Below are 64,760 nucleotides of genomic sequence, written 5' to 3'. Positions count from 1 at the left end.
ACACAGTTCCGTTGGGGGCCCTGAAAAGAGCCCCAAAGTCCGTTTTCAGCGGGAGCTGCCGAATGTGCGGCTTAGCTCCGCATTGCTGCCATCGGAAGTCCACAAGAATGGGCATTAAGAGCGGTGATTTGATTATCACTTGAGGTTTTCTTATCACCTGACACGTGTGACATGTACGACAAAATTAAAACACATCCTTATAGAGTCCAGGCCAATCAAAATGTTTTTGAATTTTCCTCACTCCTAAATGCCCGCACCTGGAACCTCAAGCGCTACTCGCAAAACCTCCTTTCTATAACCCAGAACCTTTGCCTTTAACCACTTTCCCATTTTGTTGAAGGCCACCTGTATGGTGGCCAGTGCTTCCATCACTGCCACCCTGACTGCTGCCTTGAATTCAGTCTTTATCTCCTCTTTCACCTCTTTCAGTTCCCTCGAGAGGAACATCTCCCATCCATCCTCTGGCTTGTTTTGTTGTGGGGGGAGCTTGTTTTACATGTCGCTGGTCCCCCTCTCTCGGGAGTGGCTGGGGACCCCCCGTCTCATGGGCCCGCTGACCTGCCCGTTCACACAACTGTCCTTTACTGCCATTTCTGATGTCTCTGCGGCCTCTGGAGCTGCTGATTCCTGGCACCTCTGTTGATCCTTGTATTGTTGAAGGTGAATGGATGTTTAAGTCTGGTTTATGTGAGCTAATTTCAGCCAGAAGTGCCTATTTTCTTGTCATTCAGAGGAGAGCAACCTGATGTGCGACTGCTCAGCACATCCTCATCACCGGAAGCCTGATCTATCACTTTAATTACCTCTGCCTTCCTCATCCTGCAGGTAAATACAACTGCAACTTATCTGCCAATTCCAAAAGTTTTGTTTTGAGCACCTTTTGTAAACCACATTTCTTCAACGCCCAGGAAACTCTTAGCCTCTGAAAGAACCATTTTACACATCACTCCTTAGCAAACTGATGGAGTATCAACACCTGAAGCCAGCATCCCTCACACTCGCTGTCTTTAAATTCAATAATCCCAAGAAAAACAAGGATTACACTTTAAAAATTTTGTTTGGTTTCTGAATGAGAACCCAACTACGTTCAATTTATAAAACTGTGAGGAAATGTTACTGTACTACATTAGTGATAACACTGACCAATAGGTATCATTTATGTTAAAATTAACTTTAATTAACCACATTATCAACAAGACAATAGCTTTACAGTTAATAGTTACAACAGTTCTTAAGTGAAAGAAGAAACCGTAACTTATTTCCTAAATCTGCCACTATATTCCAATTAAGCAAAGCAATGTTTATTAAATCCCATTCATGAACAAAGTTAACAGCCAGTGTTTTACTTACTTTACTCTGTGCTGAATCTTTGGTGGGAAGAATAAACTGAAACACCTGTGTTCAGATTAAAGTTCTAGGACCTACTAACTCTTCAGATAGACCTGACTCCACCCGTTAACTACATTGTCTGTACCCAAAGCACAAGGCATTATTTTGTCTCTTCTTGCAACATGTCCTTTGATTTTTTTTTTAGCCAGGACCAAACACAATATTCCTCATAAATTATCTACACTCCATGGGTTTTTAAACCTAAACAGTATTCCATTAGCTAGCTATCCGTAAAGAAGTAAATGCTTCCAAAGGTCTATTTGCAGAATATTTCACCTGAAAATCAATGATTATCTGACTTTTACAACACCTTAATCATCATTCTAGCAGTCATACTGTCTCTATGCACCTTAGCCCACATTTTAATGATGTTATTGCAAATAAATATAAAATGTAAATTTTTCCATTCTTCACAGTTTGTAAGAACTCCGCTGATGTAAAAGGCAGGGGTACCCCAAAACTCAGAAGGGTAACGTGGAACACTGGTTGTTAGTGGTGTGTATTTTCGATATGGTATAATGTGAGGAAAGATATGCAAACCAGTGAGGTAAAATGTGGTAATTAATTGATAAAAAAGTATTTATTAACTTAAAAGAAATACACAACAATAAAGACTACATAAACGATGAAAGTACACTTAACTACATTAATGGCTGTACATACATTATATCTCATGAAGTTAACCCCTTTTGGGTGGTGCAGTGGTTAGCACTGCGGCCTTACGGCGCCGAGGATCCCAAATACGATCCCGGCTCTGGGTCACTGTCTGTATGGAGTTTGCACATTCTCCCCGTGTTTGTGTGGGTTTCTCCCCCACAACCCAAATGGTGTGCAGGCTAGGTGGATTGGCCACGCTAAATTGTCCCTTAATTGAAAAAAGTGAATTGAGTATTCTAAATATCTCAAGAAAATGTTAACCCCCGTTCCCAGCTATCCACATTCCTCAATTCTGAGAATTGCCCCTTTCCCAAACAACATTTAATATTATATAATTCCATGAGCTAAATCCAGGGTACAGTCACCATGGGATTCCAAATTGGGAAAACCTTTATTTCATTCAGCGTAGTTTCTTCTTTTTGAGAGTTATTAAATATAGCTTTCCGCACCAACTTGTTTTCGGAAGAACCTATTTTTCCAACTGGATGCGGCAATGGTAGTAGCTTCTCCTCTCCTCCTGTACTCAGTTACTCTGCTATGGATACAGTGTGCGGGATTCTCCAGTTCCCCAGCTGCATATTTCTCAGCAGTGAGCCATTCATTGGTGGCAGGGTTCTATACTCCTGCCACTTGTCAATGGGATGTCCCATTGAAGTCACCCCATGTTACCGGGAAACCCACGGGTGAGTTTGATGCACTATCAATTACGACGAGACGAGAGTAGAGAGTAATCGAGGCTTTATTAAGCAGAAATGTGTGGCCTCCTGCAGCTGCTGCCTAAATGGGAGCAGCTAGGTGTGCACACATATTTATACTCCGCCTACTGGGTGGAGCCAGCAGGCAGGGTTTTACCCCCGTACCTATAGTTACCGTATTACCTCTAATATCAACTATTATACAATCAGTGGTGACTACCACATTCACCCCCTGTTAAAAAAAAATTCCAGCGGGGCAGGTGGAAAAATTTACAGGTTTGAGAAAAATTAAAGTTTACAGTTTGGTGAAAATTTACAAATTCAGCCGGTCGGGTGCCTTGATCCTCCACTGTGAGGGCCTCGGTCCCGGTGGTGATGCAGGCACCGACTTGGTCGCCTGTGACTCCGGGAACGAGTTGTCCTCATCTTCATCCCCGGATGGAGCCAGTGGGAGGTCGGATCGTCCTGGGGCGGGGGTTGTAGTGGGGTGCGCCAGGGGGAGGATGGGTGGCGCCGGGGCAATCGGAGTGGGGTGTCGGGTGGTGGGCCGTGGGTGGGGATCCAGCTGGTGCCAGGTCCCTGAGGGAGACTGTGTCCTGGCGCCCGTCGGGGTGCCCCACGTAGGCGTATTGCGGGTTCACGTGCAGTAGTTGTACCCTTTCGACCAACGGGTCCGCCTTGTGGATCCGCACATGTTTGCGGAGGAGGACGGGTCCAGGAGCTGTCAGCCATGTTGGGAGCGAAACCCTGGAGGTAGACTTCCTGGGGAAGGGAAGGAGACGTCCATGAGGGGTTTCATTAGTTGCGGTGCAGAGTAACGATTGGATGGAGTGGAGCGCGTCGGGGAGGACCTCCTGCCAGCGGGAGATTGGGAGATTTTTAGACCGCAGGGCCAGCAGGACGGCCTTCCAGACCGTCCCATTCTCCCTCTCCACCTGCCCGTTTCCCCGGGGGTTGTAGCTGGTCGTCCTGCTCGAGCCAAGCCCTTGCTGAGCAGGAACTGACGCAGCTCATCATTCATAAAGGAGGATTCCCGGACGTAAGCGGGGATACCGAACAGGGCGAAGATGCTATGGAGTGCTTTAATGACCGTGGCATATCGGGGCATGGGATGGCGAAGGGGAATCGGGAGTATTCATTGACCACGTCCAGGAAGTATGTGTTACGGTCGGTGGAGGGGAGGGGCCCTTTGAAATCCACGCTGAGGCATTCAAAGGGACGGAAGGCCTTCACCAGGTGTGCTCGGTCTGGCCGGTAGAAGTGCGGTTTGCACTCCGCGGAGACCTGGCAGTCTCTGGTGACGGTCCTGACCTCCACAATGGAGTAGGGTAGGTTACGGGCCTTTATGAAGTGAAAGAACCAGGTGACCCCTGGGTGACAGAGACCATCGTGTAGGGCCCGGAGTCAGTCCACTTGTGCGCTGGCACATGTACCTCGGGATAGGGCACTGGGGGGTTCGTTGAGCTTACCGGGGTGATACAAAATCTCATATTTGTAGGTGGAGAGCTCGATCCTCCAGCCTAAGATTTTATCGTTTTTTGATCTTGCCCCGCTGCGTATTGTTAAACACGAGGGCAACCGATCATTGGTCAATGAGGAGAGTGAATCTCCTGCCGGCCAGGTAATGCCTCCAATGCCACATAGCTTCCACGATGGCTTAGGCCTCCTTTTCGACAGAGGAGTGCCGAATTTCGGAGGCATGGAGGGTGCAGGAAAAGAATGCCACGGGTCTGCCTGCCTGGTTGAGGGTTGCGGCCAGAGCAATGTCCGATGCATCGCTCTTGACCTGAAAAGGTGAGGGTCTCGTCGACCGTGTGCATTGTGGCCTTGGCGATGTCTGCTTTGATGCGGTTGAAGGCCTGGCGGGCCTCAGCCGTCAGGGGTAAAACAGTGGAATGGATAAGTGGGCGGGCCTTGTCCGCATGGTTAGGGGCCCACTGGGCCTTGGGGCAGTGGGGGAGGGGGAGTTCTATGAGGGGGCGCTCTATGAGCGGTCGGGGTCGGGTCGGGGTCGGGCCCCAGGACTCCATTTTCCACGACATAGCCAAGGATGGCTAAGCGGTTTGTGCGGAATACGCACTTCTCCCTTTTGTATGTGAGGTTAAGGAGTTTGGCGGCGTGGAGAAATTTGAGAAGGTTAGCATCGTGGTCCTGCTGGTCGAGGCCACAGATAGTGACATTATCCAGGTACGGGAAGGTATCCTGCAGCCCGTACCGGTCAACCATTCGGTCCATCTCACGTTGGAAGACCGAGACCCCGTTAGTGATGCGGAAAGGAACCCTAAGGAAATGGTAAAGGCGGCCGTCTGCTTCGAACGCAGTGTATTGGAGGTCCACCTTGCGAATGGGGAGGTGGTGGTAGGCAGATTTCAGGCCCACTGTCGAGAAGACCCGGTACTGTGCAATCTGATTGACCATATCAGATATGCGTGGGAGGGGGTACGCATCGAGCTGCGTGTACCGATTGATGGTCTGACTGTCGTCAATGACCATCCTGTGTTTCTCCCCAGTCTTTACTACTACCACTTGGGCTCTCCAGGGGCTGTTTCTGGCCTCAATGATGCCTTCCCGAAGCAGCCGCTAGACCTCAGACCTGATGAAGATCCTGTCCTGGGCACTGTACTGTCTGCTCCTGGTGGCGACGGGTTTGCAATCCGGGTGAGGTTTGCAAACAGGGAAGATGGGTCGACCTTAAGAGTCGTGAGGCCGCATACGGTGAGTGGTGGTAGGGGTCCGCTGAATTTTAGGGTTAGGCTTTGGAGGTTGCACTAGAAGTCCAGGTCGAGTAACAGGGCAGCGTAGAGGTCGGGGAGGACATAGAGCCGGACGTTGCTGAACTCTCCGCCATGGACGGTGAAGGTGGCGGCACAGTACCCCCAGATTTCCACGGAATGGGATCCGGAGGCCAGGGAGATTTTCCGGGTAACGGGGTGTACCGTAGAGGGGTGGATGAAGCTTTCCGTGCTCCCGGAGTCAAGAAGGTCTTGTGCCTATCGACTTTCACCGTTGTCGTCGCGGTTGCAAAGTTGTGCGGCCGGGACTGTTCGAGCATGATGGAAGCGAGCTGTGGCTGGTATTGGTAGGCCCGGGGCTGGTCGGCGACTGTGGCAGGCGATGAACGGCCAGACAAAGTCCCCGACGAACAGTAGTCCTGAGGCGCCGTCCAAAATGGTGCCGAAGATGGCGGCGCCCACGGCGGGTGGCGTTAAATATGGCGGCGCCCACGGGCCGCATGTGGTCTGCTGGGAGGAAGATGGTGGCACCCACGGGTCGCATGTGGGGGGTGCAGGAACGCTGGGCCTAGATACAGCAGCGATCGATTGGCCTGGCACACAGCAGCGAAATGTCCCTTCTTCCCGCAGGTCTTGTAGATTGCACTCTGCGCCGGGCAGCGCTGCCGGGGGTGTTTGGTCTGCCCACAGAAACAGCATTTGGGCCCCCCGGGGCTGGCTGGCTGCCGCGCGGCACATGCTTGGGATGGACTGGGGGCTGCAGCTGGTGGGGCCCACTATGTCCATGAAGGCGCCGTGCGGTCGGGGGCGTACGACTGTACCTTACTGGAGGCTACCATTAGCGAGTTTGCGAGCTGCCTGGCCACCGCGAGGTCGAGCGTACCCCCTTCTGATAGGCACTGGCGGATGTACGCCGACCCCATGCCCGTAACAAAAGCGTCCCTGATTACGAGTTCTGTGTGTTTGACAGCCGAAACTGTCTGGCAATCGCAGTTCCTCGCCAGGATGTGCAGGGCTTGTCATAAATCATCTAATGACTCACCGGGGAGTTGCTGCCTCGTGGACAGGAGGTGCCTGGCACAGAGTTTGTTGGTCGGCCGGATATAGTGTCCTTTCAGGAGCTCCATGGCTTCAGCGTAAGTGGGCGCATCCCGGATAAGGGGAAAAATCTCGGAGCTCACCCGTGAGTACAGGATCTGGAGCTTCTGTGCATCCGAGGGTTGTTTGGTCGATGATCCGAGGTAGCTTTCGAAGCAAGCTAGCCAGTGGTCGAAGGCCGACGTGGCGTTGGCTGCTTGAGGGTGCATCTGTAGGCGATCAGGCTTGATGCGAAGTTCCATCGCTGTAATATCTCTGCTTAATAAATTGATGCACTATCAATTACGACGAGACGAGAGTAGAGAGTAATCGAGGTTTTATTAAGCAGAGATGTGTGGCCTCCTGCAGCTGCTGCTGAAATGGCTGCAGCTCGATGTGCACACACATTTATACTCCACCTACTGGACGGAGCCAGCAGGCAGGGTTTTTACCCCCGTACCTGTAGTGCAGGAGCCTTACCGTATTACCTCTAATATCAACTATTATACAATCACTGGTGACTACCACAGGGTGCACTGCCGGCGGGAAAAGAAAATCGCAATGGCCGAAGAATTCTAACTGATATTTCTTCCCTTTGACGGTGGCACAGTGGTTAGCACTGCTGCCTCACAACTCCAGGGTCCTGGGTTCAATTCCAGCCTTGGGCGAATGTTGGTATGGAGTTTGCATTTTCTCCCCGTGTCTGCGTGGGTTTCCTCCGGGTGTTCCAGTTTCCCACACAATCCAAAAATGCGCAGGTTAGGTGGATTGGCCATGCTAAATTGCCCCTTAGTCTGCAAAAGATTAGGTGGGGTTACTGGGTTATGGGAATAGGGTGGAGGCATGGGCTTAAGTCGGGTGCTCTTTCCAAGGGCTGTTGCAGACTCGATGGGCCAAATGGCCTCATTCTGCGCTGTAAATTCTATAATTCTATGCCACTCAATCTTAATAACACCTTGGACCAGACTTTCAGTATTTAGGTATGAATTATATTTAGTATTTAGGTATGAATTATATTTTTTATCTCCCACTTTGAACTCACCTCTTGTACAGTTTTCATACCTACTCAGAAGGTGTGGCAGCATCTGTTGAGAGAGAAAAGGAGTTCATGCTTGGAGTTTAGGGGCTGGTTTAGCTCACTCGGCTAAATCGCTGGCTTTTTTTTAAATATAATTTTTATTGGAATTTTTTACAGAAAATATAAAACATAACGACAAACAATGAAATGCAACAAAATAACCCATAATAACTGTAACACCCCCAGACCGTATCGACGCATGTATCACATCCCCCACCCCCCAACCCCAATGAACAACAAAAGAACTTAAAAATAAATTTAAATTAAATAAACAAACATAGTCATCGTCCGCCCCCCCCCCCACCTTTTCCCTCCCCACCTTTTCCCTCCCCACCTTTTCCCTCCCCCTTCCCCCCCCCCGGGTTGCTGCTGCTACTGTCCCTGTACCCTATCGTTGAGCCAGAAAGTTGAGAAAAGGTTGCCACTGCCCAAAAGAACCCTTGTACCAACCCTCTCAGGGCGAATTTGACCTTCTCTAGCTTAATGAAACCCGCCATGTCATTGATCCAGGTCTCCACGCTTGGGGGCCTCGCATCCTTCCATTGTAGCAAGATCCTTCGCCGGGCTACTAGGGACGCAAAGGCCAGCACACCGGCCTCTTTACTAGGGACGCAAAGGCCAGCACACCGGCCTCTTTACTAGGGACGCAAAGGCCAGCACACCGGCCTCTTTACTAGGGACGCAAAGGCCAGCACACCGGCCTCTTTAAATCACTGGCTTTTAAAGCAGACCAAGCAGGCCAGCAGCACGGTTTGATTCCCGTACCAGCCGCGCCGGAATGTGGCGACTAGGGGCTTTTCACAGTAACTTCATTGAAGCCTACTCGTGACAATAAGCGATTTTAATTTCATTTCATTTCATTTCCTTTGTGTGACTTTTTCAGAACCTTTATTCACTTAATCCACTTGATGATCTGCACACAAGATTCGTTCTGTCCATTTGATAATTGCACCAAATGGAGCGGAAATGGACAGATTTTGCCCTTTTTATGCCCTGCAGCGCCCCTAGACGCAAGCAAAATATCACCACCATGCGTTTTATTTTGGGTTCAGTCTTTGACACCAGGCAGGATTATGTTTAAAGACAGCAGACAACCCTTTTGACGAGGGAGCAGGGAACTCGAGGGTATCCTCACTGAAGGATTGGCTGGGATGGACTGACTAAGCATTGAGCTGAATTGAGCCTGGCAGTAGTCCAGGAATACAGCTGCCCTTAGCACTTTCTGTTCGAAGTGGCTCTTTCAGACAGATTCCCGCAGATTTTAGTGGCGGTAAAATGCAAAGAGCTGTGTGTGTGTTTGGAAATATTTGGAGAGAGGGCAAAGAGCAGAGTGCTGCAGGAGAGGAAGCTGTTAATTGTTCTGACTGAGAACACTAGAGAGCAGCAGAGAGAGTGAGTGAGTGAATGAGAGGGAGCTGGGTCAGACGTTCAGATATTACCCACTCTGTAACGAAAGTGTGAGCGGAGGAAAGAGGCGATGGCTGGGTCGGAGGAGAGGAGCAGCCAGCAGCCGCTGGAAGAGTGTCTGGATGCTGCAGTGAAGGTGGCGCTGGAAGCTGGCAAGGTGAATGAGCAGATTCCCGAGGTGATACTGATTCAGAGAGAGAGAGAGAAGGGGGTGAAGTGTGGTCAGAGCTGACAGCACCTCCAGCCAGCACTCTTCCCCCCACACACACACACAGCACCAGGCCGATCAGCAGGGTAGGCAGGATATGTCGCCTTGGCTGTTTAATCTGTTTTATTTTAGTGCCACTTTTGAGGTCCTGCTGCTCTGGGGGCTGGTCCTAACCCACTCTTTCTGCATCAGGCGGTGCTGTTCCTGTCTCCTTTTTAAAAAAAAACACTGAAATGTTAAAAGGTCTACCACGTTGAGAAATGAAATACTGTTGGGCGTCTGGCCAATTACCCAATCGGCCGATTGCTTAATGTAAACGAGGACTGGATTGTATCGCAAAAGTATGGGATGTGTAACCAACTGTTAGGCCAAGAAAAGGGAGGGGAGTTTGTTAATGGAAATCGGATTTGTAAAGATTTGGAAATCAGTATTTGGGTTGTTCACAATGCTCCTGTGAATCACCTTCAAATGCAGCTTTGCCCCATCTGCTGCCGCCGACCCCCCCCCCCCCCCCCCCCCCCCCTAAAGTGTCTGTGTTTCCCGTAAATGAAATTGCAGATTGTCATTTCAACAGGAAGGAAGTGGAATGAGCAGGTTAGAGAGAGAGAAAACGTCCTGGGCGCCACAGCCTGAGGTTGAGAGCCCAGTGAGCTCACTGAGGGCTTGGTGAATGTCAGCGAGACCTTGAGATGAAACTGCAGCCTCAGATAGTGTAGCTTTCATTGATGTGGACACCAGTGACGTTTGGAAAAGGCTGCATTAAATATTGGTAATTGGAGTGTGAGTGTGGCGAGACAGGTCTCCGCATTATAAAGAGATGACGGTTGTGGGGGAAGGTGCAAAAACAAACCTTTGCAAAGATAACATCAGAACGGAGAGGCTAAAGCTTTCCGGGAAGGAGGAGGTACAACCTGACCCAGGCCTGCAAGATTATGCAAGGGTTTGATAAAGTCGACAGGGAGAATCCTCAAAGTGCGACAAATATAAAATGGTCACCGCTTAATCCAGTGTAGAATTCAAGAGACGTGGTTAGATTGTGGAATTTAGGACCTCAAGGAGCAGCTGAAGTGGATAATATATATTTGAGTGGATGTTAGGTAAGAAGGAGGGAGGAAGGTTTTGTTGACAGTGCTGATGTAGGGGGTGCAATGAAGAAGCTACCCTGGAGCATAAACTTTGATTTCTCTTTCTGGAGGTGGTTTGACATTGAACTCACCCACTCTAATTTACACTTCCTCCTCTGTCCCTTGTGCAGTTTATTTATTCATTCTTTAATCTGATTGCTTAAGGAGACACGTAGTTACATGGCCCTGACCTCCCTGGCTCTTTTACTGTGCTTTTACCAGCAACTTGTCATTTTAAACTGTTTGTCACGCACAATAAAGATATCCCTAACTTTCATGATACAAACTTTAGTCAATGTGGACTCTTTGAAAGTGTCCATTTTTAATAAGGAAACGTCAACATGCTGCAGTGATGACCAAATAATTCACTCAGGTTGCTGAAAAGTTGTTAAAATAGAAGTAAACATGGATGGAGTGCCCTCCCTTGAATAGGCGTTCTCGGGAAACAGTTTAAAATAATCTAGATCCGTATTTGTGCACCTTAGAATAATTGATTGTTGTCCTGTGTAAGAAAGGGGTTAAACTAATTAGCTTCATGTTAAGTAACGGCACCTGCATGGGTTTTGGTTTCATTTCAAACTGTGCCTACATTGTAATTAAAAATAAACAAGGTTTAGACCATAAGACATAGGAGCAGAATTAGGCCACTTGGCCCATCGAGTCTGCTCTGCCATTCAGTCATGGCTGATATTTTCTCATCCCCATTCTCCCACCTTCTCCCCATAACCCCTGATTGCCTTATTGATGAAGAACCTATCTATCTCTGTCTTAAAGACACTCAGTGATTTGGCCTCCACAGCCTTCTGCGGCAAAGTGTTCCACAGATTCACCACCTTCTGGCTGAAGAAATTCCTCCTCATCTCTGTTCTAAAGGATCGTTCCTTTAGTCTGAGATTGTGTCCTCTGGTTCTAGTTTTTCCTACAAGTGGAAACATCCTCTCCACATCCACTCTATCCAAGTCTCGCAGTATCTTTAGATACGTTTAAAGAAAGACTAGGTTGTTGCTTCAGAACCCAGGCGCCCACACTGAAAAGCATAAGGACTTGTGGTTCAGCTGGAACCAGGTACCTGAGAAGAAAGCAGTTCTCAGAAACTGCCAGGACAGGCAGAACAATGGAGTGAGGGGCAGAGAGCAAGTTCCAGAAGCTAAAGAATAGATCGTTCTGAAATGGAAGAGGAGGCATTTTGCATTGGGGCACTGGTCCTTGCCCATCTCCCATTTTCCCCAGGCCAGGTATACAGCGAGCCCGGGGATGGTGGCAAGCCTGAAAATTTGGAATCAGCTGAGGTGGTACTTTGGATTGGGGGGGGCATGTCGGTATTGTCGCTGTTGGGGATAGACGCAACCTATAGGAACTGGAGGAGGGAGGCGTTTGAGAGGATCAGGGATCTGTTTGTGGAGGGTAGGTTCGCAGGACTGGAGGAGTTAAAGAAGAAATACCAGCTCCCGGAGGGGAGCAGATTTAGGTATCTGCAGGTGTGGGACTTTGTTTGCAAAGAGTTTCCTTTGTTCCTTCAGCTGCCGGGGCATACATTGATGTATAGATTGTTATCATGCGATTAACTTGGGGAAGTGAAGATCTCGGATGTATATGAGTGATTTCTGGAGATGGGGAAGGCTCTGTTAAAAGAGATAAAGGGGAAGTGGGACGTGGAGCTGGGAGCTCTTGTGCCAGGGTGAGCTGAATCAATTTAAAGTGGTTCACAGGCCTCCTATGACTAGAACGCGTATGCATGGGGTCTTTCCTGATGTGGAGAACAGGTTGAGAAGTGCCTAAGTGGGGGAGGTGAATCACGTGCATATCTTTTGGTCCTGTCTGAAACTGGTCAAGTTCTGGGCATCTGTGTTTGAGACTTTGTCGACAAACGTGGGGGTGGGGCGAGATTGGAGCCAATGCCTTTGGTGGCAATTTTCAGTGTATCAGGATTTGCCAGAGCTGCTGGAGGGGAACGGGGCCGATGTCGTTGGCCTTCATCTCTCTGATCGCCCAGTAACTAATCCTACTTTGATAGTGTCTGGTGATGGCACCACGGTCGTGGTCGGGGGATGTGGCAGAGTTTCTGCAAATGGAAAAAATAAAGTTTTCCCTCAGTGGGTCAGAGGAGATGTTCCACTCGAGGTGGAGGCCGCTCATCTCTGTTTTCAAGGATCTGATTGTCACCAGCAGTTAGGGGGGGGGAGAGGGGCAGAGGATGGGGGTGGTTTGGGGAGAGGAGGGAGTTTGTTTTGGGAGTAAAATTAATTTGATTAAAAGATATAAAAATGACACTGTCTATGATATGGTTGCGTGTGTCTTATACAATTGTGAGGAAGTTTTGGTACTGTTTGGAATCAAATACATTTTCAAAAGAATACATTGTTCTAGAAACTGAAATGAAAGAGAACATAGGACATACAGTGCAGAAGGAGGCCATTTGGTCCATCGAGTCTGCACCGACCCACTTAAGCCTTCACTTCCACCCTATCCCCGTAACCCAAAAACCCCTCCTAACCTTTTTGGTCACTAAGGGCAATTTATCATGGCCAATCCACCTAACCTGTACATCTTTGGACTGTGGGAGGAAACCGGAGCACCCGGAGGAAACCCACGCAGACACGGGGAGAACGTGCAGACTCCGCACAGACAGTGACCCAGCGGGGAATCGAACCTGGGACCCTGGCGCTGTGAAGCCACAGTGCTAGCCATTTGTGCTACCGTGCTGCCCCAGTTGCTGGAAGACTGAAGTCAAAGGGACAAAGAACTGAAATCTGAGCAATGCACTGTTCACTGAAGTTAAACAAAGAGGAAGGGAGAGGCACCCAGTTATAGACAGAGATGAAATGTGCAGACCTGGTGAAGTTGGCGAGCAAGAAGCGAGATATCTGAAATAATCCTAAGGCCAGTGATAGCTTAATGCACCTGTAAAGCAGTCGTGGTCTGTTGGTATGACTGGGCATTTGATAGGTGGTGTGGAAGCTTGAAGGTGGCAATTCAAGAGGAATACTGAAAGGAGAGATTGAAATCCTGGAAGTGGATCTTTGGTGAAGGCATCTGAGAGTAAGAGATGTTTGGGAGAATATTCTAAGGCTGCTTTTTGGAGAGTGGAGTTTGGAAACACCCATGTGGAAGCCTGAGTTCCAGTGAGGCCAATTGTTTGGTTTCAGAGTTTGGTGTGTCAGACCACAGCTGGCCTGTTGGCTTATATAAATTATACTTACTGAGAACATTATAGTGTAAGATATATTTAATAACTTGCATTTTCCTTAAAAATCTGTGTACATCTGTGAAGATGATGGGTGGGGTGAGGGAGTATTATATTATTATCAACATTTAATGTCTAATAAATGTTTTATTATTATGTTAAACGTTAATTGGGAGCCTTAAATGTTAATTGGGAGCCCTGTGATTCTGTTCATTCACATCTCGAAACAAAATATAAAAGTTACGGTCTATTGAGCTGGGGTTGCATTTTGGGAGCGAACTGTCTGTTAGTAATACCAGCTGGGATTATAACAGCGCGCTGAATATGAAACCACTTGTGAACTTACACCTGTCTAGGTGTACAGAAACTGAATTTCAATGATTCTACTGTTCCCACCCCACTCCTCAATGAGGAGAAACCTGTTTATCACAAAGGGTGGTGGTTGATGGGAAATATTCTGACTGGTGTCTAGTTACTGGTGGTGTACCACAAGGATCTGTTTTGGGGCCGCTGCTGTTTGTCATTTTTATAAATGACCTGGAGGAGGGCGTAGAAGGATGGGTGAGTAAATTTGCAGATGACACTAAAGTCGGTGGAGTTGTGGACAGTGCAGAAGGATGTTACAAGTTACAGAGGGACATAGATAAGCTGCAGAGCTGGGCTGACAGGTGGCAAATGGAGTTTAATGCAGAAAAGTGGGAGGTGATTCATTTTGGAAGGAATAACAGGAAGATAGAGTACTGGGCTAATGGTAAGATTCTTGGTAGTGTGGGCGAGCAGAGAGATCTCGGTGTCCATGTCCATAGATCCCTGAAAGTTGCTACCCAGGTTGAGAGGGTTGTTAAGAAGGTGTACGGTGTGTTAGCTCTTATTGGTAGAGGAATTGAGTTTTGGAGCCATGAGGTCATGTTGCAGTTGTACAAAACTCTGGTGCGGCCGCATTTGGAGTATTGTGTGCAGTTCTGGTCGCCACATTATAGGAAGGATGTGGAAGCATTGGAAAGGGTACAGAGGAGATTTACAAGGATGTTGCCTGGTATGGAGGGAAGATCTTATGAGGAAAGGCTGAAGGACTTGAGGCTGTTTTTGTTCGAGAGAAGAAGGTTAAGAGGTGACTTAATTGAGGCATACAAGATGATCAGAGGATTAGATAGGGTGGACAGTGAGAGCCTTTTTCCTTGGATGGTGATGTCCAGCACGAGGGGACATAGCTTTAAATTGAGGGGAGATAGATATAGGACAGATTTCAGAGGTAGGTTCTTTACTCAGAGAGTAGTAAGGGCGTGGAATGCCCTGCCTGCAACAGTAGTGGACTCGCCAACACTAAACGCATTCAAATGGTCATTGGATAGGCATATGGACGATAAGGGAATAGTGTAGAGGGACTTTAGAGGGGTTTCACAGGACGGCGCGACATCGAGGGCCGAAGGGCCTGTACTGCGCTGTAATGTTCTATGTTCTAAGCAGATGTGAGCAGTCACCATTGGTCTCCTATTGTGTAGCAAAGCAGCGGCTTCTAACTTTGAATCATTTGTGTGGACAACAGAAGTATTGTTTATGTGATTGCATGATTGGATTGGATTAGATTGTCACATGTACCAAGGTACTGTCAAAAGTCTTTTTCTGCGTGCAGCTCAAACAGGTCATTTAGTACATGAAAAGAAAATACATAATAGGGCAACACAAGGTCTGCAATGTAAATACCTAGGCACATTGTTAAAAGCATACAGGGGTGTAGTGTTAATGAGGTCAGTCCATAAAAGAGTCATTTAGGAGTCTGGTAACAGCGGGGAAGAAGCTGTTTTTGAATCTGTGCGTGTTCTCAGACTTTTGTATCTTCTGCCCGATGGAAGAAGTTGGAAGAGTGAGTAAGCTGGGTGGGAGGGGTCTTTCCCAAGGCAGCGGGAGGTGTAGATGGAGTCAATGGATGGGAGGCAGGTTCTTGTGATGGACTGGGCTGTGTTCACGACTTTCTGAAGTTTCTTGTGGCCTTGGGCCGAGCAGTTGCCATACCAGGCTGTGATGCAGCCAGATAGGATGCTTTCTATGGTGCATCTGTAAAAGTTGGTAAGACTCAGTGTGGACATGCCAAATTTCCTTAGTTTACTGAGGAAGTATAGATGCTGTTGTGCTTTCTTGGTGATAGCGTCGACATGGGACGATCAGGACAGATTGTTGGTGATATAGACACCTAGGAATTTGAAACTGCTAACCATCTCCACCTCGGCCCTGTTGATGCTGACAGGGGTGTGTACAATACTTTGCTTCCTGAAGTCAATGACCAGCTCTTTAGTTTTGCTGGCATCGAGGGATAGATTGTTGTCGCTGCACCACTCCACTAGTTTCTCTATCTCCCTCCTATATTCTGACTCGTCATTGTTCGAAACTAACTTCAGATAACAAATCAACGAGGCATTGAGAGACGTGCTAATTTGTCTTTAGCTGCAAAGATTTGTCTCTACAAAAATTTGGTCACAATTCCATGTGGTATCCAGAAACCTTCAACCTTCATTTTTAGCTTCAAATAATATGAGAAAGACCATATCCAGGTCTTTAAACACACAATTTGTTTTCTTGTTTTTTTTCTAAATGCATGCTTAATTTCTAAAATTCATCCTTTTGTGTGTGTGTGTGTGCGTGTATGTGCATGCTTGAGGGAGTGAGTGTTTACATTTCAGGGTGAATAAACGTTTCTCTGTACTTCTGGATTACACTTACCAGAAAGTCTGTTTCACTCCTATAATTAAAAGTCACAACACTCAAAAGGGTTTTAAAACACTTCCTCCAAGTATGCATCTTATTGCGAACAACTGAGAGGTGAGGGAAAGGTCACCCCACCACCACCTCACCTCTATCCAAAACGAATGACACACACCATCAGAGTCACTCCTACAGCAAATCATGGCCAAATATTTTCTGACATAGCAAGCAACTCCAATGGCCCAGATTGTACTACCGCGTGACATCTAACAGCATCTCCCGTTAGACCGATTTTCCCTTCCATGATTACAACTTTTTGCAAGGAGGTTGATGAAAGTGCAAATCTAATAATGACACAGTGAGGATTGATTGTGAAATTAACTGTACCAGGACGGGAAGGAAATATAAATTAGACGCGAATTCAATGTCAAATCAGGTACAGAAGAGAAATAGAGGGACGGGAGGATTATGTTGAGGTAGAGGCAGGAAAGACGGAAAGGATAGGTGTTGCTCGTTCTGGTGAGTGCGCTTTACACTCAATTGGCTCTGTTTTATTACTTAGCTCTAGAGTCGCCAGGTATCCTTATGATACCGCCACGAGGTTCAAGTTCAGATCAATGACTCAATACACCAATTAATAAGGTTCAAATCAAGACACGTTTATTAATACACAGTTAATTGCTACTCATGCATATAATACTAAAAGACTAGGCTATTCCTACCACTAACAGGCCAATACTTATCTGGATAAGGGAACCCGCTGGGTCAGGGAACAATGGCCTCTTGCTCGATCCTGAGTCTGCAGGCTTCCAGCTGGTATGGACTAAGGGGTCAGGAGCATCTATCTTGTAGCGTGCATTGACTGAACACTTACTTGATGGTGCAGCAGTTGGCCAGGCCTCTCCTTCTTATGGTCAAGTTCTTCGAGAGCTGCTGAGGTGTTCTGCTGGGAGGGCCGGCTAAGAGAGCGAACTGAACTTGGGACCTGTCTTTTATAGGTCCCAGGGGCTTCACGCCCTTTTGGGCGGACCCCGAGCGTACTTTCAATCGATTGGATCCCATACCAATCGATTGGTTTGAACTCCCCAATACTGGGGCTGTTTCTCGATCGCTGGGCGGTTCTTTCTGGCTTGTTTGTCTCCTTTGTTTCAGACTCCCGTTGGCGCCAAGGAGTCTGACTTGCCATTGAGTGTCTCAAATGTAGCTAATTGTTGTAGCTAATTGTTCCCGGGGATCGCTCATCAATATGTATGGCCGCTGGTTTCGGTGCTGTCAGCTTTCTTTGCAGGCAGAATACACAGGAACTCTGCAAAACTGCTTGTTTGGTTAGACTGTCCATTTTTCCCTGCTGTCTTTATGTTTCTCCATTTTGTGTGGGGAAGTGGCCAACTCAGGTGGCTACACAGGCTTTTTTTCATTACCATTTTAACTTTAACAATCTCCATCAGCAATTAAAACCTGACAGAATGAAAGTCCACATTTGTGATAGCTTTCCATATCAGAGAGGTTGAGTAATGGTAATTAAATGTATCACATAAAAAATTAGTTCATATCTACCATGCAAATGCAGCAACACTGTTCAATGCTGAATCTGACAGTGAGATCCTTTTTTCTGTGAAGCTGATGGTCGAGGAGTGCATTTCCGACAGAAACCTTTGGATTTCCATGTTTAACCTTGCATCTGCCCTTGCCTGCGAGCCACTGTAACAATTGTGCAGGAATAAAAGCAAATGCCATTAGCCTTGTTGTTCTTTTTCAACAAAATATGACCCATTCATACTGATAAACCTTATTTCCTCTTTTGATTGTTCCATGGGTTTTTGACATGGAGGGTTTGACATACATGCTATCCTGCATCAGTAGGTTAATTTCAAATGAGTCCTGGGGTCAGTCAAGAACTACTTTACTTCAAGATTGGATCTGTCGCGCGGGTGGCAACGCAACGTTGAGTGTTTGGTGCCCATCATGAAAATACACTCCAACGAGAATCTTCAGGGGTGGGGGAGGAGTGGAATAGGAGGAAAGTAGCAAATATAACTAAATGTAACGGTACAGAAAGTGTCTGCAACAATGTTCATGCGTTATCTTTATCCACAGATAATCAGGGAAGCATTAAGGATTGAAAAGCGAGTGCAGACAAAATCCTCCGCAGCAGACCTCGTAACTGAAACAGATCGACTTGTTGAAAATCTAATTATCTCGACTCTAAGCAAGAAATTTCCTTCACACAGGTAGGTGTTTTTGAATGGCAGCCACAAACTCCACAGATATTATAATTTGGGCGGCACGGTAGCACAGTTCCAGGGTCCCAGGTTCGATTCCCCGCTGGGTCACTGTCTGTGCGGAGTTTGCACGTTCTCCCCGTGCCTGCGTGGGTTTCCTCCGGGTGCTCCGGTTTCCTCCCACAGTCCAAAGATGTGGCTTGCCCTTAGTGTCCAAAAAGGTTAGGTGGGGTTACTGGGTTTACGGGGATAGGGTGGAGATGTGGGCTTGAGTAGGGTGCTCTTTCCAAGGGCCGGTGCAGACCCAATGGGCCGAATGGCCTCCTTCTGCACTGTAAATTCTATGATTCTATGATAATCTTCCCCACTTAGATACAGATCATTCTGACCAATGGAGATTAAGCATGGATTATCCAATCTCCTGCCTTTACCTGAGGTAGTTGCCAATATCTAAATGCTGTGCCCCATTTCGTTCTTCTATCCCATACTGGATGGCAATAACCCCACAGGACAACCCTCTCATGTCAGAAATGAACCTAAATGGCGATTAAATGGCAGAGGGATGCAATGCTACTGCCTACTGTATTGCATAACATTTTCAAAGCCAATAGAATAAGGTTTCAGTACTTTATTGGCTGCTTGCTGCTGCTTGATGTTGGATTTAACAAATGACAATTAAATTGACCAATCCCAAATTGGTGTGGAATGATTTAGTTAGTACTTTCGGTGCGTATGTAGCGAAGCGGGCGCACGTGGAGAAGCTCCCACCGGGGATCGCATCTTTTCCCATTTTTAGTTGGGAACTTGCACCCAAAAGTTTACAATTTGTTTGTTTAAGCCCCCCACGGCAAGGGGATGCGGAACAGGTGTCTAACCAGACGCCTAAAGAAGAAATAAATAACTTCAAATTGGAGACCTCAGGTGCATCGAAGGAATACAAAATGGCGGTGGAGGCGATCACAGTGCCGGGGGCACCCCCCCTAACCAGAGAGATTTGGTGGCTGAGGTTTCTGGGGATCACGAGAAGGCGATCGAGACGGCGATTTCCTCGATCCAAGGGGCCCTGGCCAAAGTAGATGAGGTGGTGTAGCATTAGGGTGTGAGGCTGCAGGAGGTAGGGCCTGCTCTGCCGAGGCAGAGCGACCAGATTGTTTGCTTGGAAGAAATGGCGAAGGTGGCGACCGATAATAAGGGTGTGCGGACTAGGATGGATGGCCTGGATAATTGGTCCGGAAGACCGGATTTGAGGGGGGTTGGATTGCCGGAGGGGTTGTAGGGCCCAAACCCGATGAAATTTATGGCACAGGTCTCTGGAAGATGGTGGGTTGGAGGTAACGGCGGCCCATCCAGAGCTGAATCGTGCCCTTAGGTCACTTAGACGCAGGCATCATGTTGGGGAGCCATCTTGTATTGGGCCTCGTGCTGGGGAGCCCCCTCGTGTTGGGGAGCCCCCTCGGGCTGGGGAGCCGCCTCGTGTTGGGGAGCCCCCTCGGGCTGGGGAGCCGCCTCGTGCTGGGAAGCCGCCTCGTGCTGGGAAGCCGCCTCGTGCTGGGGAGCCCCCTCGTGCTGGGGAGCCGCCTCGTGCTGGGGAGCCCCCTCGTGTTGGGGAGCCCCCTCGGGCTGGGGAGCCGCCTCGTGTTGGGGAGCCCCCTCGGGCTGGGGAGCCGCCTCGTGTTGGGGAGCCGCCTCGTGTTGGGGAGCCGCCTCGTGCTGGGAAGCCGCCTCGTGCTGGGGAGCCCCCTCGGGCTGGGGAGCCGCCTCGTGCTGGGGAGCCCCCTTGTGTTGGGGAGCCCCCTCGTGTTGGGGAGCCGCCTCGTGCTGGGGAGCCTCCTCGTGCTGGGAAGCCGCCTCGTGCTGGGGAGCCCCCTCGTGCTGGGGAGCCGCCTCGTGCTGGGGAGTCGCCTCGTGCTGGGGAGCCGCCTCGTGCTGGGGAGCCCCCTTGTGTTGGGGAGCCCCCTCGTGTTGGGGAGCCGCCTCGTGCTGGGGAGCTTCCTCGTGCTGGGGAGCCCCCTCGTGCTGGGGAGCCGCCTCGGTCTGGGGAGCCTCCTCGTGCTGGGGAGCCGCCTCGGGCTGGGGAGCCTCCTCGTGCTGGGGAACCCCCTCGGGCTGGGGAGCCCCGTTGTGCTGGGGAGCCCCCTCGTGCTGGGGAGCCCCCTCGTGTTGGGGAGACACCTCATGTTGGGGAGCCCCCTCATTTTGGGGAGCCGCCTCGGGCTGGGGAGCCGCCTTGTGCTGGGAAGCCGCCTCGTGCTGGGGAGCCCCCTCGTGCTGGGGAGCCGCCTCGTGCTGGGGAGCCGCCTCGTGTTGGGGAGCCCCCTCGGGCTGGGGAGCCGCCTCGTGCAGGGGAGCCGCCTCGTGCTGGGGAGCCGCCTCGTGCTGGGAAGCCGCCTCGTGTTAGGGAGCCCCCTCGTGCTGGGGAGTCACCCCGTGCTGGGGAGCCGCCTCGTGCTGGGGAGCCCCCTTGTGTTGGGGAGCCCCCTCGTGTTGGGGAGCCGCCTCGTGCTGGGGAGCTTCCTCGTGCTGGGGAGCCTCCTCGTGCTGGGGAGCCGCCTCGGTCTGGGGAGCCTCCTCGTGCTGGGGAGCCGCCTCGGGCTGGGGAGCCGCCTCGTGCTGGGGAACCCCCTCGGGCTGGGGAGCCCCGTCGTGCTGGGGAGCCCCCTCGTGCTGGGGAGCCCCCTCGTGTTGGGGAGACACCTCATGTTGGGGAGCCCCCTCATTTTGGGGAGCCGCCTCGGGCTGGGTGAGCCGCCTTGTGCTGGGGAGCTGCCCCGTGCTGGGGAGTTAATGGAAATGAGGAGTTGGGCTATCGGTGGTTCAGATCAGAGGAGTTTATTTAGTTTAAGTTTAAGGGTTATATTAATGAAGTGCAATAAGGGAGAGGGGTGGGTATTTGGGGTTTGTCCATAGTTTATTTGGTTGTATGGATGTGGTGTTGGTGGGTGGCAGGGTGGGGGATAAGGGAGAGGGGTGGGTATTTGGGGTTTGTCCATAGTTTATTTGGTTGTATGGATGTGGTGTTGGTGGGTGGCAGGGTGGGGGATAAGGGAGAGGGGTGGGTATTTGGGGTTTGTCCATAGTTTATTTGGTTGTATGGATGTGGTGTTGGTGGGTGGCAGGGTGGGGGATAAGGGAGAGGGGTGGATATTTGGGGTTTGTCCATAGTTTATTTGGTTGTGTGGATGTGGTGTTGGTGGGTGGCAGGGTGGGGGATAAGGGAGAGGGGTGGGTATTTGGGGTTTGTCCATAGTTTATTTGGTTGTGTGGATGTGATGTTGGTGGGTGGCAGGGAGGGGGTAAGGGGGAGGGGGTTTAGTTATGTGGTGACTGGGAATTTTCTTTGTTGATTTGTGCTGGGACATCTGGATAATTCGAGACCTAAGGTGTTAAGACCTGGGACGGCGAAGGCCCTGTTGACCTTCATGGATCACGTGGGAGTCTGACACTTGGAGATTTTTCACCCGGGGGGAGAAGAATTTGTTGTTCTTCTCCCAGGTCCACCGTCTGTTCTAAGATTGACTTTTTTTGTGGTCGGTAGGTCCTCACTGCTGGAGAGGGCGGGGGTGGTGGAGTCGAGATACTCAACATTGGCGATCTCTGATCACGTCCCACACTATGTAGACGTAGTGGTTGTTTCAGGCCCACCCCCCACCCCCCTTTTGAGGCTTGACAATTCGCTGTTGGCGGATTAAAGCTTTTCCGACAGGATCTCCTCTGTCATCAAGGCTTTAAAAGGAGTGAGGAGATTTCTCCCCCTTCGCAATGGGAGGGGCTGAAGGTGGTTGTGGGAGGGGACATTATCTCCTTTAAGGTGCATAAGGAAAAGAGCGAAAGGGCAGAGATACAAAGGTTGGCGGATGCCATCTTAGAGGTGGACTGTCAATACTCGGATCAATCAGACCCCAGAACCGCTGGTGAGTAGGAAGAAGCTACAGGAGTTTGGGCTTCTATCAGTGGGCAGGATGGTGTGCTTGCTGCACGGGGGGGGGGGGGCTCTTTATGAACATCAGCTGAGGCAGCAGGTGCTCTCTCGGGAAATAGTGCAGGTCTGTGGGGGGGGGGGGGAGGGGGGGTTTACGGGGGAGGGGGCAGGGGGGAGGCTAGGTAGACTGGCCTTCCCACCCCAACCATGGTTAATGGGCCGATCAAAGCGTTCAATCAGAACTGTATGAGTCGAAACCCCCAGAGGATGAGTCCTCAATGTCAGAGTTTTTAGACGCTTTGGTCCTCCCAGTGAGTGGAGCAAGAGGAGAGGGAGGAATTGGAAGTTCCTCTGACTATGGAGGAGATTGAGGAGGGTATGGGTTTGATGCAGTCGGGGATGATGCCAGGACCAGCCAGGTTCCCAAGTTAACTTTACAAAACGTTTGTTGGTTTGCTGACCCCAGCGCTGCTCGAGATGTTTGAGGACTCTCTGATTCAAGGGACTTTGCCAGCCTCTATGGTGCAGGCGACAATCCCCTTGATATTGAAAAAGGATAAAGACCCGATGGAGTGTGGGTCATACCGCCCCATCTCTTTGTTGAATACAGGTGCAAAGTTGCTAGCAAAGATATTGGTGAGGCACCTCCCAGGGATCATTTCGGAGGAGCAGACAGAATTTATCAAGGGGAGACAACTGTTGGCCAATTTCCGGCGACTGCTCAATGTGGTTCTGTCCCCTTCTCCATCTATTGAAGCAGAGGTGATCATTTCTCTGGATGCAGAGAAGGCATTCGCTAGGGTGGAATGGAGCTATTTATTTGAGGTCTTGGGCAGGTTTGGCTTTGGACTTTGGTTTATATACAGGATATGGCTTTTGGACAGAGCCCCCACTGCGAGAGTCCATACAAATTATTTAATCTGGAAATACTTCCAACTGGGAAGAGGCACAAGACAGGGATGTCCATTGTCTCCTCTACTGTCTGCCCTGGATATTGAACCTCTGGCTATCATGCTGAGGTTATCCACAAAGTGGTGTGGAATAAATAGAGGGGGCAGGGAACACAGGGCATCCTTATATGCAGATGACCTGTTACTGTATGTGACGGACCCTCTCTCCATTGCAGAGGAGATAATAAAACAGTTTGAGAGGTTTGGCTCCTTTTCAGGGCACAGATTGAACCTGGGTAAAAGCAAATGTTTTCCGGTGAATCTCCCAGGAAGGGGAACCGACCTGAGGAAGCCGGCCTGGTCAGGTCCAACTTTAGTTATCTGGGAGTCCGGGAGGCCCATGACTGGGCTTTGTTACAGAAGCTAAATTTTGGGGCCTGGTTGAGAGGTGAGGGGGATCTGAAGAAATGGAAGAGTCTTTGGCTGGAAGGATCCAATCAACTAAAATGAATATCCTCTCAATATTTTTGTTTTTGTTTCAGTGCCTTCCAGTTTTCCTTTCAAAGTCTATTTTTACAGAGGTCAATAAGATAATTTCATCATTTATTTGGGCGGGTAGGACCCTGCGGATCCATTGGGTTTTGTTACAAAGGAATAGACAATCTGGGCGCCTTGCATTATCAACCTGTTATATTATTATTGGGCGGCGAATATTGATAAGGTGCGGGGGCGGTATTGAGGTACGGAGTCGATGTGGGGGAGGATGAGAGTAATGACTGTAAAGGTACCAGCTTAAGGTTACGCCTTCCTTTCCGTTTTCCCCAATGAAATGGACTGCCATGCCGGTGGTGGTGGCCATCTTGAAAATATGGGACAATTTAAATGGCTCTTCAAACTGGGTGCTATGTCGATGTTGGCCCCAGTCTGTGGAAACCATTGTTTTGTGCCTGGGGATTTGGATCTGGCCTTCAGGGGTTGTAGAGGGGAGGTGTTGGAGAGGCTTGGTGATCTGTTGTTGATGGTAAGTTCCTGAGTGGCTGGGGAAGTGTAAGTTCTCAGGAGCTAACCTGTTTTAATATTATCAGGCACGAAACTTTGCGCGCAAGGAAATTGCTTCCTTCCCTTTGGCTCCTCCCTCCCCCTCGTTGGTGGACAAAATTATTTCGGCAGTAGGGGGGGGATGGGCGTCGGAGATCTACAGTCACCTGATGATGTTGACAGATCAGATCCTGGTGGACAAAATTAAAAGAAAGTGGGTGGAGTTGAGCCAGGAACTTGAGGATGGGAGTGGAGCAAGACTCTATATAGAGTCAACTCTACCTCTCTGTGTGCTAGACTCCGCCTGATACAATTCAAGATAGTGCATCTGGCGCATTTGACCAGGGCCCAAATGAGTTGGTTTTTTGCAGTTGTAGCAGTTAGGTGCGAGTGGCCTCTGGGAGCCCTGCCCATCACACACGTATGTTCAGGTCCTACCCTGGGCTCATGAACGTTTGGGTCTCCTTCTTCAGCACCATGTCGGGAATTCTTGGGGTTGACTTGAACCATGCCCTTTGGTGGTTATTTTGGGGATCTGAAACTTGCCGGAGTTACAGACAGGAGCGAAGGCAGATGCTCTTGTCTTTGCTTCCTTGAGAGCCCTGAGGTGAATCTTGTTTAGCTGGAGGTCCTCGTCCTCGCCCAGTGCAGCAGCCTGGCTCGGCGATCTGGTGGCATTTTTACACTTGGAAAACATCAAGTCTCTAATGAGAGGCTCGGCTGAAAGGCAGCCGTTTATTTCCTTTTTCAGAGAGTTGGTCACTGTCAGATGCTGGCGGGGGGGGGGGGGGGGGTATTGGGCATCGGTTGTTGTTTCTTTTGGGTTTGTGCGGAGTGAATGTAAAAGTTGGAATACAGTCAACTGTTGTACATAAATGGTTGTAATGATGTTATTCTGAAAAATTGTTAACAAAATCCTTTTTTTTTTGAACTGAAGTGGACGGGTTGAGCGGTGGGGATTTTTTTGTACATTGTATGAATTTGGTTGAATATTTTGTATGTTTGCAATCTGAAAATTTGAATAAAAACATATATTTTAAAAATGTTGCAGAGCCTTCACAAGAAGGCTGTTGTAATAACCTTCACAAGACCCACCGGGACACCCTCATTGATCTCCCTGTAGGACTTGTGGAGTACAAGGACCCCTGCTAGTGGGTGGAGGACCATCAGTCGGGGCTTGTAAAAAAATCGCCTCATGAAAGCCGCCTGGACTGAGTCCGGTGAGACCAGTATCCCGATGACCGTGGGTCTGTAAGCCATGTTGCGGCCTTGACATCTGTTATCGAATTAAGCTTCTTTTGGATTTACCTTCTCGGGGCTCCTGAGCTTTTACAACAGTGCTGGCTAGAAAGTCATGAAGTAACTAAATGAGGCGGTGCTGCTGTTTCTGAGTTGCTAAGACCCATCTTGCAGGTAAATAGCAGCTTCTGATAGCAGAGGCTGCTGCTAGCCACCATTATCCTAGCTACTGCAGCCCAGAGCTATCATCCAATGAATACAGGAACGTGGTGTGTTTCGTTTTCAAGCAGTGTTGGCAACCATGGAGCTTCCTCCAACATGAGGGTTAGGCTCACACCAGGGAAAGAAAAGTGAAAGTGTGTTTTGGGCAAAGCACCATTCATTCATTGACTAAGAGTCATAGGACTCAAAACGTTAGCTCTTTTCTCTCCTTACAGATGCTGCCAGACCTGCTGAGATTTTCCAGCATTTTCTCTTTCGTTTCAGATTCCAACTTCCGCAGTAATTTGCTTTTTATCATTCATTCATTTCTTGTTTCAGTATTACTCCTGGTCATCTACAAACAGGACAAGTCCCTGAGCAGCGATAGCCTCACTATACTGTGGGAAATCCTCCACTGGACGTGGTTCTGCTCGCAAATGTGTGAAGCAAGTTAATGATAGAACAGGGGGGGGCAGAAGTATTCCCTCAGTGGGGCTCTATAATAATATTATTTTAAGTTTGCCTTCTTGTCTTAAGCGCCTTGTACAAAACAAAGTATTGAAGCAGCTTGTTTGGATGTTAAGTGATCTGTAATTTCCAATTCTGTCAAGATGTGAATACTGTGAACTTCCATGTGCTCTTTCATTCCCAAGCATCATGTCTGCTTAAAAAAAATATATATTTTCAGGGTACAGCTGGCACTGGCTAGTTGTCCTTCCCTAGTTGCCCCTGAAAAGGTGATTGTGATCCTTGCCCTTGAAACACGCAGTCACATGTGAAGATTATACACATTAGGAAGAGCTTTAAATGGGTAATAGCAAATCAGTAGCCTGTTTCAACTCACTTCTCGTTGATATAACTAGTCCCTTCAATAGAAATAAAAAGTGGGAGAAATATGAAACCATCCCTTACGACAGTGGTAGGGAAATTATCGGAGAGGATACTTTGAGACAGGATTTTCTTTCACTTGGAAAAAAGTGGATGTATTAGCGAGGGGCAACATGGTTTTTTTGAAGGGGGGGTCGTGTCTCACTAACTTGATCGGGTTTTTCGAGGAAGTGACAACGATGATTGATGAGGGTAGGGCATGTTGTCTACATGAACTTCAGAAAAGCCTTTGACAAGGTCCTCATGGCAGACTGGTGCAGAAGGTGAAGTCGCATGGGATCAGAGATGAGCTGGCAAGATGGATACAGAACTGGCTAGGTCATAGAAGGCAGAGAGTAGCAATGAAAGGGTGCGTTTTTGAATGGAAGGCTGTGACTAGTGGCATTCCTCAAGGATCAGTGCTGGGACCTTTGCTGTTTGTAATATATATAAATGATTTGGAGGAAAATGTAAATGGTTTGATTAGTAAGTTTGCAGACGACACAAACGTTCATGGAATTGCGAATAGCAATGAGGACTCTCGGAGGATACAGCAGGATTTAGATCGTTTGGAGACTTGGGCGGAGAGATGGCAGATGGAGTTTAATCTGGCCAAATGTGAGGTAATGCATTTTGGAAGATCTAATACAGATGGGAAATATACAGTAAATGGCAGAATCCTTAAGAATATTGACAGGCTGAGGGATCTGGGTGGACAGGTACACAGGTCACTGAAAGTGGTGACGCAGGTGGAGAAGGTAGTCAAGAAGGCATATGGCATGTTTGCCTTCATCGGCCGGGGCATTGAGTTTAAAAATTGGCAAGTCATGTTGCAGCTTATAGAACCTTAGTTAGGCCGCACTTGGAGTATAGTGTTCAATTCTGGTCGCCACACTACCAGAATGATGTTGTGGCTTTGGAGAGGGTGCAGAAGAGATTTACCAGAATGTTGCCTGGTATGGAGGGCATTAGCTATGAGGAGAGGTTGAATAAACTCGGTTTGTTCTCATTGGAACGACGGAGGTTGAGGGGCGACCTGATAGAAATTTACAAAATTATGAGGGGCATAGACAGAGTGGATAGTCAGAAGCTTTTTCCCAGAGTGGAAGAATCAATTACTAGGCGGCATAGGTTTAAAGTGAGAGGGGCAAGGTTTAAAGGAGATGTACGAGGCAAGTTTTTACACAGAGGGTGGTGGGAGCCTGGAACTTACTGCCGGGGAAGGTAGTGGAAGCAGATACGATCGTGACTTTTAAGGAGCGCCTTGATAAATACATCAATAGGATGGGAATTCAGGGATATGGTCCCTGGGAGGGTAGGGGGATTTAGTTCAGAAGGACAGCATGGTTGGTGCAGGCTTGGAGGGCCAAAGGGCCTGTCCTGTGCTCTAATTTTCTTTGTTCTTTGTATGAAAGCTCATTCATTTTGTTCCAGTTCTGCTATTATGGATCATGAACTCATCGGTTCCAAATCATAGATTTTACAGAGCAGAAGGAGGCCATTTGGCCCATCGAGTCTGCACCGGCTCATTGAAAGAGCACCCTACCCAAGCCCACACCTCCACCATATCCCCATAACCCAGTAACCCCACCCAACACTAAGGGCAATTTTGGATACTAAGGGCAATTTAGCATGGCCAATCCACCTAACCTACACATCTTTGGACCGTGGGAGGAAATTGGAGTAACCGGAGGAAACCCACGCACACACGGGGAGAATGTGCGGACTCCGCACAGACAGTGAACCAAGCCGGGAATCGAACCTGGGACCCTGGAGCTGTGAAGCAATTGTGCTAACCACCATGCTACCGTGATTACACAAAGTGGCTATATCTTTTGAAGGTATTTAATTTCCTGTCCTTTGCCTCTGTGGTGCTAGATCAAATATTATCCTTTGCCACAAGTATGGGCTTGAACTCGACCTTCGCCCCAATGCCGCAGTGTTAGTGACTGCTACGTGGTGACTAAAAAAAGTCCATTGTGATTGGCTGTAATATGTTTACCTGTCTGGTTGGTGTTTAGCACCAATCCTAGGCACATGGCCTGGGACAGTGCATTGAAACGTCACTCTATTTGACATATTGAACCAACTCCGACTCTTTCTTTGTCAGGACCTCAAAATTCCCAACTACTATCTCCCTCTCTCTTTACTTCATCCTGCAATACTCAAAAACCAATCTGATTGACATTGAATTATTGATATATCTTTCCTCATCTTTGGAGATCATAACTCTTCGCCCTCACTGCCCTGCCACCCAGAAGTTCAGTTTCAAAGCGCCACAAGCCATTCTTTACACTGAGAACCGTGCACATCTGGGTGGTCTACAAAGAGGAAAATGAAACAATGGGCGGGATTCTTCGGCCGCGCCTGCTCGGCGACCGGGAATTCCCGCCCGAGGTTAACGGACCTTTCCGTAGTCCGCGTCCCATCTGTGGCGACCTTGCAGCAGGCGCAGCCGAAGAATCCACCCCAATTTCTTTGTGGGCAAATACACACTGCTGGTTGGCATGTTACTGAGCCATTCAGAGAAGCTCCAGGCTTTAAGTTGCAGTCTTTGCTACGTTACCTGGTCTAAGCCAGAGAGGGCTTCATTTGGCCTTAATTCCCTGGGCTGGGGAGAGAAAATTAGTGAAGGTTTCCGTTGCTGAATGTCATCAGTGACCCCTGCTGACAGTCTCGATGATAGTATAAAATAGCAAGACGATATTGACAGACTAGATAAACGGGGAAATTTGTGACAGATGGAATTCAATCTAATCAAGTGTGAGGTTATCCATTTTGGAACAAAAAAGGATAGAGCAGAGTACTTTCTAAATGGGAAGAGGTTGGATACAGAGGATGTCCAAGGTGATTTTGGGGTTCAGGTGCTTAGATCCTTAAAATGCCACGAACAACTGCAGAAATTAATCAAAAAGGCGAATGGAAAGCCAGCCTTTATATCTAAAGGATTGAATATAAAGACACAGAGGTTATGCTGCAGCTATACAAACCCTGGTTAGACCCTATGTGGAGCAGGTCTGGGCACCACACCTTAGGAAGGATACTTTGGCCTTGGAGTGAGTGCAATGTAGCTTTACAAAAATGATACCTGGACTACGGGGATTACTAAATTAGAAGGAGAAGGGCAGCACAGTGGCTCAGTGATTAACTCTGCTGCCTCACGGCGCGGAGGACCCAGGTTCAATCCCGGCCCTGGGTCACTGTCCGTGTGGAGTTTGCACATTCTCCCCTATCTGTGTGGGTTTCACACACACAACCCAAACAGATGTACAGGGTAGGTAGATTGGCCACGCTAAATTGTCCCTTAATTGGGAAAAAAAGAATTGGGGACTCTAAATTTATTTTTAAAATGTTATGAGGCGCGATTACACAAAATAGATTTGTTTTCTCAAGAATTTAGAAGGTTAAAGGGTGATTTGATCAAAGTATTCAAGATATTAACAGGAAAAGACATGGTAGATAAACAGAAACTATTTCCACTGGTTGGAGATTCTAGAACTAGAGGTTTTGTCCAAAAATTAGGGCCAGACCATTCAGGGGAGATGTCAGGAAGAACTTCTTCACTCAAAGGGTGGTAAAGGTTTGAAATTCTCTTCCACAAACAGCAGTTGAAGATAGAACAGTTGTTAAAGTTAAATCTGAGATAGATAGATTTTTTTAAAGCAAAGCTATTAGGAGATATGGGCCAAAGGCAGGCAGATGGAGTTAGACTACAGAGCAGCCATGATCTCATTGAATGGTGGAACAGGCTCGAGGGGCTGAATGGCCTACTCCGAAAAGTCTTTGCGGTAGAACAGAATTGAGCATTTCTGTAATGTTCCATTTCTTTGAAAGTCAATCATTGTGTGGGCCCACAAGTGAAAACCTGGTTAATGTGTCAGATGGCTGTTATATTTCAGCAGGGTTTGGCCTCTTCAGGAAAGAAAGTTTATGGAAATAAAGCTTTGGGTTAATATCAACTAACAAGATCTTACTGTGGCACTAACCTCAACTAGCAAGATCTTACTGTGGCACTAACCTCACTAACAAGATCTTACTGTGGGACTAACATCACTAACAAGATCTTACTGTGGGACTAACAACAACTAACAAGATCTTACTGTGGGACTAACATCACTAACAAGATCTTACTGTGGCACTAACCTCAACTAGCAAGATCTTACTGTGGCACTAACCTCACTAACAAGATCTTACTGTGGGACTAACATCACTAACAAGATCTTACTGTGGGACTAACATCACTAACAAGATCTTACTGTGGGACTAACATCACTAACAAGATCTTACTGTGGGACTAACATCAACTAACAAGATCTTACTGTGGCACTAACCTCACTAACAAGATCTTACTGTGGGACTAACAACAACTAACAAGATCTTACTGTGGGACTAACCTCACTAACAAGATCTTACTGTGGGACTAACATCACTAACAAGATCTTACTGTGGGACTAACATCAACTAACAAGATCTTACTGTGGCACTAACCTCACTAACAAGATCTTACTGTGGGACTAACAACAACTAACAAGATCTTACTGTGGGACTAACCTCACTAACAAGATCTTACTGTGGGACTAACATCACTAACAAGATCTTACTGTGGGACTAACAACAACTAACAAGATCTTACTGTGGGACTAACATCAACTAACAAGATCTTACTGTGGCACTAACCTCACTAACAAGATCTTACTGTGGGACTAACATCACTAACAAGATCTTACTGTGGGACTAACAACAACTAACAAGATCTTACTGTGGGACTAACATCACTAACAAGATCTTACTGTGGGACTAACCTCACTAACAAGATCTTACTGTGGGACTAACCTCACTAACAAGATCTTACTGTGGGACTAACATCACTAACAAGATCTTACTGTGGGACTAACATCACTAACAAGATCTTACTGTGGAACTAACATTAACTAACAAGATCTTACTGTGGGACTAACAACAACTAACAAGATCTTACTGTGGGACTAACATCACTAACAAGATCTTACTGTGGCACTAACATCACTAACAAGATCTTACTGTGGGACTAACAACAACTAACAAGATCTTACTGTGGGACTAACATCAACTAACAAGATCTTACTGTGGGACTAACATCACTAACAAGATCTTACTGTGGGACTAACATCACTAACAAGATCTTACTGTGGGACTAACATCACTAACAAGATCTTACTGTGGGACTAACATTAACTAACAAGATCTTACTGTGGCACTAACATCGCTAACAAGATCTTACTGTGGGACTAACAACAACTAACAAGATCTTACTGTGGGACTAACATCACTAACAAGATCTTACTGTGGGACTAACATCACTAACAAGATCTTACTGTGGGACTAACAACAACTAACAAGATCTTACTGTGGGACAGTCATATGTTGCTGCTTATGTCATGTTTTATATATTTGTTGGTTAATGCCGATGGTACAGTTAACTGAGATTTACAAATGGATAGTGTCTATATCATAACCAAGGGCACTGAGATTCTATTCCTTGAAGGGCACCTTCAAATTAGGCTGACAGCACTGCACGTATGCAAATCTCCCCGGAACAGCCAATCAGTAGCTCCGCTCTGCTGCCCTCTGCTGGATGCTTGCTTGCACTCGAACTCCTCAGGTCTCTTTTGCAGGTACACCTTCAAATTAGGCTGACCGCACTGCACGTATGCAAATCTCCCCAGAACAGCCAATCAGTAGCTCCGCTCTGCTGCCCTCTGCTGGATACGTTACAGTGCAGAAGGAGGCCATTCGGCCAATCGAGTTTGCACCTGTCCGTGGAAAGAGCTTAAGCTCCCTATCCCTGTAACCCAGTAACCCCACTGAACCATTTTGGACTCTATGGGCAATTTATCATGGCCAATCCACCTCACCTGCACATCTTTGGACTGTGGGAGGAAACCGGAGCACCCGGGGGAAACCCACGCACACACGGGGAGAACGTGCAGACTTCGCACAGGCAGTGACCCAAGCCGGGAATCGAACCTGGGACCCTGGAGCTGTGAGGCAACAGTGCTACCCACTGTTCTCCATGCCACCCTTGTGCTAATGCGCCGCACAGAAGGAGACCATTCAGTCCATCATGTTTGTACTGGCCAAAAGAGAGTAATCCAGCCAAATCGCACTTTCCAGCTCTTTGGTCCATAGGTGGCAGCACTTCAAGGGCAGATCCAACTAACTTCTTAAATGCAATGAGAGTTTCTGCCTTTACCACACATTCAGACAATGGGTGGGATTTTCCAGTATCCGGCAGGCGGGCCGTACCGGTGCCAAAGAGTGGCGAGAACCACTCCGGCATCGGGCCGCCCGGAAGGTGCGGAATCCTCCGCACCTTTGGGGGCTAGGCCGACGTTGGACTGATTGGCGCTGCGCCAACTGGCGGCGAAGGGCCTCCACTGGCCGGTGCCAGTTGGTGCATGTGCAGGAGCGCCGGGGTGTTCCCAGAACCGCTACCGTGATCCCTGTGCATGCGCAGTGGGTTTCTTCTCTGCGCCGGCCATGGTGGACCTTTACAGCGGCCGGCGCGGAGGGAAAGAGTGCCCCCACGGCACAGGCCCGCCCGCAGATTGGTGGGCCCGCTCGCGGACCAGGCCACCAAGGGCGCCCCTCCCCCAGGGCCAGATCCCCCCGCACCCCTCTGAGGACTCCGCAGACCGCCCGCAGAGCCAGGTCCCGCCGGTAAGAACCTTGTGTAATTTACGCCGGCGTGACAGGCCGAAAAAAGGCGGCCGCTCGGCCAATCACGGAGCGGAGAATCGCCGGGGGGGAAGGGGGCCACTACCAACGGCCCCCGACTAGCGGGACGCGATTCCCGGCCCTGCCAAAAAACCGGCACCGGAGAATTTGGCAGCCGACGGCGGGGCAGGATTCACGCCCCCCCCCCCCCCGGCGATTCTCTGGCCCGGCGGGGGGTTGGCGAAACCCACCCAATGTGTTCCCACCCTGACCACCCGCTGTGTGAAAAATAAATTCTCCTCAATTCCTCTCCAATTCTTTGTCAATTGCCTTAAATTTGTGGTCCCTAGTTATTGATAAGACCATAAGACCCAGGAGCATAAGAAGGCCACTCGGCCCATCAAGTCTGCTCTGCCATTCAATGAGATCTTGGCTGATCTGATATAATCCTCAACTCCACTTTCCCACCTTATTCCCATAACCCTTACTGATTAAAAATCTGTCTGTCTCAGCATTGAACATACTTAACGACCCAGCCTCTACAGCTCTCTGCGGTAAAGAATTCTACACATTCACTACCCTCTGAGAGATCAGATTCCTCCTCATCTCTGTTTTAAGTGGGTGACTCCTTACTCTGAGATTCTGCCCTCTGGTCCTAGTCTCTCCCACAAGGGGAAACATCCTCTCAGCATCCAACTTGCCAAGCCCCCTGAGAATCCAATATGTCCTAATAAGGTCGCCTCTCATTCTTCTAAATTCTAATCAGTACAGGCCGAACCTACTCAACCTCTCCTTAAATGACAATTCCTCCATACCCAGGGTCAACCTAGTGAACCTTCTGTGGATTACCTCCAATGCCAGTGTATCTTTCCTTAGATATGGGGATCAAAACTGTTCACAGTATTCCAGGGGTGGACCAGGAGGATCACTATGCCTCAGGCAAGGGGCAAGATTGAGAAGGCGGGGCCGTCATAAATAACCTCAGCCAGTACGGGGATTGAACCCACGCTGTTGGCCTCACTCTGCATCGTGAACCAGCCGTCCAGGCGACTGAGCATTGTATATAGTGTGGTAGTGTCTGTTTTGGACATAATCGGGAAACTTTCAGGTCCCTTTTTAGTCAGCATCCAGTCAAATACCTGCAAGTAACCCCGTTAAAATAATTGAAAATGACTTTGGTAAACTATACTGAACCATTTAACAGCTTCATTGGTGTAAACTAGTAAGTTAAATACTTTATTTGTTATGAAAATCATAAAATGTGCAGGTGGGGAGGTTGGGGGTGGGGGGGTGCAGGGGGGTTGACCAGTTTTGCATGCGAGACCTGATCCATCAAATTCAGTCTTACATCAGTGGAAAATACAAACAGAAGTGGATTTGGGCATAGCGCACTTGCATTGAAAATTCCCAAATCTTTTACACTGGTTCAGGTGGTTCTGCCCACTGATTGGTGTAAACCAGCATAAATTAGGGGCCCATTATATTTGGAAAGTGTGGGCATGACCGACTGGCGTTCAAAACATTTAAAATTGACCGGAGCTTTGGTAGGGCAGAACGCAGAGCTGTTTGCTGCAAAATGGTCATGTGCTTATCTATTTGTCTTGGAGTTATAGAGACAGTATCAGTACAGTCCCAGTTTGTGTTCCTTCCTTGTTCTACATTGTTTATTTTCCCTTCATTACAATTGGATCATATGAATAACATTAGGTGATTACTGGACAGAATTTATTTTTAAAAAAATTATTTTTATTCAAGTTTTTTAAATTACTGGACAGAATTTCACTTGAATATTTCTGGCTTAATTATTGAGCTGCAGCTTTGCTTAAAATCCTCCAGGAAACTATACATTATTCATTTACTGTTCTTATTTAAGGAACTCTACCTGTTTTAACCTCAATATTGAACATCTGTATCAACCTGCTACAGAACTGATCAATACTTATGCTGTTTAATGAAAGATATAATTGTGTAATAAAATCATAAAAAAATTCAGCTTGACTTGGGCGGCACGGTGGCGCAGTGGTTAGCACTGTTGTCTCGCGGCGCTGAGGACCTGGGTTCGATCCCGGCCCCGGGTCACTGTCCGTGTGGAGTTTGCGTGGGTTTCGCCCACACACCCCAAAAAGATGTGCAGGGTGGGTGGATTGGCCACACTAAATTGTCCCTTAATTGGAAAAATGAAAGAATTGGGTACTCTTAAATTTAAGAAAAAAAGAATTTTAGCTTGACTTGAATCCTCGATTTTGGTGACTAAGAAATGATGGTACATATGGTTTGTAGTTAAATGCTGCGGTGTGCAGCTGAATGACCACATGTTGGCTTTTCATTCATTGAAACAAATTTGTCGTTGCAGATTTATTGGGGAAGAATCAGTTGCAGACGGTGAAAAGTGCTTTCTAACCGATGATCCCACATGGATAATAGACCCCATCGATGGAACGTGTAACTTTGTACACGGGTATGATCTGTGCTTCATAAGATTATTTCCAGCCCTTCTCGAAGATGGGAAGTCTCCTTATATACAAAACTGGATTATGCATCCTTGCTTAAATTGTGCAGGAATATTATGTTATGATGCAATGACCTGAATTCCACTTAAATATTTTGTGTTGTTATTGTCCTTTGCTGGAGGAAATGCTTGCTTTTGACTGTTGGCAACAACAAATGTTGGCTGTTTTTTAGGGGTGAGTTTTTTGCTTTCTTCATGGAGGCTATGGCGGCAAACGCCTCGGAAAGAAGTTTGGGAATTTTAAAGCTACATTTTCTTCTCACTTTGTTGGATGCTGTTTAATTACACAGCCAGAAAACCAGCATTTCCTCATTTTCTGTTGAGATGAATTTCATGGCCTAGGCTTTCGGTCCGATTTCCTCACGAGGCCAAGCAATTGTTTTTCTCTCTTTCAATTTCTAAAGTGTGGAGATGCCGGCAATGGACTGGGGTGAGCACAGTACAAAGCCTCACAACACCAGGTTAAATCCAACAGGTTTGTTTTGAATCACTAGCTTTCGCAGCACTGCTCCTTCCTCAGGTGAATGAAGAGGTGGGTTCCACAAACATTGATATAGACAAAGTCAAGGATGCAAGACGATACTTTGAATGCAAGTCTTTGCAGGTAATTAAGTCTACACGTCCAGATGGAGCAACTTGAGAGAGGGATAATATGCAGGTTAAAGAGGTGTCATCGATGTATCTGGTGTATAACGTCGGTTGAAGGTTCTGTGCGGTGAGGAGGTCGTGTTCAAGACCTGGGCTTGCGAAATCCTACCAATTGTCAACCCGTTGGACTTTAACGTGGTGCTGTAAGACTTCTTTCAATTTCTAAAGTGACATTGCTACATTAAGCAGAATGATGACACTGACTTCTCTGTTTTAGAGCACCGGTGGTGGCAGTTTCTATTGGACTTTCTGTCAAAAAAGAGGTAAAGAATATTGTGTGATGAACTGGCCTTCTGCATTTCAATTTCATCAGTTTCCTTCCCCTCCTTGCTTTCCGCCTCTCATTCAGAAATTAACTCATCCCTGGGCTGCGATTCTAGATTCACAGCTTACCTGCCCCAAATAACCAGAGTTATTGAGAATGGAGTGTTCCAAGCGGTCATTGGATAGCAATGTGGAGCTCTCCCCCTGCCTCTCGGCCAGAGGTACTGAGGCTAATTGAGGCAACCATCTCCCCAGATCAGCTGAAGCCAACTAATGAAGCACTCTGAGATAATCAAACAGGGACATTCAGGCACTTGGAGTGGAATGAGATTTTGGTTAAGCACAAAATCATTAAGGGAGTTGGAGCTGTGTCAGTATAGAGCTGAGGAATTGCTCTAATTTAAAGCAAAACGTTCTTTGCCTTAGATCTGTGTCGAGATGGCTTTAGTGGATGCGAGGATTCAGTGGGCGGGATTCTCCGGCCGTGCCGCCCAGCAACGGGAAATTCCCACCCGAGATCGAAGAACCTTTACATGGTCCGCGTCCCGCCCTTGGCGATCTTGCAGTGGGTGGGGCGGGAAGAATCCAGCCCAATGTGTGTGACTTGAATAATGTGGACCATCTTGGACGGTTAATGATGGAGTATGTCTGCATTAAGTGCTGACCAGTTGAATTGCCAGGCTTGAGGAGCAACTCATTACACAATACTACATGCAATGAGAAAAAAGACCTTTCTAGAATTTGTGACCATTGGGATCGAGGGCCACAGAGCTGCAAAGATTAAGATGTTGGCAGCAGCTTCTAGAGCATTTGGGAAGTGTCGAGAAGGATGGAACTTAAGGCTGTGGGAACCACGGGCAGGGCTACTGACACCAGGCCACAGCTGGGTGCTGAAGGAGAACAGGGTATGGCTGAGAATGAAGGTAGACTTGTAGTTGCACAGGGCTCCATTGTTATAAGGATTGATAGCAACTTTGGAAGCTTGTGTGGGAGGTGACAGCATTTGGGACAGGACTAAATTGGTGGGTAAAATTGATGCCAAGAAGGTAAGAAATCTGAGTTCATAGTTCATGTGTAGAATAGAGGCCCCACAAACGGAATTTCAGAAGCTAAGATTGGACAAAAACAAAATGACTTCCAGTAATCTGGCTGCTGTTGTGTGCTAAACCTAATGTTTAGGCTATTCTGTGTGTGGCTGAATGCTTTGTGTAGGAACAAAAATAAGGTGGCAGCTTCGAGAGCATGTCAGCAATGTAGTGCAATCCTTGTCCCACAGTGGAAAGGGTGTTTAGGGGGTGGAGGGAATAAGATAGTATCAGTACTGGTGACTGCAAAGCTATTGCACTGTTGTAAATACTCAATTGGTTCCCTTGAGGAAGAAAATGAGCTGCCCTTTGCCACTATGGCTCATGCGTGACTTAAAAATGTGTTTGATTCTTGGCGTTCCTCTGAAGTGGCCTAGCAACCATTCTACTTTTGCTGCAAATCTCCATCTGTGTCAGAAAGTTCAAAATGCCCCACAGTTACATCTTGGGATGTAGCAATAGTCTTTATGATGTCCCGTGGTTCAACATTTTCAATTTACAGTGTTTTGTAACATATTCCTACAACTCTCTATTTCCTAGATGCCTGCAAACAGACACTATGTCGATGCCTAGTTCCTTCCCCTGAGCCAAGTTTAAACCGTCTCTCATTTGTCAAGAAGGCAGCTTCGCAAGTGACTGCTACATCCAGTAAATGATTTTTTAATAAAGGGACAGTGCCAAATGAAGACAGCAAAGGAGATGAGGCATGATCTAAGATGGATGTATATATCTGGACACTGGGAGTAATAAAGTGGATTAGACATGATAGTTAGGGAAGTAATATCAGAGGAACTTCTGAAACCTGTCTTCAGCAAAAGAATACGATTGAAGCACTGAATTGCAAGGTTCCATAGAATTGAACAGGAATGAATGGAGATGAAATGATATTGTTTTTAGTGAAGGTTTAAATGTGGCTCAGAGGAACGAACTCAGCATCGGCAGAGTCTGTTTGCAATATGTTCCAAACCACTGTAAATTTAAAATGTTGTACCTCCAGGTGCTCCAGTTTCCTCCCACAGCACCACAAGGCCGCTCTCTATTAAAGGTTAGGTTGAAGAATATTGTAATAACTTGCATTTCTATTGTGATTCTTGTGGAAACGATAGCTCCTCAGAGTGAAAAAGCTGGTGTGAAGTGGAAAATGTAAATGGTAGAGTGTCCTGGATGAAGGCAGGGTCAGGTAGAAATCCATTCAGGAATGTTTTCAAAACGAGGTGGAATGTAGCACAATAGGAATTTAGGAGAGCCAGCATGAGCACCTGATTGGTGTATGATGGCTGTATGATGGCTGAAGTGCTGGCGACCTGTCTTTTATCGACCCTCTTTCTGAGTGTAGTTTACTGACTGGAAGCAGAGGATTGTGGTATCACCTCAATATACTTTTATTGATGGGAAGAAAAAGTAACATTTTATCGGGAACAGGTGCAAAATTACCAGGCCAAAAGTGCAATAATGAAAAAGAAAATTTAATCCACAAGAAGCCCATTATGCTGTGCCAGAAGGTTATAGGTGTGTGTGTGTCTGGTAAAAGGATTAGAAATTAGAAATTCTGAAAAAGTCAAGAAGGATTGTTTTGATATAGTACAAGAGGGTAGCGGGTGCCTGGAACTGAGGGTAGTGTGTGCCTGGAACTGAGGGTAGTGGGTGCCTGGAACTGAGGGTAGTGTGTGCCTGGAACTTTGTTACGCAGAGGGGAGTGTGTGCCTGGAACAGAGGCATGGTCGGCACAGGCTTGGAGGGCTGAAGGGCCTGTTCCTGTGCTGTACTTTTCTTTGTTCTTTGTACGAAACAGAGTTGAGAGCCCCCCCCCCCCGCCCGCCGGAAACCCGGCTAGATGTAGATGTACCCGGCTAGATGTGCTTTTGGAAAGGTTTAAGGGTGGCCAGCCTTCCTGCCCACCCCAACCTGCCCCATAATATGGTGGGTGGGTACGTTATCCCACTAGCCCGCCAACTCTTAGGCTTATTAAGGCCCTTTACTGCCTAATTAAGGGATAATTAAAGGCCGATTTCTACCTCCACCATCATGCCATGGTTGGCAGTGGAAGGCGGACAAGAATGAGCAGGCAGCTTTTTCATCAACTGCGGTGAAAAGAGAGAAAGAAGGGGCATTAACTTTTTATGTGGGGTGCTCTATGTGCAAGATGGAATGCCCCTTGCTTTGTGTCTCTCCCCCTCCCCCCCCCCATAACCCTTGGCCAAAACCCAACCGCCCAGCCCCTTCATCTCTTGGCCAATAACACAGGGGAAATTCTCCAAAATGGAGACAATGTGTTAGCGCCATCGTGAACGCCGTCGCGTTTCACAACGGCGCGAACGGACACGCGGACGACCGATTCTGTCCCCCACAGGGGGCCAGCACGGCGCTGGAGCAGTTGGGCCGCGCCAACCTGCACATGTGTGGGTGACTTCTTCAGTGCGCCGGCCCCGACGCAACATGGCGGAGGTGTTCAGGAGCCAGCCGCGCAACAAAGTAGGTCCGGGGGGACAGAGGCCGGCCCACCAATCGATGGGTCCCGATCGGCGGGCCAGACCCCATTGGAGGCCCCCCATGGTGAAGGAGCGCTTTTCCCCGCCCCACGGGCTGCCACACGACCCTTCGCGCAGGGTTCCCGCTGGCAGCGACCAGGGGTGAACGGCGCCGGTGGGACTCTGCCGTTCCGCACTGCCGCTCGGCCGATTCGGGCTGGAGAATCGGCGGCCCCGCCAATTCCAGCGACTCGCGGCCAGCGCCACGTCAAATGCGCCAGCGAAAATGGTGCCGATTCTCCGCACGTCGGAGAATCGCGCGCCGGCATCGGGCCTTCGTGGCACGGTTGCGGCGATTCTCCGGCCTGGCGCAGGGCTAGGAGAATCACGCCCCACATTGCTGTTTGCGGAACTTTACTGGGTAAAGATTGGTTGGCACATTTTCTACATTATAACAGTGATTACAATTTGTACAGACATTTGGAACCATCAAGCTTTTAAAGACTGGCTGTAAAGTGCTCTGTGTTATCCTGCGACCAGGCACTATATAAATGCAAATGCTTTCTTTGTCAAGAGTCAGTTCTAAAATGTTGGGTTGAGAAATATACACGGGTATATGCATGTTCCTAAAATGTTTTGCAATGCTGAGAGTTCAGGAGCGACATTTGAGAGGTACCATGCATCTTATTTTTCTCTCTCCTACTCAAATTTATTAATTCATTTTCTAAAATGTTTTTCTGAATAGTTTGGTATTAAATAACTTCTTCTGCCTGCATTCACTTCTGAAAATAAAACTCCAAAATTTCAATGACACCCTGTGGATTTTGCACAGTATCAAAGCACCATTCGGCATGTGCAGAAACTGCTCACTTCTCCACAATCATCTTAGGTTGCGAGAGTAATTGCAGCTGCTTTACTCCTCCGCAAACCGTCATCTTAAACCCCCGTCTGCTGTCTGCTTCACCGTCTAGCATTCTGGCTTCTGAGTCACAACTGGGAAGTCCCACTCCAGGGCTTGAGCACACAGTTCAAGGCTGATACTCCAGTGCAGTACCAAGGGAGCACTGCACTGTTGGAGGTGTATGGATGAGATGTTAAATCTAGGTCCATCTGCCTTCTCGGGTAAATGTAAAGACCCCATGGCTCTGTTTCAGAATGTAGTGTCCCTCAATCCAAATCACAAAAGACAGTTTCTCTGGTCATTATCTCATTACTGTCTTTGGGAGCTTGCTGTGCACAGATTGGCTGCCGTGCTTGTTACATTATAACCATGAGTCACTTTTTACTTTAAAAATTGTTCATTGATTGTAAAATGCTTTGGGACATTGGTGGTCATGAAGAGCATTATATCAATGCAAGTCTGGCCTTCTTTCACCTCTAACAAGTGTGAGGAGCCCATGGGTATTTTTGTTGCTAAGTTGAAGACTATCTGACCAGCTGCCCCTACCACTTCTTTCCCTTCCCTCGGCCCACTGGGCAAAACGTCTTTGGAAACTGGCCCCTCCCTCAGCCCTGTACATGTGTCTTTCTCTCATTTCTCTCCTATCTCCCAGCATGCCCTCTCTTGAGCTCACCTTGTTCATGAGATCCAGCTCCTGCTCTCTTGACTAAACTGCTGACCATCCAACTTCCCTTCCTAGTCCCCCATCTTTGCTGATATTGTCAATGATTCCGTCTCCTCAGGTACTGCCCCCATTGCTTCAAAACAGACTCAGCCCTCTCTTCAAAAAGCTAACATTGTCCTTGGAAACCACAGCCCTTTCTCCAACCTCCCTTTCCCCCCAAGTCCATGAACATGTTGTCGCCTCCCAAATTCCTGTCCATCTTTCTCGGAACCCCATGTTTGAATTTTGGCTCTAAAACAATAACTAAATGGTCTTGTCAAAGTGATCAATTACATCCGGTGTGACTGTGACAAGGAGTTTACTCCAGGTCCTTCTCGACCTGCCTGTTTGACAAGGTTGGCCACATCATCCTCCTTACACCTCTGCGTTGTCTCCCAGCTGCGTGGGACTGCACTTACTTGATTCTGTTCTTATCTGTCTAATCATAACTACACAATTTAAGGGAGATTGGGGATGGGCAACAAAAGCTGGCATTGCCAGTGATGCCCACATCCCATGAAATATATTTTTTAAATGTTTGATCTTCTATTTTGTTTTATAGTACTCCTATGAAGCACCTCATTATGTTAAAGATGCTGTATAAAACCATATTATTGTTATTGTTGAAGGACTCCAGGTTGCTGGTGACATTATTTTCCCCCATTTCTTTCCCAATAGCTTGAACTTGGTGTAATATATAGCTGTGTTGAAGAGAAGTTATACACTGGCAGAAAAGGTCATGGAGCATTTTGTAATGGGCAGAAACTTCAGGCATCTAATCAGACAGGTTTGTTCATTTTCTCTGTCTCATATTTTCAGATGTAAACGTGAAACGGCGATTTGAGTAAGAGTTTGAATTCATGGCACAAGTAAAAGGAAATTCATTGAATTGCTTTTGACAATGGTTAGTTGCTGCTAACTTTATTCCTTTCCCCACCCCATTCACATGAATTGCTCCCAGTTGATGCAGGATAGACAGATGCACCTTTGAGCATCTCACATCTCCGAGCTCTTCGCTGGGGCAGATGCAGAAGGATCAGCAACAAAAATGGTTTTCCTTCAGGGACTGTTAGAAAGGGTGTCGGTTTAGCTCAGTTGGCTGGACAGCTGGTGTGTGATGCAAAGTGAGGCCAACAGCATGGGTTCAATCCCCGCACCAACTGAGGTTATTCATGAAGGCCCACCTTCTCAACTTTGCCCCTAGCCTGAGGTGTGGTGATCTTTAGGTTAAAGCAACAGCAGTCAGCTCTCCCTCTCAAAGGGGAAAGAGGCCTATGGTCATCTGGGACTATGGCCACTACAAAGGTAACATTGGTAGTTAGAACACACACTCAAAGCAGAGGACCTGGAGGACCAACCTCTGACAGTGGGATGAGTAATAAATCCTGAGTTACAGGAGTGGTGAGTATAGGCTAGAGAGGAACTTGGCAATGGCGTGAGTGCAGGGTGTGCAGATTTCTGTACAGCAGCCTACATTTATATAGCACCCTTAACATAGTAAAACGACAGGAGCAGTATCCAATTAAATCTGACATACTGAGCAATTAGGACGAGTCATTGATGTATGTTTTAAGGAAAGTCATTGATGTATGTTTTAAGGAAAGTCTTTAAAGGGTCAGCAGAGAAATTGAGGAGAGAGCTCCAGAGCTCGGGGCCTTAGGTAACTGCAAGCAGGCAGCTGAAGACAGATCCACAAATGGTCCAGTGATTAAAATCAGGGATGGCAAGAGGCCAGAATGGGAGGAGTGCCAAAATCTCGGAGGATTGTAACTCTGGAGGGATTATGGAGATTGGGGGGAGGTGAGGGATTTGAGAACAAGGATCAGAATTTTAAAATGGAGGCTTTTAGTTTATTCTGTCACAGGGTGTGGGCATCACTGACTAGGTCAGCATTTATTGCCCATCTTTTTATTAAATTAAGGGGCAGTTTAGCGTTCCTGCGTTTTACATCAGTGTTTTTATTGTTTTTCTTTATTCATTACATTTAAGTTAGACCACGTAAAGATAGCAGACTTTCTTACCTCAAGGACAGAAAATTGTTCAGCGGGTCAGGCAGCAATTGTGGCGAGAGTTAATGTTTCAGATCAATGACCTTTCTTAGTGAATCAGATGGGATTTAACAAAGAACAAAGAGAAGTACAGCACAGGAACAGGCCCTTTGGCCCTCCAAGCCTGTGCCGACCATGCTGCCCGTCCAAACTAAAATCTTCTACACGTCCTGGGTCCGTTTACCTCTACTCCCATCCTATTCATGTATTTGTCAAGATGCCCCTTAAATGTCACTATCGTCCCTACTTCCACCACCTCCTCCGGCAGTGAGTTCCAGGCACCCACTACCCTCTGTGTAAAAAACTTGCCTCGTACATCTCCTTTCAACCTTGCCCCTCGCACCTTAAACCTATGCCCCCTGGTAATTGACCCCTCTACCCTGGGAAAAAGCCCCTGACTATCTACTCTGTCTATGCCCCTCATAATTTTGTAGACCTCTATCAGGTCACCCCTCAACCTCTGTCGTTCCAGTGAGAACAAACCAAGTTTATTCAACCGCTCCTCATAGCTGATGCCCTCCATACCAGGCAACATCCTGGTAAATCTCTTCTGCACCCTCTCTAAATCCTCCAGTTCCTTCAGGTAGTGTGGCGACCAAAATTGAACACTATATTCCAAGTGCAGCCTAACTAAGGTTCTATAAAGCTGCAACATGACTTGCCAATTCTTATACTCAATGCCCCGGCCAATGAAGGCAAGCATGCCGTATGCCGTCTTGACTACCTTCTCCACCTGTGTTGCCCCTTTCAGTGACCTGTGGACCTGTACACTTAGATCTCTCTGACCGTCAATACTCTTGAGGGTTCTACCATTCACTGTATATTCCCTATCTGTATTAGACCTTCCAAAATGCATTACCTCACATTCGTCCGGATTAAACTCCATCTGCCATCTCTCAGCCCAAGTCTCCAAACGATCTAAATCCTGCTGTATCCTCTGCAGTCCTCATCGCTATCCGCAATTCCACCAACCTTTGTGGCGTCTGCAAACTTACTAATCAGACCAGTTACATTTTCCTCCAAATCATTTATACTACGAACAGCAACGGTCCCAGCACTGATCCCTGTGGAACACCACTAGTCACAGCCCTCCAATTAGAAAAGCACCTTTCCATCGCTACTCTCTGCCTTCTATGACCGAGCTAGTTCTGTATCCATCTTGCCAGCTCACCCCTGATCCCGTGTGACTTCACCTTTTGTACCAGCCTGCCATGTGGGACCTTGTCAAAGGCCTTACTGAAGTCCATATAGACAACATCCACTGCCCAACCTGCATCAATCATCTTTGTGACCTCTTTGGAAAACTCTATCAAGTTAGTGAGACACGACCTCCCCTTCACAAAACCATGCTGCCTCTCACTAATACAAGTACTAGTGGATTCTACGAGAATACACTAGTTCATGACTATTACTAATGAGACTAGTGCATTATTCTGGATTTATTAACTAGTGGGATTTAAATTCCCTCATGGGGCAGCACGGTAGCATTGTGGATAGCTCAAAAGCTTAACAGCTCCAGGGTCCCAGGTTCGATTCCGGCTTGGGTCACTGTCTGTGCGGAGTCTGCATATCCTCCCCGTGTGTGCGTGGGTTTCCTCTGGGTGCTTCGGTTTCCTCCCTCAGTCCAAAGATGTGCAGGTTAGGTGGATTGGCCATGATAAATTGCCCTTAGTGTCCAAAATTGCCCGTAGTGTTGGATGGGGTTACTGGGTTATGGGGATAGGGTGGAGGTGTTGACATTGGGTAGGGTGCTCTTTCCAAGAGCCAGTGCAGACTCGATGGGCCTAGTGGCCTCCTTCTGCACTGTAAATTCTATGATAATGGTGGGATTTGAACTTAAGTCTCTGGAGTGTTGGACCAGGCCTCTGGATTACTAGTCCAGTAACATAGGGCAGGATTTACCGACCACCCCGCTTTGTATTTTCCGGCAGCGAAGGCGGCCCGCCAGCGGGATCTACCAACCCTTCTGTTGTCAATGGGATTTGCCAGTGAGAGCTCCCCTTGTCGCCGGGAAAGCTGTGTGCTGGCGTGGGACTGGAATTTCCCACCAGTAGATCCCACCCACAGTCACTATGCTACTGCTTCCATGAACCTAAACTCCTAAAACCTTTGTTCCCCGAATATTTGTCACCTTTTCTCTTTTTATGACCTTTGCTTTCAACATTTTTTTCTTGTTGTTAGGTTGCCAGCAATTCCACCAAATTCTACACACTCCCAACCCCCCAACTCCTTACTGGTTTAAAGTCCTTTTGAGACCCCATATCAGCTAGGGTTTTGGTCCCAGCCTGGTCCAGCTAAAGTCTGTCTCAGCTGGTTTGCTCCTTCCTGTCTGTCAGCAGTACACACGGGAAGATCCCACCTCTGTTGGAAAATGGCCCCTATCGGGTCCTGTAATTGTGTAATTGGTTGCCCACCTTGTTGGAGTGTGTTGCCAATTTTCTTCTCCCATCCTCTCCTGGGAAAGTTCCTTAGTGAGAATCCAATGCCCTCGCCTCAAACGCCATCGCCTCAAGCCCCATTATCTCAAGCGACATTGCCTCAAGCGCCAACCCCAGTAGGGGCTGGTTTAGCTCACTGGGCTAAATCGCTGGCTTTTAAAGCAGACCAAGCAGGCCAGCAGCACGGTTCGATTCCTGTACCAGCCTCCCCGGACAGGCGCCGGAATGTGGCGACTAGGGGCTTTTCACAGTAACTTCATTGAAGCCTACTCGTGACAATAAGCGATTTTCATTTTCATTCATTTAATTTCAAGCGGCATCACCTCAAACGCCATCGCCTCAAGTGCTATTGTCTCAAATGCCATCGCCTTAAATGCCATTACCTCAAGCCCCATCGTCTTAAGCGCCATCACATTAAGCACCATCACCTCCAGCCCTATCACCTCTAATCCCATCTTGCAGGGGCTGGAAAATTTGAGTCCCACATAATTACTTCATACGACATTTATTTACTCTAATGTTAACTGATTTGCCTTTTCTGGGGATTCTTAGCTCAATTTGGTTTGATGGTTAAAGCATGTTGCAGAATGACAGCAACAGCATGGTTTCAACCCTCGTACCGGCTTTGGTAGTTCATGGAGGCCTGTTTCCTCGCCCCATGTGGGGCCCCTCAAGCTATCTAACCACTCTCTGTAATGGAGAGAGATGCCTTTGGTCCTTCATGGACTATGGCTGATTTCTGTGATTAACAACAGAGATAATTTGATTTCTATTAGTTACTTTGGATGCTCAGTTTATTTATATTTTGTTTGTCATGTATCAAATTATTTTTTTATACCTATAGGTAGATACTAGTAGGTCTTGTTAGATAGTTAGATTTTAAAAGAAGTGGCCACTGAGATAGGAGATGTTTTGATTTGGCAAAATTCCATAGATTCTGGAAAAGTTCCATCAGATTGGAATCTATCATTCAGGTGGTTATCACGTGGCATTTAGAAAATCTCAATCCCATTGGGCAGAGTCAACATTGTTTTGTGAAAGGGAAATTTATTTGATTACTTTTGAGGAAGTCACTAGCAATATGGATAAAGGAGAACCTGTGGATGTACTGTACTTAGAATCCCAAAAGGCATTTGACAAGGTGCTGTATCAAAGATTAATATACAAAATAACAGCTCATGGTGTAGTGGCTAATATATTAGCATCCATCGAGGATTGATTAACTAACAGGAAATGCAAAGTATGCAAAAATGGATACTTTTCAATATGGTTGGCAAGATGCTATCAGTAGAACAATGCTGGGACCATAACTGTTTACAATCTAGATCAATGAATTAGTTGAAGGGACTGATTGTATTGTTGCTAAATGTGCTGATGATACAAAGGTAGGTAGGAAAGTTATGAAGAGAACGTTGGAGTCTGCAAAGCTAAATAGATAGGATAAGCGAGGGGGCAAACAATTGGCAGAACGACTGGAATATTGAAAAATATGAACTTGTCCACTTTGGCTGGGAGAATAGAAAACTGGCGAATTACCTCAATGGAGAGAGATTGCAGAACTCTACAATAGAGAGGCAGCTGGATGTCCTGGTGTATGAATCTCGAAGTCGGTAAGCAAGGACAGCAAGTTATCAGGAAGGCAAATGAAATGTTGTTGTTTATTGCAAGGGCAATTGAATATTTTGGGGATATTTAGCTACTGTTGTACAGGGAGTTGGTGGGGCCACTACAGAGTACTGTGTACAGCTCAGGTTTCCTTATTTAAGAAAGGACAGAATTGCATTGGAAACAAATCAGCAAAAGTTCAACTCGACTGAGGGGAGAGATGGTTTGGGGTCATCTTATGAGGAAATATTGGACAGGCTGAGGCTTGTCTCAGGCAGCACGGTAGCACAAGTGGCTAGCACTGTGGCTTCACAGTGCCAGGGTCCCAGGTTCGATTCCCCGTTGGGTCACTGTCTGTGTGGAGTCTGCATGTTCTCCCCGTGTCTGCGTGGGTTTCCTCAGGGTGCTCCGGTTTCCTCCCATAGTCCAAAGACGTGCAGGTTAGGTGGATTGGCCATGATAAAGTTCCCTTTGTGTCCAAAATGTTAGATGGGGTTATTGGGTTACGGGGATAGGGTGGAAGTGAGGGCTTAAGTGGGTCGGTGCTGACTTGATGGGCCAAATGGCCTCCTTCTGCATTGTATGTTCTATGTTCTATGTTGAGTTTGGAAGGATGAGATTGATCTTATTGAAACATAGCAGATCCTGAGAGGGGCTGACAGGGTGGATGCTGATTTATCTTGTGGGAGAGTTTTGAACTAGGGGGGCAGGGTGAAAATAAGGGGTCTCCCATTTAAAACTGAGATGAGGAGAAATACTTTCCCCCGAGGGTCATTAGTGTGAAATCCTCTCCTTCAGAGAGTGATAGAGGCAGGGTCATTGCATATTTTTAAGGTAGAAGTAGATAGCTTCTTGACTAACAAGGGAGTGAAAGAGTATTGGTTGTCAACAGGAGAGTGCCCTTGAGGTCATGGTCACATTGGCCTTGATCTTATTGAGTGACAGAACAGGTATAAAGGGATGAATGGCCTACTTCTCCTGATTCGTATGTTCACATGTATTGTTCTGGAATATTAATTTCTTCAAATGTAAACAGCCTTTGATCTATTATTAATCTAAATATTAAAGTGCCAATAAGTCACTGAACAATTAGCTTTTATTTCTTACATTCTAATGCTTCCTCTGCCTCCGCTATGAAGTCACAATATCGAAATCTTCCCATTGTTTGTTTCAGTGCTGCCACTGCTCTTGAGTTCCAGCCGCGTTCCAATCCCTGGGGTGAATTCTCCGCTGGCGGGATCCTCTGTTCCGCTGGCAGCGCACCCCTGCCCGCGGGGCATTTCCCGGCAGCATGGGGTGGCTATATCAGGTTACATTGGCCGGTGGCGAGAACGGAGAATCCGCTGCCAGCAATGGCGTGGCTCTGAGGAACACACGGCTGGGGAGGCGGAGAATCCCGCTCCCTATCTTTTTTCATTCATTCATGGATTCTGGGCATTGTTGGCAAGGCCAGCGCTGGGGCTGGTTTAGCTCACTCAGCTAAATCGCTGGCTTTTAAAGCAGACCAAGCAGGCCAGCAGCACGGTTCGATTCCCGTATCAGCCTCCCCGGACAGACGCCGGAATGTGGCGACTAGGGGCTTTTCACAGTAACTTCATTGAAGCCTACTCGTGACGATAAGCGATTTTCATTTCATTTTCATTTCATTTCATTTATTGCCCATTCCCAATTGCCCTAAGAAGAAGAAGGTGGTGTGGGGTGAACCATCTTCTTGAGTTGTTGCTGTCCATGTGGTGTAGGTACACCTCCAGTGCTATTAGGGAGTTACCAGGATCTTGATTCAACAACTGGGAAGGAACGGCGATCTATTTCCAAGTCAACATCGCGAGCAGCTCAGAGAGGAACTTGGAGATGGTGATGTTCCCGTGCACCTGTTACTTTGACAAAGTACCAGGTAAAAAAATTGAAGCTCCTGGATTAAACAAGATCCTTTGATAAAAAACTGGCTTAAAGGCAGAAAGTAGCGAGTAGTGGTAAACATTCAGACTGGAGGATGATAGACAGTGGTGTTCCCCAAGGACCAGTGCCAGGACTACTTTTTTTTTATATCTATAAATGATTTGGATTTCAGAATACAGAGTAAAATTGCAGAATTTCCTGATGATACAAAACTTGAAGAAGCGTCAGACAGACGATGATATCAATCGACTGCGGTCAAGACTTGCAGAATAGGCAAACGAGTGACAGATAGAATTTAATACCGAGAAGGGCCAGGTCTTGGGCAGGGACAGCCGTGCTAGCAGGTTATGCTGGTGAACGGAAGTGAGGTGGTGAGGGAGAAGGACACGAGGGGTGGCTGGGGGAAGGGGAAGGGGAAAAGTTGGGGGGGGGGGGTTTGCGAAGTGGCAGAGATGACATGGTCAAGGGCAAAGAAAGGTGCCATCTGGGATGGGCTGGGTACAGAGTGGAATTAAAGGGGCAGGAGTTAAGTGGGGAAGATGACGGACGGTAGAGGGGATTGAAGGCGCAAGCCTCCAGTAAGGATGGTAACGTGGAACGTCTGGGGACTGAATGGGCCGGTTAAAAGGTCATGGGTGGTCAGCGCACCTCAGGAGCTTGTAAGTGGGGGTTGTCTTTTTGCAGGAGACACACCTCCGTGTGAAGGACCAGGTTAGGTTAAGGAAGGGGTGGGTCGGGCAGGTTTATCACTCAGGGTTTGATTTGAAATCGAGGGGTGTGGCGATTTTAATGAACAAGAAAATGGGATTTGTGAGTGCGAAGGAGGTGAGGGATCCAGGTGGGAGATATGTGATTGTGAGTGGGGTATTGGAAGGGGCACCGGTAGTGTTGGTAAATGTGTATGCCCCAAATTGGGATGATGTGGGTTTTATGAGGGGGTTGCTGGCAGCAATCCCGGATTTAGCCACATACCAGTCGATCATGGGAGGAGATCTTAACTGTGTCCTGGAGCCGAGGGTGGATAGATCGAGCCCCTGGTTGATGGGTAGGGTACGAACGGCAAGGGAGCTGGCCCGGGGGAGGGGGGGGGCACCTTGGAGGGATTGGCAGGGAGGAAAGGGTAGCAGGGGCGATTTGGTGGGCTGGCAATGGGGGGGGGGGGGGGGTGGAGCAGCTGCGTGGTGCAGGAGGGGTGCAATACGAGGATGGGGAGAGGGCAAGCCGCACGCTGGCACACCAGCTGCACAGGCGAGCTGCAGTCCAGGGAAATATTGGGGATCCGGACTGGGGCTGGAGATGTGGTGTCGGAGCCAGGGAAGATAAATGAGGCATTTAGAGAGTATTACCAGGGACTTTGTGGGGCGGACCCAGGGGGAGAGGAGGGGGACATGGGGTGGTTTCTGGACGAGCTGGAATTTGCCCAGATGGAGGAAGCAAAGAGGAAGGCGTTGGAGGAGCCCCTGGGGCTGCTGGTTAGTATCAGGGGTATGAAGTCGGGGAAGGCCCTTGGGCCGGATGGGTACCCGGCAGAATTTTATCAGAAATTTGCAGCGGACCTGGCACCACGTCTGTTGGGGGCGTTTAATGAAGTACTGGAGAAGGGGGAGCTGTCGGAGATGATGAAGCAGGCAGTAATCACACTAATCCCAAAAAAGAGGAAGGATCCGGTGGAATGTGGTTCGTATAGACCCACATCACTATTGAACACGGATGTGAAAGTATTGGCTAAGTTGTTGGCGGGGAGGATGGAGGATTGTGTCCCGGGGGTGGTTGCAGAAGATCAAACAGGCTTCGTGAAGGGCAGGCAGCTCACGAGTAATATCAGACGGCTGTTGAATATGATGATGAATCCGTTGAGGGCTATGGTACCGGAGGTGGTGGTGTCCATGGACACGGAGAAAGCATTTGATCGGGTGGAGTGGCGGTACTTATTCGAAGTTTTGGGAAGGTTTGGGTTGGGGCCGTGATTTGTGGCATGGGTGCGGTTGCTGTATGTGGTGCCAAGAGTGAGGGTGAGGATGAATGATATGAGCTCACGAAGCTTTGACTTACACAGGGGTACGAGGCAGGGGTGCCCGCTGTCACCGCTGCTGTTTGCGCTGGCCACAGAGCCGTTGGCGATGGCTCTCAGGGGGTCGGCGGAGTGGCGGGGGATTATGAGGGGACAGAGGGAGCATCGGTTGTTGCTCTGTGCCGATGACCTCTTGCTGTATGTTTCGGATCCGTTGGAGAGTATGGGAAGGATTATGGGCCTGTTGGGGAGGTTTGGAGGGTTCTCGGGATACAAGCTGAATGTAGGGAAAAGCGAGCTTTTCCCAGTGAATGAGCTGGCACAGCAGGCTAATTTAGGGGGGATGCCATTTACGATGCGAGGGATAGGTTTAGGAGCTTGGGGATTCAGGTAGCGAGGGAATGGACGGGGCTCCATAAGTGGAACTTAACAAAGCTGGTGGAGGAGGCCAGGGCGGATCTTAAGAGGTGGAATACACTGCACTTAACGTTGGCGAGGAGGGTCCAAGTGGTGAAAGTGAATATTCTGCCGAGGTTCTTGTTTATCTTTCAGGCTCTCCCGATCTTTATACCAAAGGCCTTTTTTCGGAAAGTGGACACAATCATCTCTGACTTTGTATGGGCGGGGAAGGTGCCGAGGGTGGGGAAGACCATGCTACAGAGGCAGAGGCAGCAGGGGGGGTTGGCGTTGCCAAACTTGCTTCATTATTATTGGGTGGCAAATGTGGACAAGGGGAAGGAGAGTGGGTTAGGATGGAAGAGGAATTGTGTAAGGGGTCTAGTTTGAGGGCTATGGTTACCGCAGCATTGCCAATGGCTCCAAGTAGGTATTCAGGGAATCCAGTGGTGCAGTCCACGGTGAAGATATGGAATCAGCTGAGGAGGCATTTTAGTGTGGAGGGATGTTGGTGCTAACGCCGCTGTGTGAGAATCATGGGTTTTGAGCCCGGGGGGGGGGGGGGGGGGGGGGGGGGGGGGGATAGATGGATGGTTCGCCAATTTGGAGGAGCTAAGGGAGAGGGTAGAGCTGCCGAGGAATAGTGAGTTCAGGTATCTACAGGTTAGAGACTTTGCACAAAAGGTCTGGAAGCGGTTCCCTAGATTGCCGGGATACACCCTGCTGGAGCTTCTGCTGCTTCCAGATGTGGAAGGGGAGGGAAGATTTGGGGATATATATAAGTGGCTGGGGGAGCAGGGAGGTGAGCGGGTGTTGAAGATCAAGGAGAAATGGGAAGCCGAGTTGAGAATGGAGATCAATTGGGGAGTATGGAGTGAGGCACTGTGCAGGGTAAACGGGACCGCCTCTTGAGCAAGGATGAGCCTGATACAGTTTAAGGTGGTGCACAGGGTGCATATGACTCGGGCGAGAATGAGTGGGTTCTTTCAGGGGGTAGCAGATGAGTGTGAGAGGTGTGGGCAGGGGCCAGCGAATCATGCGCGCATGTTTTGGGATTGTGAAAAATTGGGAAGATTCTGGGCGGGAGTGTTCATGGTCTTAGCCAGGATAGTGGAGGAGGGAGTGGACCCGGATACTTTGGTGGTGATATTTGAGGTTTCAGAGAAGCCGGAGCTCGTGGAAAGGAGGAAGGCCGATGTCTTGGCCTTGGCTCTGTGATTGCACAGAGACGAATTTACTGGAGTGACGGTCGGCATCGCCACCGGGGGTAGCAGCCTGGTTGGGTGACCTACGGTGAGAGAAGATAAAGTATGAGTTAAGGGGCTCAGCAGGGGAGTTTGAGAAAAGGTGGGGGATGTTTGTGACCGTGTTTGAGAAGCTGTTTGTCGCGGAGGGGTGGGGGGGGGTGATAGGGCGGCGGTGGGGGTGAAAAAGGAGGAAAATCTGTACAAACTGTATCGTTGATTGTTGGGACGAATGTTTCCCGGGGGTGTTTATTTGCTGTAACCTACTTTGATACAAGTTTGAATGAAATGTGTTTGTATAGAGAAGGGCGAGGTGATGTGTTTTGGCAGAAGGAATGAGGACAGGTGATACTGTAAAGACTCAATAGTGCAGTGTGCAGGAACAGAGGACCCAGGGGTGCTTGTGCATAAGTCTTTGAACGTGGCAGGACATACTGATGGCCTATTTATTTGCATGGCGGAGGAAGCAATTATAGTTTGATGTTAAGGTAACAGTTTATTCCAAGGCTTCAGCTAACGCAGTGCGAATGGTTGTGATGCCCCAGGACTGGATGGGAGAAATATTCCGATATTTACCCCCAAGTGCTGGCTCTGGTGAGAAAACCGCTGTGTAGCTCCCGGCAGCACAGCCTGATTTTCTCATCAGATAATGGAGCACTAACAAATCAACAAAATGGCAGATGTGTACGCTGGTAAGAGAGCATTTCTTCATGTTTTCTGCTCTTCAGTTCAGATATACCCTGTGTTAGATTCTGGATGAAATAGAAGGAGATTTTCAAACCACTGCTCTGGCTTTGGATTTAGACCCAGGCCATAGAAGTGAAATGGTCAGCGCTTATGTTCACACTGATTGCCAGGCCCCCTGTCACTCCATAGTTACACCGGATGTTTCGACAGGACAACTCACTTGTCCTGAGACCTGTGCCAGTAATGTGGAGAGGACCCTTCAGTGCAAAGGGACCTTGGGCCTTCCTTCTCAACCTTATCCCTCGCCCGAGGTGTGGTGATCCTCAGGTCAAATCACCACCAGTCAGCTCTCCCCCTCCAAGGGGAAAGCAGCCTACGGCAAAGAGGCCTTGGAGCTAATTCCTGAAGTGCTCTTTTGTTGGCAATGCTGTTTCTGACTGGGGTCAATGTACGTTTGCTGAACAATTTGACGTCTTCTCTTACAGACTTGTCAAAGGCTCTGATATTAACTGAACTTGGCTCAATTCGAGATCCTGTGGCAGTAAAGAAGCTGTTTAACAACATGGAGAGGTTACTGAAGGTGCCAGCACATGGGTAAGAAAGTCAAAATCTTCGAAAAAGCTATAAAATGATTTGTTTTTTCCAATTAAGATGTTACTTGCTCCTAATGCAGTAATTGATTTCCAGATGATCACAGAGCCCTGTAAGTAGTGTAGACTCTGAGATGTTTCGATTTGAAAAATAAAACGATAATGTATTCAAGAGATTTGGAAAGTATAAACAGAAATGAAGCTCTTTTGTTCTGAATATCACTTAAATAGGCCCCAAATGGCACGGGGTGGCACAGTGGTTAGCACTGCTGCCTCACAGGCAATGGACCCGGGTTCAATTCCAGCCTTGGATGACTGTGTAGAGTTTGCACTTCCTCCCCGTGTCTGCATGCGTGGGTTTTCCTCCGTGTGCTCCGGTTTCCTCCCACAGTCCAAAAATCTGCAGGTTAGGTGGACTGGCCATGCAGGTTAGTTGGGGTTATGGAGAAGTAGTGGACCTAGGTAGGGTACTTCTCAAGAGGGTTGGTGCAGACTCGATGGGCTGAATGGCCTCCTTCTGCAGGGATTCTATAGATTAAATTCCACATTTTTACTGACCACTATTTATTGCTTTTCTTCTGTTGCACACTAGGATTTTACCACCCAGAAATCAGCCATTGAGTGTATCACCTCCCTGTGCTCTAACACTTTTTTATGGTGTATTTTCACACACAGCATAATCAGGACAGATTTAATAGAAATAAAAATAAATGGCAGATATTAGGCGAATGGTTTACCGGCCTCGTTGCCATCGACTTGGTGACGCGACCAGGCTGGTGATTTGCGATACCTGAGATGTTTTGTGAGATTCACCGAACCCCGTGAGACATCACGATGTGGATCTCGCCCGCGCTGGGTGAGGTCCAGATTAGCATATTTAAATGAGCCATATGTCTGTGCCAGATTCTCCCCAGCGAGGCCTGGGCTGGGTGACGTTTAGTGCTGGTCTACACAAACATGGACATGGGCTAATGGCTCCCTGGGGGGTTTTCCATGTCATTGGAGACCCCTGGGTGGTCGGAGACAGGGCAGGGTGACCCCCTAGCTCTCCCTCTGGCACACGGAAACCTTGGCATTGCCAGTCTGGCATCTTGGCACTGCTACCCAGGTGCTGCCAAGGTACCCAAGTGACACTGCCAGGCTGGCAGGGACATAGCCAGGGTGGCAGTACCGGAGTGTCCAGGTGCGAGGAGGGTGCGAGACACGGGGAGAACGTGCAGACTCCGCACAGACAGTGACCCAAGTCGGGAATTGAACCTAGGACCCTGGCACTTTGAAGCAACAGTGCTACCCACTGTGCTACCGTGCCACCGTGGATTGGCGACGGTGCCACCAGCTCTCCCGAGTTCCACCGCTCTGATGAAGCTGCGTCTCGGGGTCAGCACATGGACAGGGCGGCAAGTCTGTGCATGTGCCGTGGCTAAATGTGGCGGGGCCCTCCAACCCCAGAGCCCCCAGAAGACACCCGCCAGGGACATCGAAGGCCACGGGATGAGGTAAGCAGCTGGCTACCTCGACCTCAGATACGCATCCTGGGGACACATCTAGATGTAGTCGTAGAGCTGGAAAGGCAAAGCACATCGAGGATCACTGAAGGCACCGGGGGAGGGGGAGAGGGTAGGTCGGGGGGGAGGTGGCAGTAACATCAGAAGAGTGAGGAATTGTTAAACACATTAAACACCCTTGTGGACAGTATGAGACCTCTGCCACTTTCTTCCGTTATGCGGGCACATGTCCCCGGAGCTGTGTCCCAACCCCTGGGTGTTCGGATGTTGGCTGTTGAGCATATGGTGTTACCTCCCGTAGTGTTCAAGCACAGTGTCAGGCATCAAGGTGTGATTGGGATGCTCGGCAATGCTTCCCACATGCTACATGGCCCACCCACCCACAGGAATCCACTTTGGTTGTGTGAAGTGCTCACTTAACCATGATTGCCAATTCCCTATTAGCGATAGCCTAAGGCCGCAAGGCCAGAGGCCTCGGCAGTCAGTGGGTCAGACTGTTGGTAGGTCAAAAGGGCAGGGGCAAGTGTTGCCCCTGGAATGGGTACACACGATCCAGGGTTTGGCATGGTGGTGCCGCATGCAGTTGCCCCGCAGTTGCTCCCCGAGTGCCTCCCCCCATCACCCCATGGCGGCCCACCGATCACTGGGGTGGCAAGTCCGGCACCCCTGGGCTCTTTGCCTGTGAGCAAGGAAAGCTACTCACCTCCTTGGCTCCCCGCAGAAACCCTTCCAGCAGGTTCATGTTTTTAAAAAGGAGAACTAATTGGCACCAGCGTGACTACTTGCTGGGGAGGCGGATGAATCGCGGGAGGAGGTTGGACATGGGGTCGCTCCCGTTAATTGCATGGAAATGGGGCTTAAGTGGTGATTATTGGTTTTTTGCCACGCTACGGTGAGATCCCGATTTCACCCACGGGAGTGGGCGGGTTGCATCGCAAACTATTTGGCACCTGGTGCAGTTCTTATTTTCGGTCTCTCCCGCTATTCACCGGCCTCGTTTTGTTCAAGCGAGAGCGTAATGAGGCCGGAGAATCATAGAATTTACAGTGCAGAAGGAGGCCATTCAGCCCATCGAGTCTGCACCGGCTCTTAGAAAACGCACCCTACCCAAGCCCACATCTCCACCCTATCCCCGTACCCCACCTAAGCATTTTGGACACTACAGGGCAATGTATCATGGCCAGTCTTCCACAGACCTGCACATCGTTGGACTGTGGAAGGAAACCGGAGCACCAGGAGGAAACCCACGCAGACACGGGGAGAATGTGCAGATTCCACACAGACTGTGACCCAAGCCAGGAATCGAACCTGGGACCTTGGAGCTGTGAAGCAACAGTGCTAACCACTGCCGTACTGGGCACCCATAGGAATGTTTGGTTGAATGGCGCCCTGGAAATCAGAACTAAAAACAATAATAAGCAGCAGGTTACAAATTGTCTCTCCAAAACAGTAACCTATTGTTCCGTTTTCAGATGGTGATCGGCCTGCTGTGTGTTTCACTATTTTTTCATTGCTTAGTTCTCTAGTTTCTCTACTATTTTCAGTCATGCACTTACCAAGCTCATCTTCTCCCTGATCACTCAGCCTTTTGGCCTCATTCTCACTCAACATCTGACTACATACTGTCCCTTCTGGCCCCCATGCTGACGTTGGGAATGGCTCTCTCTCCTCAAATACTGTCCCTATGCCATTCCAACTCAACAATACATCATCGCCACCCTTTCTAAAAGCAACCCTCGCCAACCTCTATCTTTTCAAAATTCTACCTCATTTCCAACCTGCCTTTCCTCCCTGATGTTGTTGGATGTGTTGTCACCTTCCAAATTCATGCACACCTTTCCTGCAACTCTTGTTGAATTATGAAGCATTTTGACCATATGCTGCAGCCTGCAACAACCCGAATCAAAGTTGCAGACGCCATCCCTTGTGGCTATCACGTTCCTCATTCTTCTTGATCTCTCTGCAGACGTTGACAGGCCTGGCCACGCCATCCTTCTGCAGTAGATCTCCTCAGTTGGGCACTTCAGTTAGACTGCCTTCACTTTGTTCTACTCTTACCTAGCAGGTTGTGGCCAGATGGCTCCTATGTCATGTGGTGATATGCATCACTGTAAATACACAAGGGGTTAATGTAAATATATGTAGACTAGCTAGACACTAGAGGGAGCACCAGAGACATGACACACAGAAACTCAACCAATAGAACAGTTAGATAGGACACGACCAATGGGCATTCACGATACACACAGAGGTGACACGACCACAGGAGGGCATTACACAACCCATATATAAAGGACACAGATTATCATAGATTATCAGAGAAGTTACAGTGCAAAAGGAGGCCATTTGGTCCATCGAGTGTGCACCGGCCCTCGGAAAGAGCACCACACAAAAGCCCACACCTCCACCCTATCCCTGTAGTCCAATAACCCAACCTACCTTTTTGGACACTAAGATCTTCCTCTTTCCAGTGGAGACAGTCAGTGAGTAGAGACACAGGGTTGATTCAGTATCACTCCCACCATGTGGATTGTAGCAGACTGGTTAGTCAGTCTGAGTAGCTATAGAAGGATTAACAGTAGTGGCGAACCCGAGTAGGAGAAGGTGTAAATAGTTTAATAAACGTGTTGAAGTTATCTCCACGTCTGAACCTTCCTTTGTCAAGTGCACCACAAGGAAGCCGCTTATGCTACGCATAGAGCATAACAAGACATGTCATGCCTGGGCTTGACTATACACCAGTGGCGGGTTTCCCTTTCTCTACCTGCCATAAATTTCAGCTTATTACAAATTCTGCTGCCTAAATCCTAACCTGTACAAAGTACCACACGCTCATCACCAACATGCTCACTGATCTGCATTGGCTCCAATGCCTCAGATGTCAAATGTTCATAGATTATCATAGAAGTTACAGTGCATAAGAAGGCCATTTGGCCCATTGAGTCTTTACCGGCCCTCGGAAAGAGCACCCCACAAAGGCCCACAACTCCACCCTATCCCCGTGGTCCAATAACCCAACCTACCTTTTTGGACACTAAGAGCAATTTAGCATGGCCAATCCACCGAACCTGCACATCTTTGGACTGTGGGAGGAAACTGGAGCACCCGGAGGAAACCCATACAGACACGGGGAGAACGTGCTGACTCCGCACAGACAGTGACCCACGCCAGGAATCGAACCTAGGACCCTGGAGTTGAGAAACAACTGTGCTAACCACTGTGCTACCGTGCCTCACACGTTCATCCTCATGTTCATATCCCTGTATGGCCTGATCCCTTCCTAGCTCTGTAATCCTCTCAAGTATAACTCTCAGAATTCTGCAATTGTCCAACTCTGACCCTCCTATACATCCCTGCATGCTATTTGCCTAATCATTTTGGCCATGTCTTCAGCTGTCTAGGCTCTAAATTCTGGAACTCTTACCCTAGGCCTTTACCTCTATCTAACTCCCTCTCTTTCTTTGAGGCCTCCTTAAAACCACATGTTTGAGGCAGCTTTTAATTACCTCCTCCTTATATTTCTCGCTTGAGCTCAGTGATGATTTATCTCCGATTACACTTCCTCAAGGCTTTGGATTAATGATCCTACGTTAGAGGCATCATTGTAAACGCAAGTCGTTGCTTGTTGAGTTACGTTGCTTTAAGGAGGGGCAGTGAGTTATTTATCAGAAATAATCTCAGTCCAACATTTAACCTTACGTATAATCCTCTTTTCAAGATCCCGCCTTACCATCCATGGTTTGAAACTATGGGTAGTCAGCTGAACAAGTCTGTACATAAGAATACCTCAAATCCCCGATTTGTTTTAAAAACAGGGACTTCCTATTTTCCAATAGCTTTAAAGTAAGAACAATATTCCTTGAAGTTTGGAGGACGGTGAATGCAATCTTATTAGTGCAGATTTTTGACAATAATTGTACTGATTTGTTTTCTTGCCGTTTCTACGATTCCCAGGATCAGGATAATAGGAAGCGCGGCTCTTGACTTGTGCCATGTTGCAGCTGGTGATGTAGATGCCTTTTACCAATTTGGCCTCCATTGCTGGGATATGGCTGCTGCCGCTGTGATCGTGAGGGAGGCCGGAGGAATCATGATGGATACAACAGGTAGGTGATAACGCCACTCCCAAGAACCCGATAGACATTTGTTCCCTGTAGGGTTTGCACCATGGAACATTCCAACCCTAATCCCAAATTATGTTTGAATCCACCCGAGAGTATTGTTTAACTGTCTTCTAACCGACCTAACAAGTCTGGTCCACGCAGAGCTGAAAGTAGGAGATCCTCCTGCGTTTGAGCAAACCCAGAGGCTCTGCATAATGAACAAAAGTCTGGCGATCATATTCCCTCTGCTAGGTGTCCCCCCCTCAGTCCACAGTTGATATCTGACACTGATACGATGATGCAGTGCGGGGAGGTTTGCCAGAAAAACAGATGGGTTTGGGTTGGTGGGGCTAGGTGGCAGGACCAGTGTGACTGGCAACCCAGCTTACCCAGGAAGTGGGTTGGTAATTTAAATATTATAATGAGGCTATGCACCTTCTACTTAACCACAAGACTATCAAAGAATGCTGATGGATCCAGGTGGTAAGTGCGTTTCCACTTTCCTGCTGAATTCAGTTTTACCCGCTTCATCCCTCAACCTGTCCTTCCCCCTTCTGATCGTCACCCGACATTTCTCAACTCCGCACCAGGCCTCTGTTCCCTCCCTTTCTCCCTCCCTCGCCTCCAGCCCCCAACTGCAGCCCCGTGCTGTCCGCCAGCCATCCTCTCAATCTGACTGGCTGCAGCAGGGAAATGGAGGCAACAAAATGCTAATCCCATCCTACTGTTAAACGCAGCCCCAGGACGGGAGGTAAACCTAGGTTTCCCGACCTCAAAACTCCTACCCCGCTTCCAAGTTAACATCCAGCCAGCAAGCCCCTATCCAACCCATATTCCCTCCATTCTAAGGTACAATGGAGTGAAGCCCTAAATATGCCATCCCATCTGATAACTTCTAATGGATAGAAAGCAGAACTGTCCCAGTGATTGGATTCTTTAGGTGGAGCAATCATGACTTGAGAGCAGTGACCCTAATAGAACATAAAGGAGAAAGCTTGTTAATAAGGACACTAGGATTCCTTTCATTTGGGAAAACCCAGAAAGCCAGTGATAGGCAACCTCGTCCAGTGAGTGCTTCACCTTAGTGGGCCTGTGTCTGCACCGACCCTTTGAACGATCACACTACATAGGCCCAATCCCCTATGGTAGTGCTGAACCCCTACCTTAAGAGGCAATTGATCATGCCCAATACACCTAACCTGCACACCTTTGAACTGTGGGAGGAAACCTGAGCACCCGGAGGAAACCCACGCAGACACGAGGAGAAAGTGCAAACTCCACACATACAGTCACCCAAGGCCGGAATCGCACCCGAGTCAATGGTGCTGTGAGGCAGCAGTGCTAACCACTGTGCCGCCCATGACCCCATGAACAAGATTAAATATATTTAATACGTGCCGAATATTTCATAATGAGTTGCAGAAAATACTTAATCATTTATCTATTAACTATCATCAACTTCAAATGATAAAAGCAAAATAAACATTTGCACCTTGAAAGCAGAGGGAGTGCATGGCCCTCACAGTCAATGTTGTGAGCAATCAGAATGCTCCTCACTGAACTTGCCCTTGCTTTATGGGCAAATGACTTCAGTCACATTGGTATGAGGTAAAAGCATGGACGGAAATCAGCAGAATACGGCAATGGTCAACAAAACGTCTTGTGAGTCACAATCAGCCCGTACCAGCCTCCCCAGACAGGCGCCGGAATGTGGCGACTAGGGGCTTTTCACAGTAACTTCATTGAAGCCTACTCGTGACAATAAGCGATTTTCATTTCATTTTTCATTCATCAGAACCCAGATAGGCTGCATGTTGCACCAAGCTGCAGGTTGCCAACCATTGCTGTAAACCCATGTCCTAATGTGTAACATGAGGCGTGGCACGGTGGCACTGGTTAGCACTGCTGCCTCACAGCTCCAGGGACTCAGGTTTAGTTCCACTCTTGGGTAAGTATTGGTGTGGAGTTTGCACATTCTCCCCGTGTCTGCGTGGGTTTCCTCCCACAGACCAAAGATGTGCAGGTTCGGAGGATTGGCTAAACCCTATATTGCCCCTTAGTGTCCAGGGATGTGCAGGTTAGGTGGGGTTACAGGAATGGGCCTAGACTTGATGGGTCAAATGGCTTCTATGATTCTAGCTGGACAAGCAGTATGGAGCTTACTAATGTTCTAGTTGTTAGATTGTAGCTGGGTAAACTACAGCAATACACCTGTGCATGTTGGGAAATCCTTCAACTTTAGATCTACTGAGGTGCAAATGGCCTCTCTAAATTGGAAGTGGCTCTATGGAAACCATGTCTGATCTTCATAAAGGGCAAACTGAAAATTTGTCTTTTACAATACCTTGACGATATTTAAAAATAGGACTCCAGCCATTGGAGAGATTTCCCTTTGAACGCCATTGAATGAGTTTTACTGGGCGGTGCCAGATATGGTCAAAAGCTGCCTCAATCTAGAGGGCAGCTGCTGTCACTGCCCCCCCTACAGTATTCAGCACATGTCCACATTTGCATTGAGGTAATGCAAGGCCAAGATTCTGCAGCAGCATTTGAACTGAGTGCTGATGAGTACATAGGGTGCTGGCTTTTCCTTTCAGACCAGATGAAGAAGTAAACTGTGCCACTGCTTGGCAGACTGCTTGCTCTTTGATGACTTGTGGCAATAAACGGAATGGAGAGCGAGTGAGGAATACCATCATAGATATAGCCAACGTATGGTCAGATTCTTGACCCAGATCGTTTGCATCTCTTTATTCTTCAGTCCTCCCCAGTTTGTCTCCTCTTGGTTCTGCTGCTTTGTGGCAGTCACTGAGCTAAATTGAGCGTTAATAGCAAACAGGCTGATATTTGTACCAGTCTTACCTCATTGAATCTTACAATGCCCAATTGTTATATGGATTTATGAAAAGTTGATCCTGCTTTTACTGAGCCGACTTCAGTTGTAGTTATCTTGTTTCTAGGAGCATCGTTAGACCTGATGTCTCGGAGGGTGGTGGCTGCTGGCACGTCTGAGATGGCTCATAAGATTTGTAAGGAACTGCAGCCAGTGGTGTACGAACGGGATGACGGCACTGAAGGCACAAGTAACTGACTGTTTAAATAAAGACAAATTCGGAGTGTTCACTGGTGGAACCGTAGCAGAACTGCACTGTTGAATCTTAAACGTCATTTGCAGTGACAAGCTGCCATAATCTCCACACTGCACCTTGCACTGTGACTGATGGCAAAAACAATTTAACACAGTGAACTGGCCGAATAATGTCCCCCTTCTCCATGCTGGAACCAACAATGTGCATCTTCTATTGAGTTGTGTTGGTCTAATTTTCTACTGTTGTCATTTAATGTTTGGACAGATTGATGGGGATCAATGATCGTTGTAACCCAACTGGCTGGTGAGGGGGCAGGGTACATGGAATTCGGTGCACTGCTGTCTTTACACTGACAGCAATGGACAATGAAACCAGACCAGTTGTAAAGTCAAGATTGCACCTACTCCTATCAGTTCCTCCATAAACACACCGGCAGGAATTTTCCAGCCGCTCACCAGCGGTGGGATTCTCTGGCACCCCCCACCCACGGCATCCCCGGTAGCGTGGAGTGGCTTCAATGGAATTTCCGTTAACAGTTGCGGGAGCAGAGATTCCCGCCACCAATGACCGGTGCGCCACCTCTTGCCGCCAAGAAACACATGGCTGTGGGGGGGGGGGGGGTCTGAGAATCCCGCCCATTGGGCCTCCCCCCACCCCCTCACGTAGTCTGTTAGGTTGGAGCTGACACAGTGACGTACTAAAGTGTGATGGGAGCGTGCAAACATGTGGAACTAAAACTGTGATTCTGCAAAATATCAGTAACAGATTCATCCCTCATCCTATATCCAATATTTCAACCAATTTAAAAGGAGAAAATAAAGGTCAGGTTTAACATGTGTGATTTCTTACTTAAACTGCTCTCTGGTTAAAGGGGTCTTTGGTGAGAGAGCAAAAGGTGAGTGATAGTGAGCTGTCCATTATCAGCAGTCAGGGAAGCTTTTGTCTTATTCTTTGATGAGATTAGGGTGTGATTGGCAAGGCCAGCATTTGTTCCCCACCTCTGATTGCCCTTGAAGTGAGCAGCTTGCCATTTCAGAGGGCAGTTAAGATTCACCCACATTCCTGAGGAGCTGGAATCTAGTCGGCCAGATCAAGTAGAGATGGGAGATTTCCTAAAGGGCATTAACAAACCAGGGTTTTCACGTCAATCAATGATAGTTACCATGGTCAGCATTACTGAGACTGGTTTTACATTCCCAATTAATAAACAGAATTTTAATTCCATGGTGGGATTCAAACCTACA

General features: G+C 48.1%; 1 protein-coding gene across 1 annotated transcript; it reads left to right on the top strand.

The window, feature by feature from the left end:
• Positions 1–8,991: 8,991 nt before the first annotated feature.
• impa2 (inositol monophosphatase 2) lies at positions 8,992–64,348 on the top strand. Its single transcript, XM_038808665.1, has 8 exons — positions 8,992–9,192; positions 18,349–18,482; positions 35,677–35,781; positions 36,698–36,743; positions 42,580–42,688; positions 54,715–54,823; positions 60,279–60,430; positions 63,388–64,348. The coding sequence occupies exons 1-8, from the start codon at positions 9,106–9,108 to the stop codon at positions 63,516–63,518; spliced, it is 873 nt and encodes a 290-aa protein (XP_038664593.1). The 5' UTR covers positions 8,992–9,105; the 3' UTR covers positions 63,519–64,348.
• The last annotated feature ends 412 nt before the right edge of the window (positions 64,349–64,760 follow it).

The sequence above is a fragment of the Scyliorhinus canicula genome, chromosome 10 (assembly GCF_902713615.1).
Source record: "Scyliorhinus canicula chromosome 10, sScyCan1.1, whole genome shotgun sequence".
Lineage (NCBI taxonomy): Eukaryota > Metazoa > Chordata > Chondrichthyes > Carcharhiniformes > Scyliorhinidae > Scyliorhinus > Scyliorhinus canicula.
Note: the sequence above shows the minus strand (reverse complement) of the source record. Positions and strands in the feature narration are given on the sequence as shown.

Bases quoted from the DNA above. Each gene is read 5' to 3' on its own strand.
- impa2 (XM_038808665.1), top strand. From the start codon at position 9,106: ATGGCTGGGTCGGAGGAGAGGAGCAGCCAGCAGCCGCTGGAAGAGTGT. The intron at 9,193-18,348 runs GTGAATGAGCAG...CTTTATCCACAG, and splicing joins TGGCGCTGGAAGCTGGCAAG to ATAATCAGGGAAGCATTAAG. The intron at 18,483-35,676 runs GTAGGTGTTTTT...TTGTCGTTGCAG, and splicing joins AAGAAATTTCCTTCACACAG to ATTTATTGGGGAAGAATCAG.